Source organism: Panicum virgatum, chromosome 7N, assembly GCF_016808335.1.
Source record: "Panicum virgatum strain AP13 chromosome 7N, P.virgatum_v5, whole genome shotgun sequence".
NCBI classification, from domain to species: Eukaryota; Viridiplantae; Streptophyta; class Magnoliopsida; order Poales; family Poaceae; genus Panicum; species Panicum virgatum.
The window spans coordinates 27,993,877-28,054,824 of NC_053151.1; the positions used below are offsets into that span (position 1 = coordinate 27,993,877).

General features: G+C 47.1%; 5 protein-coding genes and 1 pseudogene across 12 annotated transcripts; 1 reads left to right on the forward strand and 5 right to left on the reverse strand.

The window, feature by feature from the left end:
- Nucleotides 1-17,895: 17,895 nt before the first annotated feature.
- On the reverse strand, nucleotides 17,896-19,598 carry LOC120683200. Its single transcript, XM_039965225.1, has 4 exons — nucleotides 19,141-19,598; nucleotides 18,663-18,773; nucleotides 18,439-18,519; nucleotides 17,896-18,313 (listed from the first exon to the last, which is right to left on the reverse strand). The coding sequence occupies exons 1-4, from the start codon at nucleotides 19,489-19,491 to the stop codon at nucleotides 18,239-18,241; spliced, it is 618 nt and encodes a 205-aa protein (XP_039821159.1). The 5' UTR covers nucleotides 19,492-19,598; the 3' UTR covers nucleotides 17,896-18,238.
- Nucleotides 19,599-20,844: 1,246 nt separating this feature from the next.
- LOC120682361 (DNA-binding protein S1FA2) lies at nucleotides 20,845-23,215 on the reverse strand. Its single transcript, XM_039964216.1, has 3 exons — nucleotides 23,061-23,215; nucleotides 22,902-22,965; nucleotides 20,845-21,243 (listed from the first exon to the last, which is right to left on the reverse strand). Exons 2-3 carry the CDS (start codon nucleotides 22,926-22,928, stop codon nucleotides 21,028-21,030), a joined length of 243 nt encoding a protein of 80 aa, XP_039820150.1. The 5' UTR covers nucleotides 22,929-22,965; nucleotides 23,061-23,215; the 3' UTR covers nucleotides 20,845-21,027.
- Nucleotides 23,216-30,652: 7,437 nt separating this feature from the next.
- LOC120681095 lies at nucleotides 30,653-32,617 on the reverse strand (annotated as a pseudogene).
- Nucleotides 32,618-34,303: 1,686 nt separating this feature from the next.
- LOC120681990 (1,4-alpha-glucan-branching enzyme 2, chloroplastic/amyloplastic-like) lies at nucleotides 34,304-44,934 on the reverse strand. The gene is made up of 22 exons (XM_039963697.1): nucleotides 44,541-44,934; nucleotides 43,974-44,095; nucleotides 43,430-43,695; nucleotides 42,968-43,066; nucleotides 42,836-42,878; nucleotides 42,543-42,602; nucleotides 42,041-42,121; nucleotides 41,845-41,961; nucleotides 41,463-41,546; nucleotides 40,756-40,877; nucleotides 40,448-40,567; nucleotides 39,749-39,878; nucleotides 39,548-39,658; nucleotides 39,215-39,343; nucleotides 38,689-38,792; nucleotides 38,011-38,155; nucleotides 36,083-36,230; nucleotides 35,862-35,962; nucleotides 35,635-35,712; nucleotides 35,254-35,409; nucleotides 34,904-34,978; nucleotides 34,304-34,809 (listed from the first exon to the last, which is right to left on the reverse strand). Exons 1-22 carry the CDS (start codon nucleotides 44,893-44,895, stop codon nucleotides 34,720-34,722), a joined length of 2,736 nt encoding a protein of 911 aa, XP_039819631.1. The 5' UTR covers nucleotides 44,896-44,934; the 3' UTR covers nucleotides 34,304-34,719.
- A 1,242-nt stretch (nucleotides 44,935-46,176) lies between these two features.
- On the reverse strand, nucleotides 46,177-49,623 carry LOC120681992 (tyrosine-protein phosphatase RLPH2-like). Of its 4 annotated transcripts, XR_005678160.1 has the most exons (5): nucleotides 48,982-49,618; nucleotides 48,322-48,389; nucleotides 48,055-48,234; nucleotides 47,051-47,144; nucleotides 46,719-46,862 (listed from the first exon to the last, which is right to left on the reverse strand). XR_005678160.1 is itself a non-coding variant. In XM_039963704.1 (4 exons), exons 1-4 carry the CDS (start codon nucleotides 49,499-49,501, stop codon nucleotides 46,516-46,518), a joined length of 945 nt encoding a protein of 314 aa, XP_039819638.1. In that variant the 5' UTR covers nucleotides 49,502-49,612; the 3' UTR covers nucleotides 46,177-46,515. The 4 variants fall into 4 exon arrangements, 3 of the variants coding, with proteins under 3 accessions (XP_039819638.1, XP_039819640.1, XP_039819639.1); XM_039963704.1 differs by lacking the exons at nucleotides 46,719-46,862; nucleotides 47,051-47,144 and adding an exon at nucleotides 46,177-46,692 and having other exon boundaries at nucleotides 48,982-49,612; XM_039963705.1 differs by having other exon boundaries at nucleotides 46,724-47,144.
- A 132-nt stretch (nucleotides 49,624-49,755) lies between these two features.
- On the forward strand, nucleotides 49,756-55,196 carry LOC120681991 (histone deacetylase 9-like). Of its 5 annotated transcripts, none has more exons than XM_039963699.1 (14): nucleotides 49,757-49,942; nucleotides 50,680-50,792; nucleotides 50,880-50,997; nucleotides 51,387-51,461; nucleotides 51,542-51,761; nucleotides 52,137-52,200; nucleotides 52,983-53,075; nucleotides 53,159-53,267; nucleotides 53,538-53,587; nucleotides 53,665-53,755; nucleotides 53,931-54,001; nucleotides 54,175-54,273; nucleotides 54,480-54,546; nucleotides 54,795-55,196. In XM_039963699.1, exons 1-14 carry the CDS (start codon nucleotides 49,906-49,908, stop codon nucleotides 54,878-54,880), a joined length of 1,293 nt encoding a protein of 430 aa, XP_039819633.1. In that variant the 5' UTR covers nucleotides 49,757-49,905; the 3' UTR covers nucleotides 54,881-55,196. The 5 variants fall into 5 exon arrangements, with proteins under 5 accessions (XP_039819634.1, XP_039819633.1, XP_039819636.1 ...); XM_039963702.1 differs by having other exon boundaries at nucleotides 49,795-49,942; nucleotides 50,680-50,736; nucleotides 50,880-51,074; XM_039963703.1 differs by having other exon boundaries at nucleotides 49,798-49,942; nucleotides 50,680-50,736; nucleotides 50,880-51,074; nucleotides 51,555-51,761.
- Nucleotides 55,197-60,948: the final 5,752 nt, after the last annotated feature.

Below are 60,948 nucleotides of genomic sequence, written 5' to 3' on the forward strand. Positions count from 1 at the left end.
GAGGGCCCGGTGGACAAGGGGCCTGGCTCCGTCGGATCCTTGAATTCGACGGAGGGCTTGGTGATGTCGCGAGCGAAGACGTTCGGGGGTACGGTGGTCCGCCCCGACGCAATCTTGGCGAGTTCGTCGGCGTCCTCGTTGTACTTGCGCGGGACGTGATTTAGTTCTAGGCCATCGAATTCGTCTTCGATGCGGCGTACTGCATTGCAGTATGCCTCCATCTTCGGGTCATGGCAACTAGACTCCTTCATCACTTGGTCGATGACGAGTTGAGAGTCGCCGCGCACGTTGAGGCGTTTGACGCCGAGCTCGATGGCGATGCGGAGGCCCCTGAGGAGGGCCTTGTACTCTGCCATATTGTTGGACGCGGGGAAGTGCAGGCGTATCACATATCGCATGTGGTCTCCGAGGGGTGAGATGAAAAGGAGGCCGGCACCGGTGCCGGTTTTCATCACCGACCCGTCGAAGTACATGGTCCAGCATTCGGCCTGGATTTACGGTGGGGGTAGCTGAGTGTCCGTCCACTCAGCCACAAAGTCGGCCAAGATTTGGGACTTGATCGCTTTGCGGGGGGAGTAGGTGAGAGTTTCTCCCATCAGCTCTACAGACCATTTGGCAATTCTACCCTCGGCTTCCCTGTTGCGGACTATCTCTCCCAACGGGAAAGACGAGACCACGGTGACGGGATGAGCCTCAAAGTAGTGGTGCAGCTTGCGCCGAACCAAAACCACCGCGTAGAGCAGCTTCTAAATCTGCGGATAGCATGTCTTAGTTTCCGACAACACCTCGCTGATGTAGTACACCAGCCATTGAATGGGCAGAGCATGGCCCTCCTCTTGTCTTTCGACAACGACCACCATGCTGACCACTTGGGTCGTCACGACTACGTACAGAAAGAGGGGCTCGCCGTCCGTGGGTGGTGTGAGAATGGGGGCGTGAGTGAGCAATGACTTCAGCCTGTCGAGGGCTTCTTGGGCTTCGGGGGTCCACATGAAGCACTCGGTTTTCCTCAAGAGCTGATACAGGGGTAAGCCTTTCTCGCCGAGACGCGAGATGAACCGGCTGAGGGACGCTAGGCATCCCATGACCCTCTGTACCCCATTTAGGTCTCGGATCGATCCCATCCGAGTGATGGCCGAGACTTTGTCAGGGTTGGGTTCGATGCCCCGCTGGGAGATAATGAAACCCAACAGCATGCCTCGAGGCACTCCGAACACGCACTTCTCGGGGTTGAGTTTTACCCCTTTGGCCCGTAGGCAATCGAATGCGATCCGGAGATCGGCAACCAGGTCGTCCTCCTTCCTGGATTTTACAATGATATCGTCGACATATGCCTCAACGATGCGCCCGAGATGGTCCCCGAAAACGTGGAGCATACACCGCTGATACGTAGCTCCGGCGTTTCTGAGGCCAAAGGGCATCGTGACGTAGCAGTACATGCCGAAAGGTGTGATAAAAGAAGTCGCGAGCTGGTCGGACTCTTTCATCTTGATTTGGTGGTAACCAGAGTAAGCATCAAGAAAGGATAAAAGTTTACACCCCGCAGTAGAATCTACAATCTAATCAATTCGTGGCAAAGGAAAGTGAACCTTCGGACATATCTTATTTAAACTAGTGTAATCTACACACATCCTCCAGTTACCATTCTTTTTCTTCACTAATACAGGATTAGCTAGCCACTCGGGATTTAATACCTCCTTGATGAACCCGGCCGCCAGAAGTTTCTGCAACTCATCGCCGATCGCCCGGCGCTTGAGCTCGTCGAAGCGTCGCAGGCGCTGCTTCACCGGCTTGGAGTTGGGTCGGATATCAACGAAGTGCTCGGCGACCTCCCTTGGTATGCCAGGCATGTCCGAGGGGCTCCACGCAAAGATGTCTGCATTGGCGCGGTGAAAGTCGACGAGCACCACTTCCTATTTGCTGTCGAGGGTGGCGCTGATCTGCAACGCCTTATCATCAGGGTGGCTCGGGTCGAGGGGCACCTTCTTGATACCCTCGGTGGGTTCGAAGCTCCCGGTGTGTCGGTGCGTGGAGTCCAAGGCCACGCCTGCCATTTTGTCAAGGGTGGCAGCGAGGGCCTCGTCCTCTACTTGAGCCTCAGCGTCCTCAACGCACTCGGCGTCGCACTCATAGGCGTGCTCGAACGAAGAGCCGACGGTGATGACGCCCTTTGGACCCGGCATCTTTAGCTTGAGGTAGGTGTAGTTGGGGATGGCCATGAACTTGGCGTAGCAGGGACGACCAAGGATGGCATGATAAGATCCTCGAAACCCCACCACCTCAAAGGTGAGTACTTCCTTGCAGAAGTTGACTGCCGTGCCGAAGCAGACAGGCAGATCGATCTGGCCGAGGGATTGGGCGCGCTTCCCCGGCGCAACGCCATGAAATGGCGACTTGCTGGGGCGGAGCTTGTTCAGTCCAATCTCCATGAGCTCCAAGGTGTGGGCGTACATGATGTTTAGGTTGCTGCCTCCGTCCATGAGCACCTTGGAGAAGCGGGTGTTGCCGATGATGGGGTTGACAACAAGCGGGTACCGTCCCGGATGCGGGACGTAGTCGGGGTAGTCCTCGCGGCCAAAGGAGATGGTGTCCTCCGACCAATCGAGGTAGGATGGCATGGCCTTGCTGACGGAGAAAATTTCCCGACGCTCATGCTTGCACTGCCGAGAGGTCATATTCATCGTTGGTCCTCCGAAGATGAAGAAGGTGTTCTCCACTGGGGGGAACTCGTCGTCTCCACCTTTGTTGCCAGCATCCTTTTTCCTGTCCTCGTCGCGATGCGCGACGCGGTTGTAGTACTTCTTGAGCATTTTGCACTGCTCGAGGGTGTGGTTGACCGAGCCCTTGTGGTAAGGGCACGGTTTCTTTAGCATGTCGTCGAATAGGCCACCACCGCCTCGAGGGGGGCCTCGAGGTCCGTTGCGGTCCGGGGCGGCAGCGAAGGCCTCCTCGGAGTCCTCTGCCCGCTCCGATCTGCATTGGTTCGGTGGGACTGGCTTCTTTCCCTTCCTCCCCCGCTTCTGTTTCTTGGTGGGGGCGTTGGGCTTGGAGTTGCAGCCCTCCGCGGGCACATCTTCCTTGCGCTTGTTCGGCTTGTCGTCAAAAATTGCACCAACTGCCTCCTCGCCAGTGGCATAGTTGATGGCGGCATCGAATAGCTCGTTGATGTTGGAGGGTCGGCTTATCGCAAGCTCGTGCACCAGGTTCCTGCACGTCGTACCCTCGAGGAAGGCGTTGATGACCTCGACGTGTGTGACGCTGGGGAGCTCGGTGCATTGCTTGGAGAAGTGGTGCACGTAGTCGCGCAGGGACTCATTGGGCTTCTGGCGACACCCTTTGAGGTCCCAGGAGTTCCCAGGGCGCACATATGTGCCCTGGAAGTTGCCCACGAAGATCTTGACTAAGTCGGCCCAGTTGTGGATCTGATCCGCGGGCAAGTGCTCGAGCCACGTTCGTGTGGCATCAGCAAGGTGAAGAGGGAGGTTGCGTATGATGACCGTGTCTTCCATCGCACCGCCCAGCTGGCACGCTAGGCGGTAGTCGTTGAGCCAAACTGCAGGATCGGTCTCGCCCGAGTACTTGATAAGGGTGGTGGGCTGTCGAAAGCGCGGGGGAAAAGAAGCAGTTCGAATCTCCCGGCTAAACACCCGGGTGCCCGGAGGCTCCGGTGACTCACCCCTGTCGTGCTCGGGGTCGAAACATCCACCCCATCGAGGGGTGTATTTCCTGCCGCCGACGATGTAGTGGGCGTCGCCGTCGTCGGAATGCCCGCGCATGTCATGAAGTTGCTCCCTTGCGGGAGGCTTCCCGATGCGGTCGTGCACCGAGGGTGCCTTCGTACCGGGCACTACGGCTGCCTTGCCCTTCTCTGCCGGTGGAGCGTGCACGAAAACCTCGTGGTCCTGGCGTGCAGTCCCACCGGGCTGCTCCGGGGCCTTCGAGCGCATACGAGACGCAGAGCTCTCGGCCTGCTGCACGGCAGCTTGCTCGATGAGCACCTGTGCCTCGCGGTGCAAGTTGCGGCCCGAAGGCGTCGATGGCTCGGGCATGGCTTGGAGTAGGTAGGCCATAGCGATGAATTTTTCGCCGGCCGTCTTCAGTTCCGGAGGTTTGTCGACGTCGTCGTCGGCTAGGATGTGCTCCCGGGCAACGCGTCCCGCCGCCTGGTCATGTGCGCCACACGCGGTGCGCTGCTGCTCGAGTGCGGTGCACAGATCCTGGGTCTGCCGACGCTACTCGTCGAGCTTGGCTTAAAGCTCCTTGAGCTGCGCCAGCTGTGCTTGCCGCGCCGCCGAGCTTGATGAAGAAGAAGGGACCGCAGGCGGCACCACCGGTTGGTTCGCCTGCGCGTCTGCCCCGCCGTTCCCGTCATCACCCGGAGTATTGTCGTCTTGCCCGTCCGCGAGCTGGACCATGAAGCACTCCCGGGCAGGATCGTAATCCCCCTCGATGGAGTCTTCGGAGTAGGTGAGGCAGTAAGCCGTTGCCAGCTGGAACGAGCAGAAAGCACCGGGGTCGCGGACCCCGGAGTTGTCCTCGGCCTCCTCGGCCGTGAAGTTTCTATGAAGAAGTTGACGTCGTCGGCGATCGAGCTCGCTGTCTCGGGGTAGGATTCATCGGGAGACGACACGATGAGGCTGCGGATCGACAGAAGATGATGACCCGGCAGGTCCTCATACTCGGTGAAGTTAGTGCTGATTGAAGAGGCGTAGGTGGCAGCATTGCGCATCCAGAAAGGAAAGGGCGACGGCGAGGTCGAGTCCACCCTAGGAGGCACTGGTGCTGCAGCAGATGATGGTGGTGGTGCAGATGGCGCCGAGGCACGTGATGATGAAGCGGTGGCCCCGTTGGCCGCGATGCTGAGTTGCGACATGCCAGCCTCAACCCACGTGGGGGAGGTGTGGCGTGCCGCACGGCGCCGCTCCGCGCGTGCTTGTCGCGAATGGTGGCCCGAGCGCCTATTGCGCTGGGCTGGTGAAGTCGGAGTGATGTGGTTGCGTCTGGGCGAGAGGAGCTCCATGAGGTAACCATTGCCGGTTGCTCTGAACTCAAGACTCCCGAACCATATCACATATCCAGCTGGGAGCGGGTCCGAAACGCCCATGGGGTACGGGTTGGATCTGCTCACCATCCCTGGAGATCAAATGGGAACAAGAGAGAAAATGTCACGCAGCGAGCCCCTACCTGGCGCGCCAACTGTCGGTGTCCCGACCCGGGGGTCCGGATCCTAACTAGTGAATGCTGCGTGTTTCCTCATCCCAGATGTTGATGCAAGAGGCAACACAGTAACACACGGGTTTATCCTGGTTCCGGCCGCGGGGCCGTATGTCCAGCAAGAGGGTGTGCGAGGGAACTGTATTATCTTGCACCCGGAGTGCTTGTAGTAGGGGGTACAAGCGAAGCGAGAGAGGGAGGGAAGCTCCTAAGTCCCTGCTAGAAGAGGGTTTGAGCGTGGCGAATAGCGACGTCGGTTGAAGTGAGTGCTTAGTGGTGTTGAGAGTGTAACGATGATCGCGAGTGTGGATGACCCTCATCCCCCCTTTAAAGAAGCCCGCCTCCTCCTTTTATAGTTATAAGGAGGGATGGAGTACATGAGTGGGGGAACGTGGAAGTCGTCGTCCTCCCCCGAATCGCGGGGGTGCAGTGGTCGAAAACTATAGAAAGTACACTGTGGGGGATGGCGTCGGGCGTGGCAGTCGTCCTGGAATCGTCCTTGATCTTGCGGAGATCGCGCCGGCATCCTGCCAGCTCCAGCAGGCGGTGTGTTCGTCGCCATAGGGTGTACCGTCCTGCAGATGTGGCATGGTGGCGTTCCGTGGACCCTGTAGGTCAGGGTCTTGCGTGCGCCAGCGGTGGCGGGGCACGCGGCGGCCCCGGACCCCCTGGACAGAGTGCTGGCGTGCACTCTAGGAGGTCCGAGGGTTGCGTGGAGGTCCCGGACCCCTCGAGGGGGGAGGCGCGTGGCGACACCGGACCTCTCCCCGAGTAGGAGGCGGGCCCGGGGCCATTCGTGTGATGAGGTGGAGTCCGGACGGCCGGAGTTGGAAGAATAGTGATGGGAACAGTACCGAGCCCATCTCGTCCTATGTCGCGGGTCCAGAGTGCCGCCTCAGCGTCCGGGATGGCGGAGCAGTGACTGGAGTTGGCGGATGGGACTCCGGTCACAGCCACTGTGGGGAATGGTGGCCTGACGCCGTCTGTCCCGGGCACTATGGAGGAGTGGTTGGCACTTAATGCCTCCGTACGACGGACGGGTGAGCGGCAGGGCCGTTTGTCCTTTATGCCGAGGGGTGGCCTCGGGCGAGGCGGAGATGCGGTGCCCGCTTGAGGGTATGTGCACTACCCCCGAGTGAGGTGGAGATGTTCTGCCCGCTCGAGGGTAGATTCGCTACCCTCGAGCGAGGCGGAGATGTGTGGCGCAGTTGAGGGTCTCGATGGGAGCCCTCGAGCGAGGCGGAGTTCGTCCTGCGGGTACGAGGGGGACGTGAATGGGTCGCATGCTGGGCTTCTTTGACCTTTCTTCCAGATTGGAAGGAGGACGTGGGCCTTCGCGGGCCCAGTTGCGTTAACATGTGTTTGTGTTTTTAGAGTAATCCTAGCACCCCGATTACGGTGTCCCTAATCGTGGTACCCGACAACCCTAAAGCAACACCAAAAAAGCAACGATTATGGCGGTTCTCACCAGACAAGCGAGAAGCCATCAAGAAAGAGCTGGCAAAACTACTCGTAGTTGGGTTCATCAAGGAAGGCTACCACCCGGATTGGTTGGCCAAGCCTGTGCTCGTCCAAAAGACGAACAACAACGAGTGGAGGATGTGCGTCGACTACACTGATCTAAACAAGCATTGCCCAAATGATCCTTTCGGGCTACCACGTATTGATCAAGTAATCGACTCGACAGCAGGATGTGTCATGTTATCCTTCCTTGACTGCTACTCAGGGTATCATCAGATCGCTCTAAAAGAAGAAGACCAAATCAAGACGGCCTTCATCACCTCTTACGGGGCATACGCCTTGTCCTTCTGGTTGAAGAACACTGGCGCTACTTACCAGCGTGCGATACAGCTGTGCTTCTCCGACCAGCTACATCGCAATGTTAAAGCCTATGTTGACGACATCGTTGTCAAAATGAAGACCCAGGATCAATTCATCACTAACCTGGAAGAGACCTTCAACAGCCTCCGAAAATTCCGCTGGAAGCTCAACCCAACCAAGTGTGTCTTTGGAGTACCCTCTGGAAAACTACTTGGATTCATCGTCAGCAACCGAGGAATTGAAGCTAACCCAGAGAAGATCAATGCCATCATGGACATAGACGCCCCAGCCACCATCAAGGACGTCCAAAAGCTTACAGGCTGCATGGCAGCCTTAAATCGATTCTTGTCCAGACTTGGCGAACGGGGATTACCCTTCTTCAAACTCCTAAAGCGACAAGATAAATTTGAGTGGACTACAGAAGCCGCGGAAGCACTCGAGAATCTCAAGCATCATCTCCAGTCACCGCCGATTCTAATAGCCCCACTACCCGGTGAGGAATTACTCCTCTACATCGCTGCGACTACCTATGTAGTCAGTACGGCGATAGTAGTCGAACGCCCGGAGGAAGGCCACGCTTACGGTGTCCAGAGACCAGTCTACTTCATCAGCGAAGTACTCTTTGAATCAAAGGTTAGATATCCATCAATTTAGAAACTTCTGTATGGAATTCTAATCACCTCCAGGAAGCTCCGGTATTACTTCGATGAATACAAGATCTCAGTCATAACTGACTTCCCATTGGGGGATATACTCCACAATCAGGATGCCACTGGACGAATCTCAAAGTGGGTAGTTGAACTGGGAGCTTTGGAAATCAACTTCAAACCAAGAACAGCAATCAAGTCACAGGCACTAGTCGACTTCTTGGCTGAATGGCGGCAAAATCAAATTCCAGCACTCCAGAGCATTCCAGAGCATTGGGTGATGTACTTTGATGGCTCACTCAAGATCGATGGAGGCGGCGCAGGAGTTTTGTTCATCTCCCCCAAGGGAGAACAATTGAAGTATGTGTTCCAAATCTTGTTCAAGGTCTCCAACAATGAAGCTGAATACGAGGCATTGCTACACGGCCTCCGACTAGCAGTATCTCTCGGCATCAAGCGACTACTTGTCTACGGCGATTCTCTACTCGTCATTCAACAAGTCAATAAAGAATGGGACATCAACAAGGATACAATGGACGCATACGTTGCAGAAATCAGAAAGCTCAAAAACAAGTTCTCAGGATTGGAAATCCACCACGCCGATCGCAATAACAACGTGGGAGCTAATGTCCTCTCCAAACTTGGGTCCACTCGAGCAGCTGTTCCACCAGGAGTTTTTGTCCATGAACTTCACCACCCATCAGTCAAGGAACAAAGCCAACAAGGCCACTGACACGGAGGCCCCGGCCACAGTCAGAGAAGTGCTGATGATTGATGAAGATTGGCGAACACAGTTTATTGATTTCATCAAGGAATTCAAGCTTCCATCACATGTTGATCCTAAAAGCACTGAAGCTGCCCGCATCACCAGGCGCAGCAAGGGTTTCGTCCTTGTTGGCGACAATCTATACAAGTGATCTGCTTTAGACGTCCTCATGAAGTGCGTTACCCTTGAAGAAGGTAAAGACATCCTCCGAGAAATACACGAAGGAGTTTACGGCAACCACGCTGCATCAAGGACACTAGTCGGTAAGGCGTGTAGGTCAGGATTCTTCTGGCCAACAGCTGTCTCGGATGCAGAAGACCTGGTTAGACGGTGTCCTGGCTACCAATTCTTTGGCAAGAAGACTCACGTCCCAGCACACAACTTGATAACAATCCCTCCATCATGGCCGTTCGCCTGTTGGAGTTTGGACATGATCGGACCATTAACCGTCGCTCTAGGAGGATTCAAACATGTGCTGGTAGCAGTCGACAAGTTCACCAAGTGGATCGAGCACATGCCCATTGTCAAGATTTCATCAGATAGAGCAGTGGATTTCATCTCCGACATTATCCATCGGTTTGGTTTTCCTCACACCATTATTACAGATCTTGGCTCCAACTTCACGTCACAATCTTTTTGGGATTTCTGTGACAACTCCAGCATTGAGGTCAAATATGCTTCAGTAGCTCATCCTCGGGCAAATGGACAAGTTGAGCGCATCAATGGTTTAGCACTCAATGGCTTGAAGAAAAGACTCTATGATGCCAACACCAAGAAAGGCGGCAAGTGGATTCAAGAACTACCTCATGTAGTCTGGGGGCTGCGAACCCAGCCTAGCAAAGCAACTGTACAATATCCTTTCTTCCTTACCTATGGGTTAGAGGCTATACTACTCGCTGATATCATGTGGAGATCCCCAAGAGTAGAAGCCTATCAAGAAGGAGAAGCAATGAAGCTCGACAATTGGAGTTAGATTCAGTCGAAGAGGCCAGAGTCAATGCCTTAACTCAATCGGCTAGATATCTTCAAGGAGTCAGACGCTATCATGATCGCAACGTCCAGCAAAGATCCTTCAACATTGGAGATCTAGTACTTCGCCGGATTCAGGATGAGACCGGATTGCACAAGTTAAACTCCAGATGGGAAGGTCCCTTCATCGTAACTAATGTTACAAGACCAGGTTCATACAGAATCACTGATGCAGATGGCAATGAGGTACCGAATTTCTGGAACATCGAGCACATGCGCAAATTTTATCCCTGATCCAAGCAGCTTAGTGGTGTCAGTTGATTTCTTTAATAAAATGGGGATCCTTATTGGCATATCGACTATATTAAAGGCAATTTTACGGCATCACCAGTTCAGGATAAGCTTACATAGTTTTCCATCAGAACAACTACACAAGCCGCATCCTTTCCCTTAAAGGGCACAACCTACTCGCCTAGCTCGAGAAGGAGAATGGATACCTTTACTAGTTGTCCATTTTGGGTAACTCGACGGAGTTCATCCTAACAGGTCAACTATGAGGAACTCCAGCATTGCTGTAAATGCAAAACTACTCGCTCGCCCGAGTATGCTATGGATACTACTGCATTTTGTCCATCTTGGGCAACCCGATGGGGTTCGCCCTAATAGGTCAATCTTAGTAGTTACTCCAGTCTACAAGTTAGACACCTTACTTGCCTCGCTCGAGTAAGTTTTGGATATCCCTTCGACATTTACATCTTGGGCAACCCGACGGGGTTCGTACTTAACAGTTCTGTCTTACGGATTACTCCAGTCCTTGGTTAAAGGACACCTTACTCGCTCTGCTCGAGTAAATTTTGGATATCCCTTCGATATTTACATCTTGGGCAACCTGACGGGGTTTGTACCTAACAGTTCTGTCTTACGGATTACTCCAGTCCTTGGTTAGGACATACTACTCGCTTGCTCGAGTAGTTTTTGGATATCTTTACAAGTTTTTTCTATATGGATGGTCCGACGGGACTCATCCTAACTGATTAACTTTAAGGATTACTCCATGCGGATATTCTACTCGATTGATCGACTAGCTCATACTTATCCTACGGAATCAGATTATGCTTCTGAAGACACATCAACAGGATACAAGCTATGACCAACGACAAGAGTTCACTGAAGATTATAAGAGTTATTACAAGCAGTCTATTCTGCCATGTTCTTCAGAATTTCCTCCGCAATCACTTCTGATTCCTTACAATACTCTCAAAATTTCTCATCAGAGCAATTGTGAGCTATTCCTTTAGCTATCAGAGATAAATTAAACTGAGGCAAGTATGATTTGACAACTCCTATCATGTGGGTTAGATAATTCTTGGAAGTAGCCGTCATGACATAAAAAAATTTCTGGGGAGCTTCTTCCAAACGCTCCACCACGGACTTGCTACTTGACGACTCTTCTTCAGTATCAACCACATCCACAAGAGCTTGAGCTGCTGCTATTAATCGAGTATGGCCTTCCGGAGAATCTAATGGGAAGATATCTCAGAAATTGATATGACAAAGCAAAATCAGGATGAAATATCGAGTGCTTACATGCTTGGACAGACTGCAATTGCTTCTGAAGCCTGGAATTTTCCTCTTGAAGCTTTGATTTTTCTTCTTCAAGGCTCTTAATCTGGCGCTTCATGTCACAAACTTCCAGATGATGCTGTTGACTTGCTTCATAAAGTTTGTTCCGAGCAGCAAGGGCTTCATCTAGTCGTTTGGCAATCATGGCCTTTTGCTCCTCTAAAATCTTCCGATTGTCTACAGTCTTATATAAAGCATGAGACTTCAAGAAAGATCGATTGGCTACATCCTGAGACATACAAGGTGAATCTGGTCAGATATCAACAACAACTCGACAAAGACAAGTAGTGACAGAAGACTCACCTTAGTAAATTTAAAGCTCCACTGCATACAATCGGCAAGTTTTTTCATGTTGTCTAGAGACAACAATGGATCATCAAATAGTTCCTTTCCCAACTCTTACTGAGCTGACTGAGGCATAGACTGGAATGGTACCAGTCGAACGGGAGGACCTTTTGACCCTTCTGCTCCACTACTCCCAGATCCACCAACTTTGGAGGCTCCTTCAGCAGCCGCAGGAGTATCAGATGTTTCAGGGCTTGGTTCGCTTGGTCTCTCAGCTGTGTCTGCACTCGGGAAACTGGCAGCCGGGGTCTCAATCAACCCAATTATAGGAGAATCGGGGGCTGATCGACTAGTTCCTTCCGAAACACTCGACACCCAGTTGCGGAAGTCTTGGACTTGATCTTTTTCATGAGTTGAAAGATGTTGGACCCTAGCCAAGCAAAATTCTGAATAAGAAAGCTGAGGCAAACGGGATACAATCAATAAAATATTATATACTTACTCTCCGGCATCGAGACGAGAAATTTTCCTCTATAACATTGATCCGGGAGCCACCTTCCGTTTCTTGCTGTCGTCAGAATCAGCATTTGCAGAAGTCGGAGGCATACAATACCAGGATTTATAATTCTTCTGCAGAAAGAAGCTAATACTTAGTCCGAAGATCAAAAATGGTTGACTACAAGTACTCGACATGGTATCCAAAGCACGTACCCAAGCATTCTCGGGAGGATTTTGTGCCGAGAAGAGTGTTGGAAGCGTCAAAGACTTGTCGAAGTTATCGAGTACTTTGCAGCATCTCTTTATTACTTCAGACTGAGCCATTGGTTCTGAGGACATCCTAATGGGATCTTGCGTACCTTCATATCTAAAGGCAGGATGCTTTCGCAGCTCGAGAGGTTGTGTGCGGCGACCGATAAATGAGAAGACCACATGATCTCCAGTGACTCCCTTTTTCTTAATAATGGCAATCGCACGAAGAATGGTTTCAACTTGCTTGCCACCAGGTCCTCTACTCGACCAACTCTCCTGGACTTGGGGGGCACCAGCAGTCCTTTCTGGAAGTAGGGATTCAAAGTTCCCAACATGGAACCAGAATTTCTTCCATTCGTCTCCTTGACCCGCCGGATCATAAACCAAGTACTCGCCTCGGTTCTCAGGGCGGAGTACCAATTCACATCCCCCGACGATGGCGGGATTGGTGGCATTAGGGATTGGAACAAGGAAGAAGAAATGTTCAAAAATGTGAAAATGGGGGAGAATTCCAAGGAATACCTCACAGAAATGAGTAAAAATTGAAAGATACAAGATGGATTGGGGAGTGAGATGGTGTAACTGAATTCCCCAAAACTGAATAAGTCTATAGAAAAATTCTGACACGGGAAGAGTGGGACCACGTTCTACAAAATCGCGAAACATAATGGTCTCAAGGGTACCTTCCATGGGGTAATCTTCTCCTTCACCAGCGCGCCACTGGATTACGCCCTGCTCTTGGAGGGGACCCATACTCTCCAACTCCCGGACCAGTAACTCACACATCTTGCTTTTACACCAACCTGTGGACATATTGGCGATCGTTCCCTCATCAATCTTGGACTTGTTCTTCTTGGAAGCCATCTCACAGTTACGAGTTTTCGCTCAGGGGCTACGAGAGGGGGCTTTTGGATTTTAACTGAGAAGAGACAAATGTGAATCTGAGTTTGACGGCGGCCAGGATTTCAAGGGGTAAAACCCTTGGAAGTTTTCAATCGGCTTTATACGGTCTTCAAGGGCAATTTTGTGAATATTTGGATGCCAACAGATTCTTTCCTTCCCAGAGAAGTTTTCAGTTTTTGCCATGAGTTTACATTGATTCTTAAATCTAAATGGAGGAATTTAAATTCAAGACTCGGGGGCTGCGGGATATGTGTATCTGTGATTCAACCTAAGGCTCGGAGGCTACTCCATATGGAGCGCGAGTACTTCGCGCACCATATATGATTAAGATTTTGGTGCTTGAGCACCTCACAGCCTCGGAGAAATCACGAGTACTTGGAGGACTACTTGGCGCATCAGAAGGAAGACCCAGAAGCAACTAGAAGGATGTTCTGACTACTTGAAGTACTCGAAGACGCCGTCCAAGTACTCGACGCCTGCAGGACTCGGCTACGAAGAGCTCGGGGGCTTGTCAGACCCGGGACAGCGGGACTGCTCACAGGCATAGAATGTTCTAGAGTAAGGGATAGCTCATGGATGTACTTTACCTCTTTTGTAACTACCCGAATAGGCGTAGTACTAGCTGCAGTACAAGTAAACTACCCAATCATATAGTAGAAGGACTCCAACTGTACTCAGCTAGGACTTTCCATGTAACTCTGTCCCCCCGGATATATAAGGCGGGTAGGGACCCCCTCGAAACACATCTACACCTAAGGCAATACAACCACCACACAGGACGTAGGGTATTACGCAACTCGCGGTCCGAACCTGTCTAAATCTCTATGTTCCTTGCACAATCGAGTTCCAGAGCCGTCGATCCCTACCTACAAACTCTACTGCTAAAGGTATCTCTGAGCAGACTTGGCGGTAAACACCAACACGAAATGAAACCGGATCACGCCCGGCCAGGGGCCTCCGATCCTGCCGCCCCGGCTGCAAACAGACGTACGTGAAATCTGTTGCGTGGACAGACACTGATGGTGGCTGCAGTGGCAGAGAGGGTCTGCACTCTGCACAGTAGTACCTACGTTGGAGCAGGCAGTGATGCAATACTGTTTGCTTGGCTTGTCATCCAACTAGCTAGAGACAATAGTACTGTTATCTCATACTAAATCAGCACCAGCCATCAGTTACCAACCAATCAGCAATAATATTTTTTTATAATAAATCAGCACCAGCCATCAGTCACAAACAAACGAAGAGAGCGACTATTTTCCAAGTGCAGGTTAGGTACCTTTACAGGATACCGTAGTACGGGTCCAGTCATGACTCATCACTCAGGAGCCCGGTGTCGGCCAATCAAGCTAGAGATCGCCGGGACGCTGACAGAAAGAGAGCAGAGCATTCAGCTACGCCATACGAGCAAGTAGCACGTCATCATCTCTTAATATAATTTGCGTTTCTGAACTTAATAATTTGGATCGTGCGTCCCCATTTCTCTTAGGTTGCGTTTGTGTCTGACCAAATATTTCGTGCACAGTAGTGCCGCTGTCTTCTTTCCTTTACAATCTGCTTACGTACAGATCAGGGCCTGTGGTCCTGCTAGCTAGCCGCTCATGCTACTAGCTATCCTGTACCATCTGCGTGTGGGCGTGCTTCCGAGCTTGTACGCTGAGTACCACAATTCGTGGATGAGAGCAGGGCTAGTAATATCGCCCGCTGGTCCGCTGCAAGTATCCATGGCAATAGTGATGGGATCCGCTATCAATTATTACTTCTCATGGTGTATTGGTGCGAACATGCAGCGAATCGGATTTTAGCCGGCTTCCAACCGGTTATTATACTTGCTCTGGTGATGTCATGCGACTGTAAAATCCTCGTACTATGTGTCCACTTCATTAAAGTCAGGCATGTGAATAACATATTTCCCCTGCGTTTTCAATAAATTTAACCTTTATTTTGAATAAGGTGATGTGTGCAATTGGTTAGATTATTGTATCTACTCCTTTCGTCTTAAAATGTAAGGTAGTTTAAAATTTGTGCACAAATGTAAGACATCCTATGATCATTTGGGTCAATCTCTCTCTCCCAACCATATGGGCTAGGAAAGTAGGAAGTAATAAAAGGAATGAAAATCTCCTAGGTTTTGGTGCGGCAACCAATAGCAGCTGATAATTTTGCAATTAATTAACCAAATAGAGGGTACATGTGTCTTTTTCCTATCTCTTTTTTTTTGTTGGTAAAAAACTACAACGTATATATTTTCTCAGTCAGCAAGCAATATATCCGTTGGGTGCCAATCCCACCACAGAGCAGCCACCTTTATTTTGTTCATCATCTATAGTATTGTATCCTAACCTTTGCGCCAAAGCACACGTACCTCTCAACTATATATGGATGTGCATCATTTTAACTTTTTATATTTCTAAGGATCGCTTGAGAAATTTTGTATGATTTTAATCTATAAAGGAATTTCTGCGGGCATTCTGAATTCATGTAAGATTTCAATTGCCAAACCAATTCGAAACCTACATTTTTTCCTTCCCTACGATTTGTTGTTCCAAAAAGGTCTAAGGTCAGTCTCAATGCATACTTTCATTGTACAGTTACTAAGAGTAAAGACCTGGTAACCGAACCAGATAAGTGTTATGGAGATGAAACTCCACATCCTATAAGACTCTTCTTTCTCTATACTTATAAATATCCTGTCACATCAACAAATTTTTTAATGCCCATAAAACGGTTATAAAATTCTATTGAGATTGGTCTACGAAGGGTTCTCATGTTTATACCGAATTACCGATAAAGTCTTTCATTTTTCTAACTTTATGAATGTTAGTCTCTGTGTACGAGCAATTGTTTTTTCAGTGTTGTGACACATACCAGCACCACACTCCCCTCTCCCCCACACGCGGCCCTTCGCTCCATCACCCCACTCTCCTCCAGTCCCAACTCTCCCAACTCGCCCGCCGACTCGCACACAAAAATCTAACCGGTGGTCCTGCTTTGCTTGTGGTCTCGCCCTCCTACCTAGCGGCCGCTGCCATAACAGCCCATAAGCCCATAACCATAGTGAGCTGCCTCCCATAACCCCCTTTTAGATGACAGCACATTAAGCCCTTGTCACAACTTTGTCGGCAATTGATGAATTTGTAGTAGCAGAACGAAAACTTCGCTTGAGCAATAACGAAAAACCAGTGCTTTTAGGAAGCCTACAACTCGTCTGTTCTCACCTGCCCCCATCCACATCCACCTTGCGGCACCTACAGCGATCACACCCGCTGGGCCATGGGGAGAATTCAGGGTCGGCTCAAAGGGAAGGGCAGCCAGGGCGATGGCCCGAGGCCCAACGAGGAGGGGGTCCAACATCTAGTATGTTGTAGGCAGTAATATTTCGTTTAACTCGGAGTGTATGAGTAGACAAACAGGCATATAGGTTTTTCGACAAATATTAGGAGTCACACGTATGACTAGCAGTCAAACTGTCACATATGATGGAACATTTTTTTTATGCTGAAACAATTGTTCCTGCAATAAAAAAAATGATGTCATGTAATATTTTATTTTTTTAATATTTACCACGAACTGATATATTAGGCTAACCTAACTTCTTACTTTGGACTCATCTAAGAAGAAACTAGCTCATCATGCCTAACTTCCACTCGGAGGCCAAATAGCACCCGGTCTTCCGGACTTCCGCACTTTCGTGCCGCGATCGTGACTCGGGTTCGTCGTTTCGTTTTCATTTACTTTCGCCCGAAGCCGGCGCTAGGTGTTCTCCTTCTCCAAACGACCAGACACAGACATCAGAGACCGGAGTCCGATGCACTCACGCACGCACAGGCCGGTCGGCGTGGTGGCACCGCGGGCCGCACGAGCATGCTGCCTTGGCGCTATTACCGCTCTAGCAGATTGAAAGTAATTCTAGTTTTATGTTTCTATCATTTTAGTTTGTAATATTAATATTATTATTCATAAATTATATATATTAATAGAATTTCTATCTTTCTTTTATTACCATCACAAATAAAAAATAGTTGGTTTAAAGGGCCGTCTGGCTCGCCTAGACCCCTTGACAACCATGAACCGGCCCTGGGGAAGATAGATCCTCTGCAGTAACTTGTGGACCTGAGTCTACATGTCAGTGACTCGAGTGCAGCCGCAAATACCGTAGAGGATCCCTGTCGGGTCCATGGTCCATGATCCGGCGACCCATCTCATGCTTGGACCAGACTACCACGGTACCAGACCTCTGTACCTGCTCGATCATCAGTTAACTGCAACGCAATCAACATCATGTGGTCTCTGTGCCATCATGCATCTACGTAGTCATGCATGGCCGAGGACCAACCTTACGCGTACATGAATGAATCCAGCGGCCACTGTCATCGTTTCACTGGACTTGATTGGGTGTTGCGTGTTAGTACAGAAGTACGTAGTCATCTGCTCCTACAGTCCCTACTGCATCAAGTATGTGTCTCTGTGATCAAGTACTTGAAGACCATGCAAGTATCCAGAAAGGATGATCTGCTCCCTAACCCCGATTCGAGAGGGTTCATTCATGGCTGATCGATCAGGCCCATGCTATGGTTATATTCAGAGATGGAAAGAAACCGCTTTGCGGTCAGTACCGAACTGAAGCTTTACCTTGGCGGCCTGTGCACGTTCTCCGGCAAATGCGGGATCGATGGATTATTGCTCACATTAATCTCTCTGCTTAGGCTCTGAAATGGCCAGCTAGTAGCAATAGCAACGCCCCTGAAATGTTCTCGTAGCATGGAACTGGTTCAGAATCAGAACTCTGAAATCTGAATCTAATTAACCCCTGAATCCCTGATCCCTGCAGGTGAGTAGTAGTTTCAGAGTACCCCAACCTGTGATCAGAAATGACTGACGACCTCGGTAGCAGCATGTAAAACAATCGGGAAATTGCTGTTTGCATCACCATCAGCACAAAAACGGAAGGGACAACTACTCTGAACAAACACTATATGTCGTAGTACGGTCGACAGGCCACCCTCCTCTTTTTCAGCCTTGTTCCTGGTACTTCGTTGCTGCTTAAATACGTCAGTTTTACTCGACAGTGACAGTACAACGAGACTCAAACCAGCTGATGAAAGAAAAGAAACAAAAGGAACAGAAAGAAGAAGGAAGAATCACTCAATGAGAAACATCAGTTACAAGCAACACCTTGAACAAGTCCCGAGTCCTTATGGCACACTGAGATTACAGGGAGGCGGCGAGCGAGCTCTCGGTGGAGGTGAGCATCAGCTGGCGTCTAGTAGAGTGAGTCTACTGTCTTGTTGAGCTCCTCAAGCTTCTTCATCCGCATCCTCTCGCTCTCGCTCACCAGCTGCATCAGTCCCGGCGACGCAGAGCAAGATCAAGTTTTTAGTGGTTCAGAAGTTACGGTATCAAGAGTTGGTGATTACAATGACCTACGGGGTTCTTCTTCCTTCAGATTCAGAGAGATTTTACCTCGATTAGCCTGTTGACTAGCAGCGCTTTCTCTTTGCTCTTCTCGTTGTACGCCTCCAGGACCCCCTTGTATTCCTTCTCCTTTTGTTTCAGTAGACAAAAAAAATCCACATGTCAACTCATGACGAAACTACTTGAACACTGTCAGTTGGTTTCGCTCGAATAGTCATCTCAATTACACCATTTTCCAGCTAATCCATGCCATGCGTATGTCACATAGTCACCTTCTTGACGCAGCTCTTGCCGAGAGGCTTGAGCTGACGGTTCACCGTGTCAATCCTCTTCCGTATCGACTCCACCTCCTTCCGCGTCGGATCCGCCATGCCTTCCAGCTCCTATACAAGCGGAACTATCGCGGTTTAGACAGCGAAAATACCGGACACTTATCAGTCTATCCTGAATCTCATCAAGCAACACGGTGGTTCGCAACTATAGCATCTAGCATCAGCAACCATCTGTACCAAAAATACTAAAAAGATGCTAGGATGGAACCGTTTCTATGAAATTTATCTGAAATTTGTACTAAGACAGCATCAGGATGTCAGGACTGAGGAGGCAGTATTCGTCGTGAAAGTGAAACTAAACAGTGAGTGTCTGAATCGTACGGTGTAATCACAGGAAAAAAGAAAAAGAAAGTGAAACTAAACGCGGTGCAGTAGTTTCGAGGATGTGAGGAGGCAAGGCAACCAGCAACCAACTCACCTGCCTGATGAAGGCGAGCCGCTTGGACTCCTCCTCGACGCGCCCGAGGTGCGCGAACACCTTCTCCCGGACCTCCATCTTGCGCCTCGCAATCTGCTCCTCCTTGGCCTTGAACACCGAGAGCGCCGACCTCGACGAGCCCTCGCCTTCCTCCTCCTCGTCGCCCAGCGACGACGACGTCGGGTGCTTCACCCGCAGCACCATCTGCATCGGCTGCTGCTCCACGCCGCCGCCGCCGCCCTGCATCTCGTCCTCCTCCTCGCGCACGCAGCAGCTACCTTCTCTCGCTCGGCGGTTCGGCGCGGCCGGTGTATCATCTCTTCCCTCTGTTCCCCTCTCGCCGCCACTCATAGCCCCAGGCACCAGCACCCGCCTCTGCCTCTGCCTCTGCCTCTGCCTGCGAGCCGTCACGCTGTCACGCGTCGTGGCGTCCGTCGCTTTCCCTGCGATACTGGGTGTCTAAGGCCCCGTTTAGATGTGCTCCGTAAAATTATTGAAAAAGCATCTTTCAATATTTAAAGTATTAAATATAAACTAATCACAAAATAAATTACAGAACTCGTCTGTAAATTGCGAGACGAATCTAATGAGTCTAATTAATCCGTCATTAGAGGTTGTTTACTGTAGCATTACTGCAGCAATTTAGCTTCTGATTACGGTCTAATTAGGTTCATTAGATTCGTCTCGCGATTTACAGGCAGCAGTCGCAATGCGTTTTTTATTTCGTCTAGATTTAAGTCTCCATGCAGGTGCCGGAAAAAAAATTTGGAATTTTGATTTTTGTAACTAAACACGGCCTAAGCAACCCGGGGGAACAGTGGCCGGTAACATGCCTCATGGTAACCCCTGCGACGGCGAGCCAATAGCGTTCAGCGAAACTGAACGCACGGTTGCTTCTGCCGGACACCACCGCCGACGGCGACGGCGCGCGACCGGTCACGGCGGCGTACAGTATGTATGGTTGCCGGCTTGTCGTTTGGTGGTGAGTGCCCTGTGGTCAGAGGTCGAGTACAAGTAACTCCTCCCCCCGAGAACAGTGCCGGGGAAGCCGCTCCGGTGAGGTGAGGTGAGGCGATCCTTTCCGCCGGGTTGGTGCGCCGGTGTCTCGACGCGCTTGGACGTCGCCGAGGCCTCGGGCTACGCATCGGCGTCTCGCAACTTTTCCCCGCCTACTGTCCTCCCGCTGGGGAAAAAGCGAGGGGGACATGGCGCCCGCAAGCCTACAACGCGAGGCTTGCAAGGCACACGCGCGGGCTCCGGCTCGCCGTCGGCGATCGCCGCTGATCGAGATGGGACGTGTCCGTCCGAGAGGAGTGCCAGGCAAGACAGAGCAGCACAAGCGTCAAGCAGTAGCTCCAACGAAATATCTCATGGGGGCTAAAAAGTCTGACGTCCCAGCATTTCTCTTCGTTATCCTTCTGCTTGCCTTTTGAAGCACGGCGACATTACAAGATTCAGAAATCTTCATTGCTCCTTATAACCATGATTACCAACGCTAAACGACCATCATAACTCATAACGTGATGTGAAATCATCTCAGATCTTGTTGAATGTCGATCGCTCACCGGTTGGTGGCTTGGAAAGCCAAGCTGCAGTCGGTCTTGTAGCCAGACCGACTGCAAAGTATCAATGTATATATTCATCTTAGATTTATAAGTTGCATAGGTTCTCGTTTACCCAGCACCTCAGCATTTGAAAAGCTTCTAGAGGACAAGAAACAACGGAGTAGCTCAATTTAGGCTAAAGGTTCATCAGTTGCTGAAACACAATACAAATGTACCATTCAAGACAAAGATTCTACAGACTCACTTCAGACACTGCAGCTCCAGCTGGTCTATTTTTTTTTATCATGTAAAGAGGAGCTCAGGAGATTAGCAGCATGGCTGTTTACTCTCCTGGAGCGGAGACGCCCTGCTTCAGTTTTTCCCTCTTCAGCTTCTTCTTGGAGACAGGCTTCTTCTTCTTAGGCGGAAGTGTCTTCTGCGCGTACACATACAGCGCATAGTTCCCCACAAAAAAGAGCAGCAGGAAGCTTGCAACTACAAGCAGGACTATCATTCCTGGGTTCAGGCCCTTGTTCACCTCCTCGATGATCACATTGTTCTGAAACAATGGTAATCTATGAGAAAATAAACAGGATACCGATGACAACTGTAGTGGACTAAGCGCATGGATCTTGTAATATCATATACGTAGGTGAGGACAATCAAACAACAGCTGAACAAATATACCCTTCTTTACAAATGGGACAGACCAAAAGCTGACTGAACAGAATAGCACGGTAACATATCAGTAACTGCACCATATAGAGCACTTCAGCAACGGAAATGTTTACCCCGCATCTGCAAATGCTAGTCATGTCGCAAAAATGAAGCTTAATTTGACCGTATTAGTACCGCACATGAAGTGATACAGGGCAAACGATGAGAAGTGATCTAGATACAGACTATAGTCACAATTTAGAATAACATATGCAGATTAGCTAGCACAGATATGCACAAAGATCAATGGATAGCAAGTTAGCAACTCAACAGCCAGAATTACTGGAAATGTTTAAACCTAGATCACATGCACCTAAATAAACGAAGCCATTTAAATTTACATAATAGTTGAACAAAAGCTACACCAACCATCAACCAAACATTGACTTAAACAACAACTTAAGATTACACATGCAAACAGAACAGCGACCACGTACCCAGGTAAGCGCATCAACAACAACAACAACATAGCTTTTTTTCCCAAGCAAGTTGGGGTAGGCTAGAGATGAAACCCGAAAGAAATAAGTTCAAGGTTCAGGCACATTGATAGCTAGTCTCCAAGCGCTCCTATCCAAAGCTATCTCTTTAGAGATATTCCAATCCTTAAGGTCTCTCTTAACCGACTCATCCCACGTCAGTTTAGGTCTACCTCTACCCCTCTTTACATTATCGACCCGCTCAAGAACCCCATTACGCACCGGCGCCTCAGGAGGCCTTCGTTGGACCAGGTAAGCGCATCATGATATTAAAATTTTCAAACGGGGGATCATACAAGTCTTAAGTCTGCTGGTAACCTCTTATTTGTAGACGGCACAATATATAAAAAACACCAAACTAATCAAGTAAGGATAATAGATAGCATCAGCTAGATAGAGAATTGAACAAAAATAAAACATTGAAGACTAATTTGATCAAACATGATCCACAATGTATCATGCCCCGAGCGCTCCACATTTGCACCAGTCAATATTCTTAGGTGATGAATTTGTAGCACATGAAACCAAAGCTCACGAACAAGATAAAAGCATTTTGCAACCCTTTTCCTAGGACAACCGAAACATGCATTTCTCTAAACTAGTGCAATTACCGTATGACCAAAAACCTATTGGTTCCGTAGAAGGTTTGCCCAAAGCCGGCAGATCCAATCATCTATACCTCAACTTGGAACAAGATGCACCAAAATCATCTACAACTCCGGCCGGTCAACGCTTCCTGCTCTACGCCGGAACAGCAACGACCCCAAGCTCGCTGCCACGGTGAGAACCAAGCCAAAACCCACCGGGAACGGAGGAGGTAAGCATCAGATCTGAACTTTGCATGCGCATCGCACAGCTAGATAGCAAGGGCGAGAGGGGCTGAAGGAGGGAGAGGCAACCGTGGTCACCGGATCCCCCTTCCACACCGGAGCGGAGAAAAAGATCTGAACTTTAGATGAATCCTCGAGCCAAAACAGAAATCCCGCACCCAACGAGGAAGGAAGAGCTCGACGAGACCCCTTACCGCCGAATCCGCGAACTGATCCGCCATGGCGGCCGCCCGATCTGAGCCAAACACCCCGCCCGCTCTGAATCGGAAGATTAGGAGGAGTTAGCCGAAGAATGGAAGAAGGTGTGCACGAGAGGTGACGAGGATGAATCGTAGGATCTGAACAAAGCTCACCTTTGCGCTACTGGTCCCTGGGACCTTTGCGTCTTTCTCCTGAGCTCGCCCCCCTTCGCTTACCTCGCCTCCGCGTGTGGGTTTTATGGGTCGTTTGATCTGGAAGTTTCTAGCGCAGCGTTTTTCACGGGTTTTGTCCGGTTTTCCCAGGGGACGTGTATTTGTGTCATATTTGTTTCTAGTGAGGCAGTTTGCAAAATTGCAAGGGGTTTTTACTTTAATTAATGGATCAGCTATGGATTACGAAAATCAGATTAAAAAATGTGACTGCTGACCCAAATAGATAAAGTATAGCTACTATAATTCAAACTCTGGTGTAGCTAGTTCACATTATATCTATATACGTAATGTTTGGTAAGCATAAAAGAAAAAAAAGTACCTTATGTGTTTAAATCAACCAATTTAGTTTACACTATTGATGATAAAAATTTACTCTCTCCGTTACAAAATATAGGATAAATAGTTATATTATACTCTATGCTCTATTATAAAACTACACGGTATGCCTCCGCATCAGCTATCCTCAATATACCTTTTTTATTAGGTCGTGTTTGGTAGCACTGCGATTCGCTCTGCTCTGCAAGAATCGAGCAGAGCTATATTTGAGTCTTTGAGGTACTTAGGGATTATATTTCGCCCCGGAGATTTGTGCTTGTAGGCTAGGGTGAATATAGCGGACCAGCAGATCTGGTAGTTGACAATCGTTCGGACTTGGTAAAGGTTGTCGCAGCACCTGGAGTAGGACAGATGACTTATCGCGATGCCCGCTGCTAATGCGCTGCTCCGCCATGAATTGCTCCTGCTGCCCATTTACATTGTCTCAAAGGAAGGCATAATAAATCACATCGTTCTTTTTCCAACCGAGCAAATTCCTTTCTTCCACTATATACCGGAGGAAACTCAGGTGGTACTATGCTACAAAACACGGTAACAACCTCAACATGTATAAAAATTAACAAAATATATGGATGGATAAAACATGCTAGTATTTACATTCATGCGAAAATTGAGGTTGGACCAAAAAATTTGCAAGTATGCACAGTTGAATCCGCAACAATCCATATGATGGTTTGTTTCTCCTTACACAATTTTTATAAAAGTCAAATATTGTCTGAACTTATATGCTTGTATAGTTGTATGTCCTAAACATCCATATTCTTCATGCTCGAACTCACTTATATTTCTATTTTCTACTTTTATATTTGTTTACATCCGAATTTCATTTGACTGCAACTTTGAATCCTTAAACTAGGCGTATGGCCCGCGAATTTGCGCGGCTAGTATTGAAAATTCAAATATTTATATGTCATTGTATTCTTACTATTTTTAAAATTATACTATTTGCTATCATACATCATCATGTTCATTATCGTAAATTATGTCTTATTGTTGGTTAAAACAATTCAAATATAATCTACCTATAATAACAATTTGATTTATCGAGATTTAATAATATTATTATGCATATAATTATTCTTATTTTTGTTTTATATTGATTGATTGTTGTTAGCTTTAGTCTTTATTAATAGTATATTTGTAACTGATACATAGTTAAATAATATTTTAATTTAATTTTTCATAATGACATTGGTGGGTAATTTATTATCTCATAATGTCATTGGTGGGTAATTTTTAATTAGACACACGAGTATTTTAGGCTAATTTTTATTGTAATGGTAGTGGTGGGTAATTTTTATTTTTCAATTTTTCTCCGATTAACGTGGGAATTTCTAGGCCTTGAGAATGAACGTGGAGGCTCCGTTTGTTGGCCAAATAATAAAATAATAGATAGATTCTCGTGGGGTTCGACAGCTTTATAAGAGGCTAAACAAGAATTCCATTTCACATGGCCACACCATTTAGGTACAATCTGGCAAACTCCAAAGGCGTTCACTTCTTGTTCTTATTTGCTCTGATTTGTTCGTGTGATGTGGGGGATAGCTGAATTAGGGTAAACCCGCCCTCACGTTGGAGGCTCTGGGAATTGGACTCTAATTCTGCTTGCTTTATTAATGAAGCCGACCCCCTTATATAGAGGCCGGGATGATTACAATTCTCCTAAAAAGGTCTCAAACTTTAATGAAATTACTTCCTATAATTAAAATACATGACTCATCACATGTTTTTCTTCCTCCTTCTCTTATACTTGCGGCCCACAAATGAGTCCACAACACTTCCGCCCTCCTTTTTAAACAGCTCGTCCTCGAGCTGAAATGATGGATAGCGCTCCTTGAACGACTCCAAAGGCTCCCAGGAGGTGTCGGCCGCTGGGAGACCGAGCCACTGCACAGAAAGCTCCCACATGCCACGGTTGAGTCTTGCGCGCAGCACCTTCTCAGGAGTAGGAACAGCTCGGCCATGGTCGATCGGCGGTAGAGGTACTAGCGCAGCTGGAGGATCGCCCACATGCTTCTTGAGGAAGACCACATGGAAGACGTTGTGGATACGTGCTGAGACTGGCAGCTGTAGGCGATAAGTGACGTCCCCGATGTGCTCCAAGACCTGAAACGGACCATAGAACTTGTGTGCTAGCTTAGCAGCTGCACTGGATGTGATGCCCGCCGTGGCTCGGTGGTTGAGGCGTAACCACACCCAATCCCCCATTGCAAACTCCACGAAACGGCGAGAACGGTCGGCTATCTCCTTCATGATGTCCTGGGCTTGGTGAAGGCGGTCGCGAATGTCGGCGAGGAATGTGTCGCGCTCGAAGAGCTGGCGGTCCAGGGCCACCACCCGAGCCAGTCCCGCCCTATAGGCTGCCAAGGTGGGAGGAGAGCGCCCGTAGACCACCTCAAACAGTATAGCTTGGAGCGATGTCTGATAGCTAGTGTTGTAGCAGTATTCGGCCCATGGCAGCCACCGCAGCCATTGCCGAGGCCGATCACCTGCCAAGCAACGCAGGTAGACACCCAGAATCCTATTGGTGACCTCAGACTGCCCATCCGTCTGGAGGTGGAAGGCAGAGCTAAGGCGCAGCTTGACACCGGCGAGGGAGAAGAGTTCTGTCCAAAACTTGCTGGTGAAGACGGGATCGCGATCGCTCATAATGGAACAAGACAGTCCATGGAGCTTCACAATGTTGTCGAAGAAGGCCTGGGCGACGGAGATCGCTGTGTACGGGTGGTCCAGCGCGATGAAGTGGGCGTACTTGGAGAAGTGATCGACGACGGTGAGCACCACTGTCTTGCCGCCGATCCTGGGAAAGCCTTCGACGAAGTCCATGGCGATGTCCGCCCAGACTGAGCTCGGTACCTCCAGCGGCTGTAGCAAGCCAGCCGGGTGAAGGTGCTCCGTCTTGCTGCGCTGACAGATGGTGCAGCTGCGAACGTAGTCGCGGACGAGCTTGGACGCGTGGGGGCTGTAGAAAGACGCCCTCAGGCAATGTAGCGTCTTTTGGGCCCCTTCGTGGCCGGTACCATGGGCGTGCTGAAGAAGAACCGGCCACAGGGAGGAGTCGTCGGGCACAAATATGCGCCCCTTGTGGAGCACCAGACCGTCCAGCTCGGTCCAGGCGGCCCCTGCAAGGCCGTCGGCGATCTCCTGGCACTTGGCGATGAAGGAGGGAAGGGACGCCACCTCCTGCTTGAGCTCGTCGAAGAGCTCGAACTCTGGTTGGGACAGTGCCAAGGCGTTGACGGCGCACTGATCCTCGTCACGCCGGGATAGAGCATCGGCGATGACGTTCTGGCGCCCCGGCCGAGACTCCACCGTAAAGGAGTACCCGAAGAGCTTGCTGACCAGGAGGTGCTTGAGGCTGCAATGGTCTGTCCGAACGATGAACGGGCGCGTCCATAGGTACGGTCTCCAGTGACGCACAGCCTGCACAAGACCGATTAGTTCACGTTCGTAGGCTGCCAGCTTCATGTGACGGGGCGCGACCGTCTTGCTGTAGAACGCGATGGGGCCGCCAAGCTGATGTAGTACGGCCCCAAAGCCCGAGCCCGAGGCGTCACAGTCAACGACGAATGACTTGTCGAAGTCGGGAAGCTGCAGCACGGGTCCCGTGGTGAGAGCGTGCTGGAGGGCACGAAACGCGTCCGTCGCTTCCGGCATCCAGCAGAAGGCCTCCTTCTTGAGGAGGGCGGTGAGGGGCGCCGCGATGACGTTGTAGCCGCTGATGAACTTCCGGTAGTAGCCCGTGAGGCCGAGGAAGCCCCGGAGCACCCGCAGTGTCCGAGGCAGCGGCCAGGCCTGAACAGCCGCTACCTTGGACTGGTCCATGGCCACGCCATCGTCGGTGACGATGTGGCCCAGATAGACCATGCTCTTCTCGCCGAAGGAGCACTTGGACCTTTTCAGCACCAGCCCGTGCACCCAAAGGGTGTCGAAGACGGTGCGGACGTGTTGCAGGTGCTCGCTCCATATCTTGCTGTAGATGAGGATGTCGTCGAAGAAGACAAGAACGAAGCGACAAAGGAAGGGCCGCAGTACCTCATTCATGAGCGCCTGAAATGTGGATGGCGCGTTTGTGAGGCTGAAGGGCATCACCAGGAACTCGAAGTGGCCATGATGGGTCCGGAAGGCCGTTTTGTCGATGTCGGCGGTAAACATCCGGGCCTGATGGTAGCCACTACTCAGGTCGAGCTTGGTGAAGAACACTGCACCGTGGAGCTCGTCCAAGAGTTCGTCGATGACGGGGATGGGAAACATGTCACGGACGGTGACGGCGTTGAGGGCGCGGTAGTCGACGCAGAATCGCCATGTCCCGTCCTTCTTACGCACTACCAGCACCGGAGAGGAGAACACGGACGTGCTGGGGCGTATGATGCCCTGCCGCAGCATGTCCGCGCACTGGCGCTTGATCTCGTCCTGGAGCAGCTGCGGGTATCTGTACGGCCGAACCGCCACCGGCGCTGTCCCGGGCAGCAGGTGGATGTGGTGGTCGAAACTGCGGCTCGGGGGGAGAGACGTCGGCGGCTCGAAGAGGTCGGTGAACGAGTCGAGGAGGAGCTGGGGGTAGTCGATCGCCACTACGGCCGTGGCAACTCGCGGCCCGGATGGGGCGCCCTTGCCGACGAGGCGCACCCGGCGGCCACTGTTCCAGAAGGACAGGCGATGGCGCGCGCAATCCCAGTGGAAGGAGCTGAGGGAGCGCATCCAGCGATACCCCAAGACCAGCTCGTAGCCCTCCAGCGGGATGACGAAGATGTCGATGTTGAAGGGTTCGCCGCTGATGATGACGCGGACGGCGCGGCAGATGCCGGAGGACTACAGCCGCTCGCCATTGGCCACCTTGACGTGGACACCGCTCAGGGGCTCGGGTGACAAGCCCAGACGCGCTACTGTAGAGGTCACCATGAAGGTGTGCGTGGATCCCGAGTCGACCAGGGCGGTGATGGGAACGCCTGCGATGTCGGTCTCGAGGAGGAAGGTGTCGGTGCTGCCAAACCCCGTCATGGCGCACATGGAAACCTTGACGGCCGGCTCGGAGTCGTCGTCGGAGACGTCGTCCTCCAGGGGGTGTCTTCGGAGATCTTGATGGTGTCGACCCCCTTGCCCTTGCACACCTTGTTGTGCCCCGGGAACGAACTTCTCGGGGCAGTTGAAGCACAAGCCGCGGGTGCGGCGGTCGTCCATCTCCTCTGCGGACTGCCGCCGGAAGCGCGTGAACGGCGGGGCTGCTGGCGAGGGGACTGGCGGCGGTGTAGGGGTGGCCGATGACGCCGAGGGCGCCATCCGAAGCTGGGGGGGGGGGGTCGTCGCGGCAGCTGGGGCGGCCGGCGGCGCTGCTGCTGAAGATGTCCTGGATCCGCGAGGAGGAGGGCGCCACGCGGAACGCGACTCGGTGGTGAGCAAGGTCGAACGCCGCTCGTACGCCCGAGCAAGGTTCATGGCGTCCTCGAGGTGCTCTGGATGTTGCAGCTCGACATCAATCTGCAGTGTACCGCCCAAACCGGCCATGAACAGGTCGGTCTGCTACCGTTCGGAGACGTCGTCGCAGCGGGCGAGGTGGGTGAGGAACTGGTCGATGAAGTCATCGACCGTACCCGTCCGACGAAGCTGAGCAAGCTCGCCGAGGGGATTGCTGCGGATGGAGGGCCCGAAGCGACGGTTGATGGCCTGAACGAATTCGGGCCACGATGGAACGGCGCGGTTGCGCTCCAGCCGAAAGCACCATCGGGCGGCTGCCTCGTGCAGGTAGAAGGACGCTGTCCAGGTCTTGTTGGCCTCCGGGGTGCGGTAGGCGAGGAAGCACTGCTCTCACTTGTGTAGCCAGATCGCCGGATTGTCCTTGCCGTAGTAGTCGGGAAACTTGAGCTTGTGTGCTGGAGAAGGATGGGGAGGCGGCGGATCAGATCCGAACACCTCGAACTGGTTGGCGGTGAACTTCTCCAGGACCTTGGTTTGGATCCGGTTGACGGCGACGCCCAGCGCGGAGTACTGGTTCTTGACTTGGCTGATCTCATGGGTGTTGAGCTCGACCGCGCGGAGGAGGTTGTCGAGCTTGGTGCTGATGTCCGCCGGAACCTCGTCGCCGGCCATGGCGGACAGGGGTGGCGCCGGGTGAGGGAGTCTCGGCCCGACAGCTGGCTGAGAGATCGGTGGATAGGGTGGCGCAGGGAAGGGTTTAGCGGCTAGGGTTTTGGCGGCTAGGGCTGGTGGCGGTGTTTAGGCGCAGGATCTAGGATCGTGATACCAGATGATGTGGGGGATAGCTGAATTAGGGTAAACCCGCCCTCACGTTGGAGGCTCTGGGAATTGGACTCTAATTCTGCTTGCTTTATTAATGAAGCCGACCCTCTTATATAGAGGCCGGGAGGATTACAATTCTCCTAAAAAGATCTCAAACTTTAATGAAATTACTTCCTATAATTAAGATACATGACTCATCACACGTTTTTCTTCCTCCTCTCATACTTGCGGCCCACAAATGAGTCCACAACATCGTGGGATTAATGCACATCGGTTATGGTCTTGTGATGACCTGGATTTGAGTTTGCGCGTGACATGTGTGTGTGTGTCATGGTGCTGTTGGAGCTTGTACTTAAGAAGGAACTGACAGTTTTTGTACAAACATAAACCGTGGATAAACACAATACACTCCTCAAACTGACTGAAATACTTAGAACTTTTTTTTTTTGAAATAGTTAGAACATACTACGTAGAAACTTCTAGAAACTAATTTCATGGAGTCTACTGTCACCTGGAACTATTTTGAAGCATCATAAGCTGGCTGGTGGTGATCTCGGTATTCAATAGGCAGAGGAAGGTTCCTTCTCGTGCAAATTGCTCTCTCAATGAAGTAACGGACCAGCTAGAGTCACTACGTGCTTCCATGTGCAGTAGAAATTAAAGCAGAAGTCCATCTGACTATCTCAGATGTTCAGAATTCCAGATTCACAGGCATCACAATTACAATTTCTTATAGGAAAAGAAGCATGTGGGCTGTGGCCCTGAAGAGGTTCATCCCTCGTGTGACAAAAATGATCAAACAAAATTTACCGATCCAAATCAAATAATGTGGATGCATGTGTCTGGTAATGCTTAAACCCCAAATGAGACGACATTCTCAGTAAATTTTTAGCAAGTCCATGCATAAAGATTTTAAGCGTATGGACTCTCACACAATCTGATAAAGGAAACACAGAAAGAGCATCAACTTAAAAGTTCTTCAGATATTGCGGAAGTGACAAGCAACAGATAGCAAACTTATAGTCTAGATTCAGGATCTCACATGATTCACCAACATACATAATATGCCTGCTATTGGCATCATGGGTACCAAATCTTAAAAAGTTTAAATACTGAGGCCACCTAAATCATTGTCTAGATTCAGAACATCAACCGAGCACAACACAAATTTTGTGCCAGTGACACCATGGATATTTTTTCTACTTCGGAATGAAACCTCAAATGCAGCCAAAGTTAAAATAGTAGTTTAAGATAACCAGACAACATCCTAACATTATCGCAATGTCCTCAACTGTTTGATGGATAATCATCCCAGCAGTACAACTCAGAGTTATTTTAATAGCCCATGATGTCGATATCACTGTCAAAGGGGTCAGGCAGAGCATTCACAGCCTCTATACTGAACCACTTGCGATGGACGACTTTCAGACCCTCGAAAATGACTTTGGCTTCCAGGGAGGCCCTGTGACATTGACTGAGCAGATTTAGCTGTTCTGTAAACCATGCAGGGTTGTTGGACATGGCAAATTGAATCTTCATGGTCTGCAGCACCTGGGCATTTGCAAGGAGGAAACACACAAATTCAAGCAAGTTTTGGTTCTCAACTCTGCTTCCTTGTTTCTCGAATTTGATTTCCAGTCTAACGCTTTGGAGATGGTTCACAATACATCCAATGGGATCAAGCTTCTGGTAGTAGTTTGGGCTGATTGTGTGAACTTCCCCTTCCCAGGGCTTGTCACCCTTTTGCACAAATACGAGGAATAAGATGAAGTTCTTTGCAGGGTTCAGCTAATGGGGTAGTAGTAGTATACACAAGAACAAACAAACAGAGCAACCTCAAGCTGTAATTACCTGGATATGCAATGTCTCCAGGAAGGGAAAGCACTTGAGCAAGTTCATCACTGACTCCATGTTCTTCTTGCTCGAGAACGTCACACTGATAGCCAGAATCTTCACGCAATTGAAAGGAGCGCGCAATCCGTCGCTAACCTTCTGCAATGTACAAGCGAGTGATGCCTCTTGGGCTATCACAGACGAAGAAGAAGAACAAGTGAATTCAAAGACTGTAACCAGTTAACTACCTTCTGAGCAGCAGGCTTGTCGATGCCGTGGAAGAAATCCCGGAAACCCAGTACGAGGTAGCCTAAAACAGTAAGATTTGGCGCGCCGACGATGGTGACCGCCGTCCCCAGATGCGCGTCGCCGAGCAGGAACTGATGTGGATGCGGCGGGGGCCCTGGATGTGTCTGAGTATGACGCTGCGGAGCGCGGGGCAGCCAGAGAGCAAGCTCTGGAGCGCGGCCTCGGAGATGTGGGTGCTGGAGAGGGAGAGCTCCGTGAGGCGGGACGCGGCGGCGGCGGCGGCCCCGGCGTCGGAGAAGCGGCACTCACCGAGGGCGAGGGTCTCGAGCGTCGGGGAGGCGAGGAGCGGGTCGGCGAGCGCGCGGTGGCACCACTCGGGCGGGCAGACGAGGGAGACTTCGCGGGCGCGGTGGACGCCGGCGGCGAGGTCCTGGAACCAGGCCTCAGCGGCGCGGACACGGGCGCGGAGAGTGGTGCGGGCGAGGCGGAAGCGCTCGACGGGGCCCGGGTGGGAGGCGAGCGCGAGGGTGACGGCGTCCGCGCGCGCCGCTCAGGGCGCCCCCGCCTCCGCCGCGGCACGGGCGATGGAGGGGCCGGTTGCGGCGGGGAGCTCGAGGTCGTCGAGGCGGAGCGGGGTCCCGCGCCACGCGTCGCGCCAGCGCGTGGAGAGGACGGCGGTGCGCGCGGCCTCGGCGGTGGCGAGGCGGGAGATGATCGAGGAGAGGAGCTCGAACGGGAGGTTGCTGAAGAGGTCCTCGCCGCCGGCATCGCGCAGCGGCGGCGCTGCCATCTCGCCGTCGGGATTTTGCGAGGGTTCGTTCACCGGCCGCGAATTTGGTCTGGCTGGAGTGAGGCCCTGTTTGGGTTTGGGAGTTGCACAAATTTTAACCAATAATTAGATATACTAAATAAAAACAATTTGTAAAACTAGCTTCACAACTCTACGCTACTTCGCGACTTCGCGAGACGAATCTAATTAGATCTTTGACTGTACGATTAGAGGATAGTTACTGTAGTATCATTATAGTCAATCATTGATTAATTACCGTCATTAGATTCGTCACGAAAAATTACACTCATTTTTTAAAAAAATTTGCAATAGACTCTATTTAATACTATATGCATGTGAGATTTTTTTTTGGAATATGCTAGCACAATCCAAACACGGCCTGAGTGAGAAGATACTGTAGACACCCAAGGCTAAAGGAAACGGGCTCGGTGGTGGGCCGTGGGCACACAAGGTGACCTTGCCCATTTCCCCTTCTTCAGACTTTCAGATTGAGAGAGAGAGTATTGCACAATCCTTTCTAGTTTGGGAATATATCGCAAATCACAATTTTGTGAAAACTCGTGTAAATTATGATAAAAAAGTTGTCTAAATTCACAAAAAAATCACACATCTATTTGATATGATGGTACACAATCTTGTAAAATATCTTATCCAAACTCAACTTCGTCTGTGAGATATAAAAAGAACAAATTTCTTGCAACTTCTTGGCTTGAAATTTGTTATTTTTATATCTCACAAACGAAGTCAAATTTGTACAAGATATTTTACAAAGTTGTTTATCATCATATCATCTACATGTGTTATTTTTTAGTGAATTTAGATGATTTTTTGACGTGATTTGCACGGGTTTTCACGAAACTATGATTTGCACTATATATATTCCCTTCTAGTTTAAACATTCATACTATAGAGCTAGAGATGCATCTGAGAGTCACCTATTTGTACATCTACGGATCATTGTAATTCTACAGTCCGGATCGTAATCATTTACTCTTTCACAGGGGTTCAACAATCCATTTCTACCCAGCTTGTATGTTTTTTTTTTGTTTGAGGGAAACCCCAGCTTGTAGGTTGTAGTTGTGGATTGTTACAATCCGGATCGTTGCAGTCCAGGGTGGTGCAAACTGAACTGGAACAACCTCAAGTGAAACCAGACAGAGATCAAATGGTGCAGACCACTCCAGTGGTTGTTCCGCTTGCTGCTATGCACCACCCTCTGTTTTTATTCTTTTTTTTTCTTTCTTACTTTGTGGTTCAGAGTTAAAAGGTTACGCCTCTTGATTTAGCACTGCAAGTAGAAAGAGATGAAAATACGTACTCCCTCCATCCCAAATTATTAGTTGTTTATTCTTTTCTAGATACATCGATTTTGTTATACACCTAGATATGATATATATCTTAACACATAGTAAAAAAATATGCATATGTAGAAAATCCAAAACAACTAATTATTTAGGACGGAGAGAGTAAATGATAGATAACCTACGTGAACATAACTTAAAAGCAACCCGCAAAAAAGAACTTAGAAGCAAAATTTGCTGGAGGTCGGTACGCAGACGTTACCTACAGCACGCGCAGGTTCGACCTGTGAAAATACGATCACACATGCGCGAGCAGGCGATGCGTATCAAGATAATGTCCGATTTTATGCATAAAGACATTAAACGGTGCTGTCACGTCTTTCAGAAACCAACGCGGGAGCATGCAGTACAGGCATGCGAGCGTCAGAAGAACCATGTTGTAGGGAAAATACCAGCTTCTTCGATGCTTTATTACCACAAACTAAGCAGTAAGAGTGTAAATAACGACGTACTCATTGTTCGAAAAAAAAATAACGACGTACTCTGAACAGATTGTTTTCAGAAGCCATTATGTACAAAACCACAGGGAACGTTTCCAGATTGGAGAGGGACTACCGTACTAGCTCGGGAAAATGTGGTGCGCTCGGGTCCATTTCCTTTCACGAGTCACTCGGAGACGAGAGACTCGTTGATAAGCTAACCTATCAACCTGAATACCCTGATCGACCTTCCACTTCCACGTGGTCTCGGGTAAAAGCATAGGGGGCAGCATTGCGCCTGGTCGCATCGCGCAGCAGTGTAGCGCCACGCAGCTCATCCCTGGAGTTATTTCCCCAACAGCTGCTGCCGCACCCTATTCGTCCTCTGCGAGTGCGTACACAACGGCTGTTCTGCTGGGTGCATACACCGAGAAAGAACACGGCCTGTTGTCATGCGGCCAGTCCTGTAGATCAGAAAATGATTTGTTATTTTGTATTTGCAGGTGACATTAAAATAAGAAACACAGACTTTGCGCAATATTTGGAACCGAGACTTACAGCAGTGAAGTACTCAGCCTCGTGATCAAGCCGACTAAATCCACCGAAGAGGCCATCATCAGAATCTAAGACAATCTGATAAGGTGGGCAAAAGCCTTCAGCATCCGGTACAACACAAATTTCCGTATTCCAGAAATAGTTAAATGAAGGAAGATCATAGCAGTCCATAATTTAATGGAGAAGACAGAAAGGAAGAATTTAATTTAATGGAGAAGACAGAAAGGAAGAATTATAGGAGCGCTAAACTGCTACTTGATTACCAAAAATACAAGATTATCCATGCCTGGAAAGAATGTAAAGACCCGAATGGTGACAAAAGGATGGAATCAAAATATATGGAAGCTGCATACCTTGTACTTCCCAGGCTTGAAACAACCAACGCGGTAGTCAAAATAGCTATTGCTCCAGTGGAAGTTGAACACAAATACCAAATTTCCTCTTTCAAAGATTATCACCTTATCCTCCTCATGTTTCCGTGATACATACTGGTGGTCTGATGTCATGAACTGCAATCAAATTGTTCATTTCATCAGTAAAATAAAATGCACCAAGTACCCACCTATGAACATCAATTCCATATCCCATTTCCAGTAGTTTTCCTCATATTATAAATTCTTTAAGACTCCTACCAAGCCAACTTGTAGGGAACAAAATGCTTCGTTGTTGTAGTTGTATAAAATAAAGAAATTTAGCTTGATTTATTATGCAACAGAGACAAAGTAGTGACATACTTCATATTTTTCCTCAAGATGCTGCATGGCCTGATCAAACTCTTGCATACCATGATACCTAAGATAATCTGCATCTCCCTGGAAAGAAAGAATAAATGAAAATTGTACTCAACAATGACATATGGTATTAACTTTTATAGAAACACTCTTGATCCTCCCCAACTAAGTTTACCAATAAATGTATGGCCAATCTGGATATATTTAAAGGATGTAGTAGTTAAACTTACAAGGTCAAATCTACGACGACATTTATCGTAGCTATAGTTATTTCCAGGAATGACGGAGCCATTTGGAAGACTTTGAGGACCTCTTGGAAAATCTATCCATTCTGCCAAATAAATTTAACTTTTCCTCAGATAAAGTAGATTGCATGCCTCAGCAACGATCAAGGTTAAAAACTGAAACACGACACAACTATGCAACATGGAATAAGATTGTAAAGACTAACCAGGATGACCAAACTCGTTTCCCATGAAATTTAGATAGCCTTCACCTCCTAAACCCATTGTAACAAGCCTAATCATTTTGTGTAATGCTATCCCACGATCAATGCGAGGCGTTGAAGGCCTGTCCAGAGCCATGAAATCATACATATCCTGCACGAAGAGAAGTTGAGATGTTCATGTCACTATGTTCTATTAAATCAGCAATTTACGGCACAATACTACACTTCTTCATGTACTGTGTATCAACCATATGTAATAATATTCAAATGGAAGTATGCTTTTCTAGGAGAAAACCACAAACAACAACAACAACGTAGCCTTTGTTCCCAAGCAAGTTGGGGTAGGCTAGAGATGAAACCCGAAAGAAATAAATTCAAGGTTCAGGCACATTGATAGCTAGTCTCAAAGCGCTCCTATCCAAAGCTATCTCTTTAGAGATATTCCAATCCTTAAGGTCTCTCTTAACCGATTCATCCCACGTCAGTTTAGGTCTACCTCTACCCTTCTTTACATTATCGACCCGCTCAAGAACCCCATTACGCACCGGCGCCTCAGGAGGCCTTCGTTGGACATGTCCAAACCAAGGAGAAAACCACAAAGCATAAAAATAATTATATCTTCACCAACTCACAAGTATAGAAAGCCCTTCAATTGCTTTATACTTCAGGTAGTTGTTAAAAACAAAACATACAAGGACATTAATGAATAAACTAATGCACGATGGGACACCTAAATTTACTTTGCTCGAGAAGTCATCAATTACCATGGAAAGATCTTATGTGTTTCTCCTTATAATATTAGTCTAGCTATTTCCTTTTTAATATTATCTGGCAGGAACAAAGTTGAGATTCAAGCACGCAACAAAATACGAAAGAGCATAGCACCTAGGCCGGTAGACCTACAACAAGATCTAGGCTCATGGGACTCCTAGATGCTTCAGAAGCAGTCACAAAAATCAAGATCCAGTCATCCAGAAACTGTAACCAAATTGATTTTAATTGGGTAAAGCAAATTTCTGATTTCTCCTTAGCTATGGGCAAATTCTACAGGACAGCAATTCGTCCGGCGATGTTATACGGTGCTGAATGTTGGCCTACAAAAAGACGACATGTCCAGCAACTGAGTGTAGCAGAGATGCGGATGTTGCGGTGGTTTTGCGGGCACACAAGGAGGGATAGAGTCCGGAACGAAGTTATTCGGGATAGGGTCGGGGTGGCACCAATTGAGGAGAAACTTATCCAGCATCGGCTGAGATGGTTTGCACATGTCCAACGAAGGCCTCCTGAGGCGCCGGTGCGTAATGGGGTTCTTGAGCGGGTCGATAATGTAAAGAGGGGTAGAAGTAGACCTAAACTGACGTGGGATGAGTCGGTTAAGAGAGACCTTAAGGATTGGAATATCTCTAAAGAGATAGCTTTGGATAGGAGCGCTTGGAGACTAGTTATCAATGTGCCTGAACTTTGAACTTATTTCTTTCGGGTTTCATCTCTAGCCTACCCCAACTTGCTTGGGAAAAAATGCTATGTTGTTGTTGTTGTATGGGCATAAACTAATCCAATAGTTTTGAATGAAATTGAAGATTGATCAGAGTTGTGATAGACATAGATGAGTTTGACTCATCCTTGCCCTATTCTCTGTAAGTTGTATGACTTTCTTAGAACCATTTGAGAATGTATCATGTATTTATATACCAAAAGTTTTAATAAATGAGTCATTAGTCAATTGTTGAAAAATATTTGGAAGTGAAAATGCTCATGTTCAGCCGTCTGCAAATCCGTACACACAATATGCTTAGCAATCATTGCTTGATATCAAGTCCAGTGCTCAATTACCCATATGGCTAATGATTAGTGTACAAAGAGATCACAATCCAAAGAAATACAAGTAATCTCAACGCAAATTATTTAGGTTACGGAGTAACAACTAGTACCTTATCCATCAACCAGAATGCAATTGTCTTGTCACCAACTAGAGCTTGATCATGACTTTCAGCATAAGTGACACACTTTTCTAGCCATCTTCTATTTGTTAAGGTGTGCACGATATCACCCATTTTCCAATATTCATCACTTTGCCTGTGATAAAAGAAAATATTCAAATTTGATCACATAATATATTTGTTTGGAACTACCACGAATATGCATGAAGTACTAGAATTTCAGCTCAAACAAGAAGCCTAATTTTAACAATAGGAAAACAATAAGGTCCAGAGGTTGTCAAAACTAGGAAACATTTACACGAAGGGAAAATATGTTACTGGTCACTTGAATTATTAGCATGGTCCTGGTACAACTTGGACCATTGCATGCTGTACTTCTATCTATATCTAAAAAAATTGTAGACATAATGATAGGGAAGTATTAGCTTTACCATTTGATGAAAATTCTATTAATCTTCTTTTCCTGTGACAAAGTTAAAGCATTTTGTACATTTTTGCAGGGCAACCAATTTTTTAAAAAGACTGCATGTGTTTTAGGACGATTAAAGAGAATGGAAGTACTTTTCATATTCAATCTGATATCACTAAGGTTGTCGAAACAATAACATCAATATATGAAAGATCATTAAGATCGAATTGAATATGTAATAGCTAATTTCGAGCACTTACTTCAGGAGTTCAATCCATTTGTCTGGGGCAGCCATATGAAGGCGGTAATCAAAACCAACACCACCATCTTGAACAGGAATACAAAATGTAGGCATTCCGCTAACCTGAAAAATTACAGTCATTAAAAAATTGAACAATGCATAACTACTCTGAACCCACAGAAGTTCCATAATATAGGTCTAGGTCTAGGCATATCTAATAGTACTTAGTACAATTAGAATCCATAACTACTTTGAAAGTATGTGAAATCCTGTTCCTCTTTCAAAATACACCATAGTAATATCTTTGGATACCACACCAAATCCATGTCATGGCCATTTTTAGAAAAAATATCAAATCAACTGACACTTGCCATATTTGGTTAAAGAGTTATTTGCAGTCCAAGAACAATAATATGGAGTTCTTTCCTCGAAAATAAAGAAAAGTAACCAGTCTCTGAGGGGGGTGAAAACACCAACTAAATTAATTGCTCTGTACAAGTGTAATATTTGCAACAGGAAAACACAGAAACGTTGTGAGCACTTACATCTTCACCAATGGCTACAGCCTCGGGATAAAGCCCATGAATAAGATCGTTTACCAGCATTAGGTAAACTACTGCATCAACATCAGTGGCAAATCCAAAATACTCGCCATAATTCCCAGTAAATGCTACCTATAGCAAATAATAGCAATTATAGAAGAAGTCAATTATTGCTTTCATCAGGTACAAACTAAGAAAAACTATCTCAGACTTGGTAGTTGGTCGGAGGAGACATTACACATGTAACAATGCAGAGCAATTCCACCCATCAGAGAAGGAAGCGATAGGTGTGTAGGACTGTGAAATCAAATTAACAGAATCATTTGGTAAACTTACTTGTAATCCATGGTGAGTATACATCATGGAAGTCACCCCATCAAATCGGAAACCATCGAACTTATATTCTTCAAGCCACCATCTCGCATTTGACAGTAGAAATCTCAAAACCTGCAAAGAAAAAGTAATGTTATATATGTAAAGAAAGATAAATAGGAACTCTTAGCTAATACATTATGAAAGAAGTCACATATTACATACTTCCCAACTCCCATAATTGAATAGGCGAGAATCCCACATCCAATGATGGCCCCGTGGACCACCATGGAAGTAATGTGTATCAGTGCCGTCAAAACCATTCAAACCATCCAGGGTATTATTTGATGCATGACTGCAGGACACACAGAAATATTGGTAAATCTATGCAATCGAAACCGACAAATCAATTGATAAAAGAATTATGTTACAGTTATCGTCTTATCGAGACTACAAAGACCGGAATATGAAATTCAATTGGCTAAAGCAGGTGGATGTCTTAAAGCCTATGTAACTGCCAAGAAGAATCACTTTACAACTCTTTTGTGAAGATATTGGCATGTATCTACATGTCTTCTTTCTTTACCTCCCTTGGGAGGAATATACCAAGTGCATATTTAGCTCAGTAACTATGCAAACATGCGTAAATGGAATGATGATGATAAGTGGAACCTAAGCCCACTAATCCATAAGAAGCCAACTATACTTTCCCAACTCGCAAGTTCTTTGTAGCAATTGCTAGGTGAGTGAATGTATTGCACCTAAGCTTCTCTGCCCGCATCTACACCATATGTGTGGCTATTACAAAACAACGTTCTAAGAATTATCTACTCATAGGTTAATACTAAACCTAACAAAAAAATAAAGGGTGCAATTCTATGGCATGATAAAAACAGCCCTATCTAGAGTACCAAACAAACATACCTATGAACAATATCCATAAGCACTAGAAACCCAAGCTCATGTGCTTTATCGATCAGAGATTTTAGGTCCTCCGGAGTCCCAAAACGGCTACTCGGTGCAAAAAAGTTTGTAACATGGTACCTGAAAGTGAATGTATACAATAAGCATATAGAGTAAGAAAAAGTAAGCATTGATGTATGGCCTGAGAAAAAAATGAAGTGGATTCAACTGTTTCTGTATGTACAAAGCATTAAGATGCAAGAGTTCGAGATGGATGAAGAAGAAACAGAAACAATGGAGAGAAATGAATCAAGTGAAATTGTGAATACCCAAAGCTTGCATAGTAAGAGTGTTCTTGGATTGCCATGATCTGTACTGCATTATATCCCAGCCTTTTAATTCTTGGCAGCACCTCATCTCTGAAGTTAGCGTACGTGTTTATCTTTGCTTCCTGTGTAATAAATCATCTAATATACTCAGCTTATCCCCAAGTACTGATTATTGCAGTTTATTGTACTGAAACTTCAATTACCCAACAGAACTGTACAAACAATCACTCATATACTGCCCTCATTAAGATCGTATTTCTTACCCTTAGTTCCTCACTAATAGACCGCACTGCTTTCACTTAACATGCTAATATTTATTACCACAAAGACAGACTTCACACATAACTAGGTTCTGGAAACAACAAACCATTTTCACCATTTATTCAAAATGGGATTCCTTTACAAAAAAAAATGTGTTAGTAATCATGCAAGAAAATAGAAGACCTGATATATGCATGTTAAAATTCTATGAAAACAAAGTTCCCCATTAACAAATTTTAAAAATGGTCCAAAATCTGCCTTCTTGTCACATAAATACAATGTGTCTGAGATTGTATCTAAGTAAAGAATTACAAGTTTTTCTCCCTCTCTCGTCTGCGGAAGAAATATGGACAGTTGGATGTTAAAAATATTAAAGAAATGGTACATGCTACAAAGGATTAAACAATCAGCACAGCGAAAAAATCCAAAATAACTTTTTGGCATACCGGGCTACTCATTCCAACATGTGATTCGTAAATCCGCAGTGACTTTGGCCGCTTAGGTTGAGGGTGTTTGAAGACATATTTCTCCTGTACTCGCAAGTAAAAAAACACCTTTAGAAAATGGTCACAAAAAATTCAAAATGGAGGATCCTACCAAAAAAATAGGTATCGCTAAGATTCTTAAGTAGAACAAAAACACACAGAATCCTTTACACTAATAAGAAGACATATTGCATATGCCACTTCCATGTTTCAAAATATTGTTCTGTACCCTAATGTTATAAGAAAAAATTGAAATAAAACAAAACTAGACAGTGGGGCATACCAAAAAAATTATGCCAGAGAAATTTTAATTAAAGAATGTAAGATAAAAACTAAAGCATACCTCTTCAGGTGGATCATAATATATACCATTGTATGGTATTTCACCCGGAGCCTGCACAGAAAACTTGATCCAGGCAGGAATGGAATCCTTCACACCAGATGGTGTATCCATCCGTATCTAGAAACAATAAAAAAAAAACAGGGGTTCCTTCAGGTTGCTCAATTTGAATGTTTCCACTCCCAATAAAAAAATATACCTTCACACGCGAGCCATGAGGAATAGCAGGGGATCCATCAGCATTATTAGGCAGGAAAATCTCCCAAGTGCCATACTCATTCTGAAAGTAATCAGTCAATATATCAGCATGAATATGAAAAACATTACTTATCATGTGCAAATATATTTGCATGCAATGAAACCCATCAACTTATTTCACAATAAAATATTGTGGATGGGATATCACAAAAATTCAAAAAATGTTCTATAGATAATTAGTAATACGCAAAACTACAACCATGAATTAGAACTCAACATTGATTTCTGAATTTAGGATTAATGGCAGTTGATCGAAGGTTAAGCAGCAGTACTGTACAAGGAATCTGTTCACACATTTTACTGAATTTATAAAATATGGTTGGTATTGGATTCTTGAGGCTCAACTTGAAGGAACGTATAAACAAGTAAAACAGACACAACAGATGAAAACATATCAAATAATTGTAAATCAAAGAGGGAAGATTGCAAAACTGCAGACATACTCTGGTCATTGTATCCGCATTTGGATTCCAGTTGTTGAAGTCACCTACTAATGCTGCTGACTGCATTAATATACAAGAGTCAGTTCTTAAATATTAATGGAGTTGACCAGTAATTTCGATAAAAGTATCAATTAAAGAGAGACACAGTATATTGTGGATTATCTGCACGAATATTAAAGAGAGCCACAGTATATTGTGGATTATCTGCACAAGTCTTGTGCACTAGGTAACAAGTGAATCATGAACATTATCAAGTGTTCAAAATGTGATTGCTAAGACTGTTGAGAACATACGTGTGCTCCAGGAGCCCATTCTCTGTAAGTTATACCTTCAGCACTGGAAAAAGAAGAGGGCAACACCAATCAAGATTTGTTCATAAGATGTGCAAATTACTGAGGAGCATATTCATGGAGCTTATAGTTTACCTGCGAGTAAATCCCAGCTTTTCATAACCACGAGAAAATGCATCCAATCCACCTTCGTGTTGATCAATAGCTGCACGCATTCTCTTGTATTCGCTGTATCTGTTGAATCCAACAAGGTAAACCAAGCAAACATGTCAAAGTTCAACTTCTCTCAACAAAAGCAACAAATATTGGGGCTTAACCTGTCTAAGTTTCAGAGAATCAGCAAAGTAAATGACAAACCCGGTTACCAGTTACCACATTCTTATCAGGTTAGTCACTCTGTATTAATAATGATCAGCAGTGACAAAAATAATATATATTGCATCAATGAGTTACAATAATGAGCAAAATTGAAATTATGTTTTCCAGTCACGTTCTACAAGTGTTTTCTGATAGACACAAAACCATGATGAATAATCCCATCTAAGAGCAGAGCATAATTTCAGAAGCTCAACACAATTAACAAAAGTAACAGCTCACCGGTAGTCAAGATGGTTCCGAAACCCTTCAAGCATTGGGTCAATCTGGTATATTCGCTGGCCATCTCCTGGTGGTGGGATAACTCGTGGTTTCTCCTCCACGAGTTGTACTTTGGTTTCGACGGCTACGCCATCAGTTTCAGTTTTGCTAGTGCTTTCAATCACTTCGGAGGGTTCAGTCTTCTCTTCAACCTCAACTGCTGAGCTCGCTTGAGCCACTGATGAGGACGCTGTCTCTTCCACAACCAGTTCTGCTTCATCAGGTACCTACAGCAAAGAAATAAGTAAGCTCTATGTAGAACCAGAGAAATAACCAATGTCTTATTCCTTAGTGATCTTGGTAGGTGTAGGTGCTAGGTGGTAGGTGGTGGTACTACAAGCTAACTTTTCAGTAGCCCAAGAACCAGCACAGCTCCGTAACCAACAATGCACGAGGCTTTGCACAAATGCTGATATTAGGAGCGCAAAAACCTGACACCCCCATTATTTTTTTTATCAGACATTTGGTTAAGTGCATCATGAAGGCACAGAAGGGACATTCGGACCTCTAGCTCTTCAGACTGCACTGGAGTGTCCACGGCAGGCTCTGCGGAGGAAAGCAAGTCATCGTTGCCACCTCCCGGAACTAGCACCTTTCCAGGAGCACCCGCGCAGCTCAGAACCGTACCTGAAAAATGCAAAGCCAGGTCCACTGGTAAGAAGTAAGAAAGCAGCACCGCCATTTGCAGGTTGCAACGATAAGGAAACATCAGTCATCAGCCACACAAATAGCGAGAGAGAGAGAAAAATATATATAAAACCCATTGGCTCAGAAATTGAAATGATCGCCGTAGCAACTGGCAAGGTTAACGCATATTGCTGCCACGAAATGCAGGTTCCGAGTTCAGTAACCGCGCCCGATCGCTTGACGGGTCGAAGTGCAGACATATGAATTGGAGAAGGATGCGTGCGTGTACGAGAGCCGCAAGCCAGCCAGGATCCAGGGCACTCCCTCTTCGGACCAGCAGACACGCCACCCGAGTGCAGTGCAGCAGAGAGAGAGAGAGAGAGAGAGAGAAAAGCGGGGAGAGCCGGCGACCGACCGACAAAGAATAGAGGGTTGAGAGCCGTACGCGAGAATGAGTCCTTCCTCCTGAAGAGCACCGGCGGCAAGTCCACCCCGCTCCTCCGCTCCGCGCCGGATCGCGCCGCGCCGCCGCCGGGCCGCACGACCCCGAGCCTCGCGCCGGACACCGCGAACGACGCCATCCCGCGGCAGATCCGAGCCCTGCCACCCGCGCGGCACACCGTGAGCGAGCGCGTGCGCGGGGGGAGCGGCGGCGGCGGCCGAGGCCGAGGAGGAGGAGGAGCGGCGCGGGATATTATTATCCCGGGAGCGAGCAACTGCGGGGGATCGGGGAGGGAGAAGGGGGAGAGAGCAACTGCGGGGGATCGGGGAGGAAGTGGCCTGGCACTGGCAGACTGCATGGGGATGGGAGACAGAGAGAGAAGAGCCGAGGCGCCGAGCCCGCGGGGTGGGACCCCGCGGGAGCGCGTGTGGCGTCGTCTTCCCCGTGCGCCCGCGCGCGGAGGTGGCAGCGCGGGACGGCGACGTGCCGTGGCGGTGGGGCAGGAGGAGATCGCGAACCAACGGCTGGGAGCGCGTCCCAGGGCCACCCGTTGCGCCCGCGCTCGCTCGAGTGATCCGCCCCCGGCAGTCTCGTACGCTGCTGGCTCTCTTCGTTTTTCTCTATTCTTTTTCTCTTTTTTTTTTCGGAAACGAAGGCTGGTTGCAGTGGTAAGAAAAAACAAAAAAAAAGGCGCGGTGCTTTTAGCTGCTTGGTTCACATGAGTCACGGGCTCACAGCTAATCACGCCGTGTTTCCATCATGGTGTTCGCGTGCTGTCCTCCGATGGCGGCGGCTAGTCACTGGACTGATAATAAAACTTCTAATCTGGCACACAAAAAGCGGCTTAGGATTCAGATGCCTCGGTTAAGTTCGAGTTTCGTTTTGATCAAACTCCCATGCCCCTTCTAAATATGGCGCCAAGTCTAAAACTCTAAGGGGGAGTACTCAGGCTCATTTCTTAACTTATATTGGCAGGGTTTTGATATACTAGTGAACACATGGCTGAAAAAAGTGTGTTGGTTGCCGATATATTCCTTGAAGTTGTTCATACAGATAGAGCATGCGTGTGTGCATCCACAAAGGTGAAAGTGTGTTTTCAAGAAAAAACAGCAAAATGCCCCTAATCATTGTCATCTAGCCTAATGTGCTCTTAATTGATTAGTCGTTAATCCAATACCGGGAAACGTGCACCCGTGCAGCTCACGCATAGTTTAATCGCTCGATGATCCTAGATACTCACCACAGATATTTTTGTATAGCATGTCGAGTGTCGACTGATGTTGACTAGTAGGCGCCGAGGTTGTATCTGCAGCAACCCGATTGCCCGATCGCTTTCTGTATCCCGGGCCAGATCGACGGGCGGCATCAGAAAGACAGAAACCGACGGACGAAAAGGCCCGGTACGATGGGGCCTACGAGGAGCCGCGCGCACCTCCCACACCGCGAATTTGGCCGGGCTGATATTTCGCCGCCCTACCCTCCAGCCTCTACCGCTAGAATTTCACGGCGCAAAATGGCAAGCGAGCCTGTACCGCACACGTGCCCGCCCCTTCCGAATCTGCCCAATGGCGTCAAGAGAGGGACTGACATGGCATGCTATCATGCTCGATGTTCCAATAGGGAAAAGAAATGCTGATGCGTACAAAGGCAACTAGGCAAGCCTTTTTTTTTGCCTTTATTCTCGAGACCTGGAAATCTCCAAATGGTCAAGACAGCCAGGCACCCCAACTGACAGGGATGGGAAATCTTCTTGTCCAGGTTGACGGTATCAAGGTATAGTACAACAAAGTTTACATTTCGCACTTCACAGTTGTGAGTTGTGACTGTACATGCCAAAACACAGGTCTGGACCTCAAACCTCTTATTTCCTATAGCCGTTGCACCTGTTAATTGTTTGGTATGACACATGACCACAGGCAGTAGCAACTAGCAAGGGGGAAAAAACAGCACCTCCCTGCTCATGATCATGACATCCACATCAATCCTGTGACGTGGTTCCCTCCGTGCTTCTGATCAATGTCTTTGAGGGAAAAACGATAGCAGCTATAGGTTTGTCTTCATACCCACCGCCTTCATCGATGATGAATCGGAGGCCGTTGATGTGGAGCTGCCCATGGTGACCGCTGACAATGATGGTATGCTTCCCAGTCAGATCCTAAAAACAGGTTGTCACAATATTAGAGTTTGCATTTCTATTCTTGTGATATGCTTAAACAGGAATACAATGGCGCCCATGAATTCAGAGAGCATAAGAACGTGCCCCACCGGCCCACCCAATAGTCAGGTCATATGAGTGCCATGTGTATCCCCCATGAGCAAAAATCAACAACAACAACAGCATAGCCTTTTTCTTGTGGGTTTCAAATCCATTAGAGTGGCTATTTTTTATGCTGGTTTGCCAAAACCTAACGCAACCCTCCTCCTTTACCCGGGCTTGGGACCGGCTATGCTGAGACGACTCAGGAGAGAGAGAGTCTTCCAGTTAGCATAGGCGGAGTTATGAGCAAAAATCATGTACAAGAAATTTATACAGGCAGTCCATCACATGCATTGTCCCCCATCCGCATGCCCTCATGCTCGCTTGTTTCAGTGGAAATGAAAAAAGTCCTACATCAAGTGAAAAGGACAAAGATTACAGCCAAAGCCTAGAGAATACCCATTGTCTTAGGTATCAAGTTCACTAATTTGTGGATGAAGTGATGATTTTCAACCAAATACACAATGGCATAATAAGTTTGGCTATCACAAGGTAATCGTGCAATTAGCATGGGTAACTCTTTTTTTTGGGGGGGGGGGGGGTGGGGGTGAGGGGAGGGATTTCACCTAATAATGAAATGCCTTAACTGCACTGAAGTTTCTAGCAAAATAATGAGAACGTTCCTAACCATCCAACTTTCAAAGTATCAATCGTCTTGAGAAACTTATTTGGTTTCCTCATAGGGTGTCCCACTAACCATCTATGTGCGGAGAGAGGAGACATATGGCCACATTAAACGTATTGTTTTTCTCTCTTAAATTATGGACTGGAAAAAATGAACTGTGGGGTGGGTTCAAGGGTCAAGACTTAAAGTGAGCAGGCTCCACTCAGCTCAGCAGTCTCCAAACAATCACAAACTAAACTCCAATAGAAAGGTTAAGTTTAATGCTGACAGATCTACTAAAATGATGTAATCATGTAATATAAGGTGAATGACATGAACTTTAGTACAGAAGATCCTTCATATTGTAGTGGACCTTTAGTACAGAAGAAGTGCAAATGATATAAAGTAGTGAATTGTATATCGTAAAGCATTTATAGACCATGCAGGCCTCTGTGCTGAAATGCATGGTACAGCAAAAAGCATTCTGCAGAGTATGTCGCATCACCAAGTAGGTCAATATTCGTTTTGAAAAGAAACAAGTAGGTTAGTATTAGTCAATATTCGTTTTGAAAAGAAACAAGTAGGCTAATATTAAAAGTCAGACAAGTTTTCTTGTTTGATGAAATAGAGAGAAATAAGATCACATAGTAGCTCACCTTTGGTGTGTTCCAAACATCCTGCCTCCCGCTAAGCATTGGAACCTTTGGCACCCTTGTGTCTCTAGTTCTTAGAACTCTAAGCTGCTCATTCAAATCTACGGACTTCTCTAGGCCAGCATGAACTGCAATTAGATTGCAAATGATTTGGCCTTCATCCATATCAATGGGCACGTGTTCCTGTCATGCAACCGTAACCTGAATGCCGAAGGAGCAATTGCTTTTTGCATGCAAACTTACAATTCGCACAATAAAAATAATACCCACCTCTTCATGGATCCAAACCAAGTCACGCAGAAACCTCTTATGCTCCTCCGGCACAGCCATTGCAAGATCTATGATGAACCAACAGCAAATTAGAAGATATTTTTGTTTGAAACTGGGAATTGTTTGCTGCAAACTAGAAATTGTTTGGTTAATCTCACGTAGGAGATTCTGAAAGACTAATTCCTTGTTTTGCATCTCAAGAAAGCTAAATGGTTAGTACATTGCACTATCGGTGAATAGCTTGCCAGGTTTTAGTGTGTTTATGTGTTAAATCTAAAACTACATCAAAGCAGATTCTAGAAGATTCAGTATAGGTAATATTAATCATCTAGGGTAGAACTCTCCTAAATTGCTATTCCTAATATTGTTATTAGGAAACCGTGCGTCCGTTTAGCAAGCAAGCAAATCGTAGGTTTCCTGTCTGTTTGGATTTCAATATTTCTGAAGTTTCATGCAGTCCCGTGAGAGATTGATTGAATATGAACACAATATGCAGAGCCTGCATTTTGGAAGCGTGCTGCAGCTGTAACATAGCAAACCGTTTGATAGGCTCCATGGCAAATTGCATCGGTTGATAACTACAGTCTATACTCTAGTACACGACCGCAAGTATTAACTGATTAAGCCAGGAACGAAACCGATGCGAAACTATAAACTGACCAGGGGAACCATGGGCGACGCCGTAGGACTCGAAGGTGGGCTGCGCGTCGTAGATGGAGCCCCTGTACGGCAGCCCCTTCTTCGGGTTCCACCTATCCTTGATGACCCCGCCCCACCGCCTCCCCTGCACGTGCATGCCCTCGTAGCCCGGCCCGCGGAACCACCCCTCGTGCTCCTCGTTGTGGAGGTATTCGTCCCAGGTGGCCGAGAATGGGGAGCCGTCGGGAGGCGGCGGCAGCACCCCGACGAACGCGGCGAAGGCGAGGTCGTGGTTGCCGCAGAGGAAGACGTGGCGCTGCGCGGGGTGGCGCTGCGGGAGCGCGAGGAGGAAGTCGAGGACCCTGCGGGTGTGCGGGCCGCGGTCGTTGTAGTCGCCGAGGAAGATGACCAGCGCGGTGGCGAAGGCGTCGGCGGGGAGCGCGGATTGGAGGTTGGACCAGAGGCTCTCCAGCTTCGTGATGTAGCCGTGCACGTCGCCCACGCAGATCACCGTGCGTGGCGGGGCCGAGGGAGATGACATCGCGCCGGAGTTCCCGCCGCGGCGGCTCGCCGGAGGGCGGAGGCTGCTTCACTGCAGAGAAGCGGGTAGCGAGCGGATCGCCAGAGATTATCCTGTGAGGTGCCTTCGGCTCCAGCTGCCTTGCATTACCGCGGGGAAGATATTAACCGTTCGATGCCGGGGTCGACTGATCACGGCCGTCCACCCCGATCCAGAACCTTCCCCACTTCCCCTTTCGCCCCCGATCGGACTTTTCGGACGGCGGCTCTCCCCCTCGCCGAGCCCAGCCCCGCCCCGCCCCGCCCTGCCCCGCCCCACCACCGTCGCGCTCGCCTGGTCCGGGGCTCCGGACTCCGTTTTCCTACACGGCCCCGATTTTCCCAGACCCCTCCGCCGCCGCGCTCAGGAGTCAGGAGTGAGGCGAGATGCTGGAGAAAGACCGGATATCCTACTTCTACGACGGTACATTCGCGGTGCTCCCTGTTCCCCTCTTCATTCTCACCATACGCTGCAAAACCCTAGCTCTCGCCGCAGTCGGAACTCGCAATTCTTACTCCTCTTCGGTGTCGCACCGCGCGCGGGCAGCTATGATTTTAAGCGCTAAAGCGGGGATGCTACGGGGACAGAGTAATTCGGTTTTGTTACGCTGATTTCAAGCTGCGCGACGTGATCAATGCTCATGGAGTTCGCCTTGTGCTCAGCTGGAATTTGTTCATTAGCACAGGGAAACTGTGTTTGGACCTTTCAGGACTTGCTGGATTGGAATTGGGGCTGCTTTGCTCATTGACCTAATTAACAAGGCCTGGCGCTAGGTAGTTATAGTTTAGCTTAGGATTTATGGTTTGTCCTGACTCAGATAACACTGGTGCCAATGTATCCCTTGGGTCAAGATTCTAGTGGAATTCGTTGTGCTCTATATCCATGTTTGGGAGGCTGCACTAAAATTCCATTTGGTTATTTCGGTGTTCAACAAATAGAGATTCTTGAACAGTTGATTGTCATTGTGTTGTCTGCATATTCAAGATTGTTTTATCCACGTTCTACAAAATGAAAAACAAGTGATAATGCCCTCACTCAAGGTCCTTTATTACTGCATTGATATAAAGTCCCACCCAGTTTTTTCGAATATGTAAAATATTTTATTTGTTCAAATGCGTGATTGCTTGCTTAATAGTTTCTTCTGTGGACGACCATTTCAGGAGATGTGGGCAATGTCTACTTTGGACCAAATCATCCCATGAAGCCACATCGTCTTTGTATGACACATCACCTTGTTCTTTCATATGGACTTCATAAAAAGATGGAGATATATGTCAGTATTGAATTTCATTTATCAGTTTCTTTGGACTCATGAAGAGTGTAATATGTAATGCTATTTTGCAATCAATGACTTTTGCAGAGACCACACAAAGCATATCCAATAGAGTTTGCCCAGTTCCATTCTGCTGATTATGTCGAATTCTTGCACCGGATAACTCCTGACACTCAACACCTATATGCAAGTGAATTAACTAGATGTATGGATGCCAGGGGTTTTCTCTTCTTCAAACTACTCTACCAGACTTCGCTAATTTCACAATGAAAAACATGCCATGTAACGTGCTGCTCATGTTTCATTCTTATACCTTAATTTATTCTGGTTACTTAGATCTAAGGTGCTACCACACTTGTATGTTGATTAAGCCTTCATGTATATAATTAATAGAATAGAAAGAAAACACATTATCATCATTGACATTTCAAACAGTTGTTGTATACAATAAATGTAAGGTTAGCTATTTCCGAGGTTTGTAGCTTCGATGATGTACCTATTTGACACAAATTGAAGACTCTGTCAAGTGTAACCTTCTTCCTTTTGGAGTTTTCTGACTTGACTTACCTGGGACTTTGTTTTTTCTCTGTTCAGTCAATCTTGGAGAAGACTGCCCAGTCTTTGATAATTTGTTTGAGTTCTGCCAAATCTATGCTGGAGGAACTTTAGGTAATAATATTAAGATCACCGAGGGTCTGAGGCTTCTTTCTATTATATGAACTCTCTAAGGTGTTCTTTATTCTTTTTAGATGCTGCTCGCAGATTGAATCATAAATCGTGTGACATTGCCATTAATTGGGCCGGTGGGCTGCATCATGCGAAAAAGTGTGAGGCATCAGGCTTTTGCTACATTAATGATCTAGTTTTGGGAATTCTGGAGCTTCTTAAGTACCATGCTAGGGTTCTATATATTGACATTGATGTCCATCATGGAGATGGAGTTGAAGAAGCTTTTTATTTCACAGACAGGTTCATGCTTTTCCACTAAAAGATATTTATTGCAATTTTCCTATCTAATCTTTTTGGTTTTGCCTTGACTATTTTCCAATTAGAAGGGCGGGCCTGGTGCAGCGGTAGAGCCTACCGTCTGTAACCGGAAGGTCCCGGGTTCGAGCCCCAGCCTCTGCACATTTGTGTGGGTAAGGCTTGGGGCTTAAAAACAACCCTTCCCCAGACCCTGCACAGTGCGGGAAGCCTACGGCACTGGGTACGCCCTTGACTATTTTCCAATTAAGTTTCCATGCCTTTGGCATGTATAGTTGTTGGTATCTTGTACTGTGGTAATGCCTGAGTGTCTTCGAAGTGTTTCAGATTTCTTTCGTGTTTCTCTTCAATGTTTTGCAGGGTAATGACTGTGAGTTTCCACAAGTATGGTGACCTGTTCTTTCCTGGCACGGGTGATATTAAGGTAAGCTTCAACTAACAAGTATCATGAATAATTTTATATATTTCATTTCTTCTTTTAGCTTTCTGTCAAGAAAAAAAAAAGGTGTGTAATGCACAGATGCAGGCAACTAGATTATATCATAATTCTAGTTTGATTTCTGTTCACTTTTGCATATTTATGGCATTTGATTTTTTTTCCTTGCATGTGTTATGCATAAACTAAAGTTGAATGTGCCTATTCTGAGTTGTCTGAAACACAGAAACAGAAGAGATTGTTGCTCACTTTAATTGGCTCACAATGAAAATCATAATTAGGAAGAACCTATGTTTTTACTAAAATTTTATATGCTCCTCATTCTTATTTACTCTCCTCATTCTAATTTACTAATACTCATTCTGATTTACTAAAACTGGGTCACAGTCAAAGAGTTGATGGTTTACTTGTCAAAGTCGGTAACACTGGAGGTAGTCTATTGTTGGGAATAATTGCAGCAGAATCCCCATTTTCAGTTTTTGTTCACTGTCTTCTGTCATTCGAAAGCTGTAACTGTAAATGTAACGATCATTTTTTTTAATTAAGTGTAACTATCATTACCCCGCTGAAGTGTGTCTTATACTGGACATTGGGCAATTCGACATCATGTATTAATAGAGTAATGGTTGATCAAAGGTTTTGTCCTAATGAAGCGAAGTTAGCTTAACAATTTCAAACTGGGGGAGTAATGATGAGACCTTTGGTATTGTTATATAGATTCTGTTTCAATGGATGTACTCTTCGTGCTGATTTACCTATTGTCGTTGAAGGATATAGGAGAAAGGGAAGGAAAATATTATGCCATCAACATTCCACTTAAAGATGGGATAGATGACACCAGCTTTACTCGTCTTTTTAAAACAGTAGGCTCCCTGTACTGTATCCCTTTCTTGTTATTGTTGTCATTGTTCTTAGTCCCATCAAGTCATGTGAGTTTATCATGCAGATTATTGCCAAGGTTGTTGAGACATATCTGCCTGGTGCTATTGTTCTTCAATGTGGGGCTGATTCATTGGCAAGGGACCGTTTGGGCTGCTTCAATCTCTCCATTGAAGGTTCTACAGTTCTTAACTGTATATATATGCAGTGTCAGCAAGATAATTAGTTATCTATGTTTGATACGCTTAGATGAGCTGCTAGTGTATCATTTGTAGGGATGGGAAGCCTTATTACATCCTTAATTCCTCAATTTCACTGTTTTGCACATTTTCTTTGGATCAATGGTGCTTTTGAGCTCCTTTGGACTTTCCGCCTAGCTTCTTTAGTCTAAGCTTCCTAAATTATTATCATTATTACTTACTGGCTTTTTCTGTTTTCATGAACAGGCCATGCTGAATGTGTAAAGTTTGTCAAAAAATTCAATATTCCCCTTCTGGTATGGGATATTACTGTTATGAGATATCTCTCTGTCTGACTTTAATAGGCTATCAAACATATTCTCTCATCATTCAGGTAACAGGAGGTGGTGGATACACCAAGGAGAATGTAGCACGGTGTTGGGCTGTTGAAACTGGGGTCCTTTTAGACACAGAACTCCCAAATGGTATCTTATTTATTCATTCATCTTTCATCTGGTTTTTGGGTGAAGCAGCTAGTAGCCTTGTTATCCTCAGTACACACAACATCCCACATGTTCTTTCCATTCATATGAGATTTTCTGATATTTCCTTGTATAGTTGTTCACGCTGTGGAGTTTTACTTTGGCATTTTCTTTGCAGAGATTCCAAACAATGACTACATTGAGTACTTCGCTCCAGATTATACACTGAAAGTTGCAAATTTGAACATGGTAAAAAAAAACATTTTCTCTCTATTGAGTGACTCGTTTATAATATTGAACTGTGGCTCAACTATTTGACAAGTTGTTAATCAATAAGTGTTACTGGAAGCCTGAAACTTTCATATGTTTTGTGAGGATTGAAAATGATTTATGACTACATACCTATTGTTCAACTGGAGTAGGACAATTTGAATAGTAAGACCTATCTCAGTTCAATCAAAGTGCAAGTCATGGAGAGTTTGCGGTCCATACAGCATGCTCCTGGTGTTCAGATGCAAGAGGTTAGGCTCTGTCTCTTCTCCTAGTTGTTTATTTTGTGCACTTGCATGGTGAAACCTTCCAACCAAACAGGTTATGTAAATAAGGGGCAGTATCAGAAGTTCAACGCACTAAAATATGCGTTTCCACCGGGATTTTTTTTTTCGTTTCTGAAGACATTTTATTTGCTTGTTTTTCTGAAGGGGTCATGTAAAAAATCATTTTGCAGGTTCCACCAGATTTTTATATCCCTGATTTTGACGAAGATGAGCTGGATCCTGATGAACGTGTTGACCGTAAGTGAAATATTTCTGGCCCTATGTTGCTTATGTAAAAACGAGCTAATGATTTGTCTGAAGATCAGGAGTTCTCTAGATTCGTGTGCATGGCAAATGCTCCTTCAATTTTCCATTTTGTATATGAAATAACGTGATACAGTCTTTATTAGTCTCTGGCAGTCATTCACATGTTAACATAATTCGTGCTTTCAAGAAGCTTCGGTCAATTCTGTGCTTACAGCAGAGCTTTGTAATGTGTTATCCAGAGCATACCCAAGACAAGCAGATTCACCGTGATGATGAGTATTATGAAGGCGACAACGACAACGATCATGACGATGGCACTCACTAATCTGTACCTCTGGGCATGTAATGGTGTATATGGAAACTGAGAACCTTCACTGTTGTTGTGTAGCTCATCGGGCTTGAGGTGGAGTTGTGTGCGGATTTTTACAGTCGGCTGTAACGTACCAAGTTCGAAGTATTTGGGTTCTGACCCTTACTCAATCACTCTATGTAGTACAACACTTCCCGTTTTTCTTCATACGGGTACCCGGATTGTAGAGTTGTCCTGAACAGAGTCAGGTTGGGCAGCCTCAAACTATTGTTCATTTTTTTACAAGTCATTCACTATAGGAAATGCGAGTTTGTGGGGTTATGAAAATAAATCGTGAGTGATTTTCACAATTCCAAGCTTGGACAAGCCGGTCAGTCACGCGAGGCATCGTGCCTGTCTCGCGTGCCCGCCCGCCCCCCACCCCCCCCCCCCCCCCCCCCCCCCCCCCCCCCCCCACGGGCACGGGCGGAGCCGCCTCACTCTCCCTGCCGCAGCTGCGCACGACCTGGCGGTTCACTTTTAGTCCTCGTACTTGCTCCTAGTAGTAGCTAGCTACTCCTAGCTAGCCGGCCAGCGCATTCGCATGGACATGGGGATCGCGGGAGGGGCGCGGCTACTTATAATTCTTGCTTGTTTGCATTCCTTCTCATTATTTTCTTCTTTTGATGCTGACCTTGGTCTTACCCAGTGGCGGAACTGGAGAAAAAAATTTAAGGGAGGCGGACAAACATATGCAATTTCTCAATTTTATCCTTAAATTTCCTGCCGAAGCTTAACTTCGTCCCTAAACTTTTAAACGGTCATTTCATTCCTCAAACTTCTCCATTCATCTCAATTTAATCATTTGTCCCAAGCAGTGTTGCTATAGCGGTTTCGTGAAGCTGCAACTATGCCCACTCCATTAGCGGCACTAATAGCATTTTTTGGACCTTGCCGCTAAATCCTATAGCCTCTATTTAAAACATTGATCCTAAGTGGTATGCCGTGTTGTCACATCTTGTCAGTGTACGGCTTTAAGGGAGTTCATCCGAATATATTTATTATACAAGCATACAAAGATTCCTTAAGTGTGTGTGAACCAATATATGTAGCTACTAAAAAACTAGGAACACTTGGATGCTGATATGATATGCTAATTGCTAAACACGTAGAATAGAGGACTAACTTAAACTGTCTGAAAAAGATTGAGGACTGAAACGGTCATTTAGAAAGTTTAGGGATGAAGTTGACCCTTAATTAAAAATTCAGGGACAAGATATAAGATTCCTCCAAGAAAAACCAATCTTTCTTTTCGTTTTGCATTGATTTTCTATAAAAGTTTGTTCTAATTTTATCAACTAATTATGTAATATGCATTAATTTTCTATTTTTTAGGGGGCGCCCTGCCCCCCCCCCCCCCCCCCACCCCCCAAGTTCCGCCACTGGTGTTACCATAATGGAGGTTCCTAGGCAAAACTGTTGTGGCGGTTACACACCTAATCCATTCCCTTGGAAATTATGGTTTTACAGTACTGCTATGCTATGCTCAGCAGCTCGAGTTGAACAAATTTTAATGTCTATTCTTTTCGTTTGGCTGTGGCTGGTGGCTGGTACTGATTTGTTATGAGAGATAAATATTGCTGGCTGGCTGGTGGCTGGTGCTGATTTGGTGTGAGAGAAAAACACTGCTGGATGGTTGGCTGACAAGCCAAGCGAACAAAGTGTTGACAGCCAATTCTGGCAGATCAGAGACCGACCGGTTTGACCGGTCGGGCCGACCAATCAGACCGATCTGTCCAGTTGTATTCCGAGTGGGCTTCGTTTTATTTGGTAAATTCTTGTACAAACCGACTTGGAGAGGGGTACGACTTCCCCGGCCTACAAATATAAAGGCTAAGGCCGATTGAGGTATTCTCAATCGAATCAATACAAAATACATCTACTTTTTGCTCCTCTCAAACCCTAGCTTTTCCAAACCCTAACTCTGTTCTTCCTGCGTCTCGACAGCGTTTGAAGGCGTTCTGAGTGGCATGCCGACCTCAGAGCAACCCTAGCTGCGTAAGCTCCGACGGGGTCCCTCCCGAGCTCGTGTTTCTAGGCTCGACGTGGTTCTCTGCACCCGACCGGTCAGACCGGTTGGCGCAACCGGTCAGACCGGTTCGCCCAGAGTACTGCTGGTGTTGATCGTTTTGACGATCGTTCGCGCGTTCTAGCGCATTCGAGTGTGTTGGCGCGATTCTGTGTCAACATAATTTTTGGCGACTCCGCTGGGGATAGATTAATCTGGTTTTAAAACCGATCTAATCTACTCCTTGAAGAAGATGGGCTCTTCAGAGATCGACAAGGAAAACATCATCACGGCTACAATGGAGGAGCTCACCGAAGAGGAGTGCAAGGCCTACCTTCTTGTGGAGGAGCACGTCAAGGCTCAATTTCTGAAGGGCTTCAAGAAGGATCGTGGTGGCCTCGTCAAGAGGGTGGAGGAGTTCGTATTGCCGTCTCTCAAGCTTAGCAAGGATAAGATTGAAGAGATACCCAATGTAAGCCTCACTCCCTCTGATATGTTTAATAAGATGTCATCCATGATGGATCAAAAGATTGTTGCTGCACAAGCCGCTGCGGGTGACGTTTTAATTAAATTGAGTAGTGATATTGATGAGCTTAAAGGCAAAAAAACCCATGTCAGATCCTAACTCATCAGATCCAAGTTCGGCTACCCCTAAGTTCACATCTGAACCATTCTATGGTATGCCGCCGAACTCGTTTCCAGGGCAATCCCCGCCACCATCGACTGTGTATACTGCACTTGCCGGACCGGTCCCACAAACCGGTCAGACCGGTTACTCAGTACCGTCACCGGTGCCTCTTGAGACAATTCCAGGTTCGGCTGTCCCTAGCCGAACTAATGAGTTGTTACTATATACACCACCTCGCACCACTACTGTAGCAGGGTGGTCATGAGGATCTGGACCTAACCATTGACCTATCCCAACTTCCTCACAGACGATGCCACATGGAAATCCTAATACACATCGTCAATTTTCTGAGTTTTATACCAGCCAGCACTATCAAGCCGATCTCCTTAAGTTCAAGGAAGATTTGGCTAATACAATTAAGAGTAAACTTGGGGTGGATATGGGTTCTACGCGTTTATATCAAAAATCTTATCCTACCGAGTTTGATTTCGTTTCTTTTCCTGCTGGTTGGCGTATTCCCGAGTTTACTAAATTTAATGGTGATGATTCTCGTACAACTTGGGAACATGTTAGTCAGTATGTATTGCAGTTGGGAGAAGCCGGTTTCAATGAAGCTTTGCGTGCGCGTTTATTTTCTTTATCTTTGACTGGAACGGCTTTCTCTTGGTTTTCCTCGTTTGCTCCTAATTCTATTCGCAATTGGGCTCAGTTGGAGCATAAGTTTCATGATCACTTCTTTAGTGGGGAAACAGAAGCAAAATTGTTGGACTTAACATCGATTAAACAAGACCGTGATGAGTCTGCTTCGGATTATTTTAAAAGGTTTAAAGAAATTAAAAATCGGTGTTTTAGTTTGACGATTTCTGAAAAAGATTTGGCGGATTTGGCATTTAATGGTTTACGTTTGAAACAAAAACTTGAAGGTTTTGAATATCATACGGTGAATTTCTTGCAAGTCAAAGTTATGGGTTTAGAATTCAACCTTAAAAATATCAAAGATATCTTTAAGCCTCATTGGTCCAATACTCATATTCTTGATCATGAGTCGGATAGTTCGGACGATGAGAGCAAAGAGGTGTACGCCGCTAAGTTTGTTTGGCCATCAAAGGCCAAACCCGGTTCAGTTCTGTCGCTTAAGCCGATTCAAAAGAATCGGCAAGAAGAACTGAAATTTACGTTTGATGTTTCTAAGTGTGATCGGATTTTTGATGAATTACTTAAGAATGGTAACATCCGATTGTCACATGCTATTCCATCTCCCGACGAGCTTAAACGACATGCATATTGTAAGTGGCATAACTCTACATCTCATGCTACTAATGATTGTCATGTTTTCCGTCGACAGGTACAATCGGCTATTAATGAAGGACGATTGGTACTTTCTGAGATGCAAATTAATAAAGCCCCTTTCCCGCTAGAGTTGAACAATCCAAAGGTGCTCATTTGGCCAGAACAAGCCGAAGGAGCTAAGGGGAAGAATGTTGTCATCGGTGATCCAAGATCGATGAATACAAGTGACAAAATTCTTGCCAGGGAGGTTATCAACTAGAAGATTGATGATGGCAAGGATACTCTGAAGATCATCATCAGAAACCCAAGGCTCGAGGGGCAAGGAAGCTCTCCACCAGAAAATCGGTCTGCTGCTCAAGCACGACCGGACAGACCGGTGTCTCCGACCGATCAGACTGGTTCGACCAGTCAGACCGGCGCATCCAACCGGTCACACCGGCCTAGTGACCGTCCCCGGACTTTCAAGCCAAAGCGTCCGGAAGTGGGTACTTGGAAGACCAACGAGATGAAGGTGCAGGGAAGAGCTGCCAATCAGAAGCCCACCTTCAGTCAGTTGTTGAACAGTACACAAAGGCCGTTCAGAAAGATCGGCCGCTAAAAAACAGACCGCGATCACCACCGTGCCAAGATCGTCCAGTGTCCCCAAGAAGGGAATCCAGCCGGCGCAGAGGTGACGTCATCAAATTGTATCCTCCCCAGATGTGTGCTACCATGCCATGGGTACCACCGTTGTCAAATACAACAAATCCGGCGTGGGGGCATGAAGGGATATGCATGCAGTATTTTTCGATGCCTTACCGTCCACATTGTCAGGGGGGAAACTCAAGAGTGCCCTTGCACGACCGATTGGGATCACGCCAATCTGGTCCAGTGCAGCAGGCTGCACCGGTCAGACCGGTCACCACAGACCGGTCTCATCAGAGGCCAGGTCAAGCTCCTGTTCCAAGGTTCGAGTATCGCGTCAAGGAGAAGAAGGAGGAGTGGAAGCTTGTTGTTGATCCAGAAAAGCCTACAGCCGATGTTGTTCAAATCAGTGACATCAAGGTGCCCATAAAAGATATGGGCAATGAGCCGATGGACATAGAGAAATCGGTTGATGTTCCTTCACAAAAGCCAGTCATGGCTAATGATCATGAGGCCGGTAGCAGCAAGAGCGCAGCAGACAAGTACCATTAGCCTAGGTGGTGCCCTTTGGATTTGACTCATACACAGAAGAGGAAGTTGCAGCGCCTTCACAATAAAGAAAAGAAGAAGCCAGAGGAAGAGAAGATGAGGGATGAAGACTTCAACAGATACATGCCTATATTCCCTAAAGGCAAGGTTTGGAAGATCAAGACAGCCGATCAGCCAGCCAGACCGGTCGGACCGCCGCAGCCGACCGGTCAGACCGGTCCGACCGCTCTGACCAACCGGTCAGACCGGTCGAGTCCAGTGCAGAGCCAGCAGCCGAATCGGCGCCGCCTGTTTCGGTTCCTTCTGTTGTTGAAGCCCCAGCAGTTCCTCCAGCATCAGAAGATGAGGAATTGGTGGATTATGAGGCGTCTCCGAAACATACAACTTGGAAGTCAATGTGGTGCACTTGTCTTCAGACTACTTCGTGGTTCCGGAGGAAGACATGGCTCATCTTCAGTTTGGGCCCCATGAAGCTGTGTACCGGAAGCTAAGCGAGAAGGATAATCATCTCAAAGCTCTTTACATGAGAGGACACATCAACGGGAAGCCGGTGACTCGCATGATAGTGGACGGTGGGGCCATTGTAAATCTTATGCCCTACTCGTTGTACAAGAAACTTGGTGGCCAAAACGAGGACTTGATCAAGACGAGCATGACGGTTAGTGGCGTTGGTGGGAACGAGTCCATTAGTGCCAAAGGAGTTGCTTCCATGGAGCTCACCATTGGGAGTAAGACGCTCACTACGGCTTTCTTCGTCTCGAAGGTGCAAGGTAACTACAATTTGATTCTTGAGAGGGACTGGATTCATGCAAATTAATGTGTTCCTTCTACCTTGCATCAATTTCTTGTTCAGTGGATCGGCGATGAGGTTGAGGTGGTCCATGGAGACACTTCATTTTTTGTTGCTTTGGCCGATTCCGATTCTATTAGTGCACTTATCGGGCG

What these genes read in the sequence shown, in the direction of transcription:
- LOC120681992 (XM_039963704.1), bottom strand. Translation starts at nt 49,501, where the DNA reads ATGTCATCTCCCTCGGCCCCGCCACGCACGGTGATCTGCGTGGGCGAC. An exon ending in CGTCGCCCATGGTTCCCCTG is followed by an intron (nt 48,390 to 48,981) that starts GTCAGTTTATAG and finishes GGTTCATCATAG; the next exon opens with ATCTTGCAATGGCTGTGCCG. An exon ending in ATGTTTGGAACACACCAAAG is followed by an intron (nt 46,693 to 48,054) that starts GTGAGCTACTAT and finishes ACCTGTTTTTAG; the next exon opens with GATCTGACTGGGAAGCATAC.
- LOC120681990 (XM_039963697.1), bottom strand. Translation starts at nt 44,895, where the DNA reads ATGCAGTCTGCCAGTGCCAGGCCACTTCCTCCCCGATCCCCCGCAGTT. An exon ending in ATACTCACCATGGATTACAA is followed by an intron (nt 39,344 to 39,547) that starts GTAAGTTTACCA and finishes TATTTGCTATAG; the next exon opens with GTAGCATTTACTGGGAATTA. An exon ending in AGGCTGAGTACTTCACTGCT is followed by an intron (nt 34,810 to 34,903) that starts GTAAGTCTCGGT and finishes TCTGATCTACAG; the next exon opens with GACTGGCCGCATGACAACAG.
- LOC120683200 (XM_039965225.1), bottom strand. Translation starts at nt 19,491, where the DNA reads ATGAGTGGCGGCGAGAGGGGAACAGAGGGAAGAGATGATACACCGGCC. An exon ending in GGCTCGCCTTCATCAGGCAG is followed by an intron (nt 18,774 to 19,140) that starts GTGAGTTGGTTG and finishes CCGCTTGTATAG; the next exon opens with GAGCTGGAAGGCATGGCGGA. An exon ending in GCAAGAGCTGCGTCAAGAAG is followed by an intron (nt 18,520 to 18,662) that starts GTGACTATGTGA and finishes CTGAAACAAAAG; the next exon opens with GAGAAGGAATACAAGGGGGT.
- LOC120681991 (XM_039963699.1), top strand. Translation starts at nt 49,906, where the DNA reads ATGCTGGAGAAAGACCGGATATCCTACTTCTACGACG. An exon ending in TTACTCGTCTTTTTAAAACA is followed by an intron (nt 53,076 to 53,158) that starts GTAGGCTCCCTG and finishes TTTATCATGCAG; the next exon opens with ATTATTGCCAAGGTTGTTGA. An exon ending in AAGTTGCAAATTTGAACATG is followed by an intron (nt 54,002 to 54,174) that starts GTAAAAAAAAAC and finishes CAACTGGAGTAG; the next exon opens with GACAATTTGAATAGTAAGAC.
- LOC120682361 (XM_039964216.1), bottom strand. Translation starts at nt 22,928, where the DNA reads ATGGCGGATCAGTTCGCGGATTCGGCG. An exon ending in ATCAGTTCGCGGATTCGGCG is followed by an intron (nt 21,244 to 22,901) that starts GTAAGGGGTCTC and finishes CCATTGTTTCAG; the next exon opens with AACAATGTGATCATCGAGGA.